The following is a 72,089-nucleotide window of genomic DNA, read 5'->3' on the forward strand; positions in this document are numbered from 1 at the left end:
GTCTAAAGGAGAACCAGAAGATTTTATAATGCTTCTAAAATAGTATTGACGCGCACACCTGTAATCCTAACGACTCTAGAGACTGAGCTCCGATGATAGTGGTTTGAAGCAAACCAAATCAGAAAAGTCTGAGTGTCTCTTCTGTCCAGTTAACTACCACAAAGCTGGGAGTGGAGATGTGGCTCTAGTGGTAGAATGTCACCCAGCCTAGTGCAAAAAAAAAAAAAAAAAAAAAGCAACTGCTCAAGGGCCCAAGTTTGAGTCCCAGTACCAGCATACACATACAAAATAGCATTAATTGAATGCTTTAGTTATAACCACTATTTTCTTGCAGCTTAACGAGGCATGATAGATGGACAGTTTACACAAATGACAGAAATGACCTGGAGCTGGTTGGTGGCTCATGCCTATAATCCTAGCTACTCAGGAGGCTGAGAGCTGAGGATCGTGGTTCGAAGCCAGGCCAGGCAGGAAGGTCTGTAAAACTCTTATCTTCAATCCCCAGAAAGCCAGAAGTGGCACTGTGCCTCAAAGTGGTAGAGTACTAGCCTTGAGCTGAAGAGATCAGGGACAGAGCCCAATCCCTGAGTTCAAGCCCCATGGCCTACCAAAACAAACAAATAGATGACACAAATTATCCTCATTCGCTGAACACACAGTAACTCTCTTTGCATTCACTGCCCTCGGCCACACCACGTCACCTAAGGTACCTACCTCTTTCATTTCTGTTTTCTTTAAGGCATGCTTTACTGACACACATATTCAATATCTGCAACTTGAGGCTCCTAATAGGCTGAGTTCTTTGGTGCCCAAATGTTATGGCCAATATTACAAAATATCATGAGAGTTCTTAGGCTCTACTTCCATTTTCTATTTCCTGGCGAGAAGAATAAGAGCTGGAAAACTGAAGGCACAGGAGACTTTTTGGGTCGGGGGCTGGGGCTAGGCCTAAGAATTCTGGATATTGAAGGGGGAATGAGAGGGTGAGGTAGGGGTTACCTTAAGATCCGGAATATATGGGAGTCAAAAACTGAAGACAGCAATGCTGACCCTAAAGGATGCTGAAGGTAGAACTATGGATGGGGATGTCACGGGAATAGAACGGCCACACTGGCCTTCTACAAGGAAAAGCTCTTTCAGAGTAAGTCATTCTACCAGTAAGAATACAGGGCTAATGTATATATAAATATGGGGTGCCAGTGTCTCACAGCTGTAAACCTAGCTACACAGAAGGCTGAGGTCTGAAGATCATGGTTCAAAGCCAGCCCAAACAGGAAAGACGTGAGAATCTTATGTCCAGATAGATAGATAGATAGATAGATAGATAGATAGATAGCTATAGATAGAGATAGAGATAGATAGAGATAGAGTAAATAAGTAAATAAGTAAGCAAATAAAGAAGTAAATAAATAAATAAAGTAAATGGAGCTGCAGCTCAAGTGTTTAGAATGCTAGCCTTGAGCAAAAGAAACTGAGGGACAGCACCCAGGCTCTGAGTTCAAGCCCCATGACAGGCACAAATAAACAAACAAACATTTGAGATAACTACAATAGTCTAAACATATTTATTATACACCATCAATAAACAAGGTCATGTAAACCCTTACTTTGAGTAAAGAAACCATTTACAAAATGGGCACAAGGGTCAGCTGGGCAGGGCACAGAATGTAAGGGGGCAGAGAGAGGAGGTGCCCACAGACCTGAAGAGAAGCTCAGGGTACAATGATTCGGTGTCTTTTTCTATTCATATGTCTTTTTCTTAGTGAGAATCTGGGGCTTGCACTCAGGGCCTGGGCACTGTCCCTGAGCTTCTGTGCTCAAGACTAGCATTCTATCACTTGAGACACAGCTCCACTTGGGCTGTTTTTGGTGATTAATCATATATAAGAATCTGAAGGATTTTCCTGCCCGAGCTGGCTTTGAACCCCCATCCTCAGACTTGATTCAGCCTCTTGAGTAGCCAGGATTATAGATGAGAGTCACCGGCATCCAGCTTCATTGTCCTGCTGTAATCACGTGACTCATGAAGTAGGGAGGTATTGCTCCCTAACCCCCTTCCAGAGGATCACAAGGAGACTCAGAGAGCAACTGCGAAGGAGCTGGCCAGTCAGCTCCAACGTGGGACACGACTTCCGGAGACCCTGTCCAGGGCCAGCCATGCACTGATCACCCTGCATTGTCCCTTGACTTCTTCATCTTTGACTTCCTGCTTAGGCAGGACTTCATGTGCAAAAGATTCTATTTCCCAACGTCAACAGTGCACCCAAACTACACTACCAATGTTCACATTAACATGCAAGGTTCAAGAAATCCGTTTAGTATTGTTTCATGCAATTCAGCAACACAGACGGTCACAGGATATGCACAAGATGGACAGAAGTGACTAGACAAGCATATCGGTTCCTGTAGCCATCAAAAATCCACTCTACTAATTTACAAAGGTGGACTAGTAACTTTTTAAATTACACTTCTATTCAAAAAAAAAAATCCAGGATGTTGAAAAGCAAAGCATTTTGGGTTTTGCGCACATGTGCGTACGTGTGTGTGTGTGTGTGTGCGCGCATGCGTGGGTGTAAGCATGCATCAGTCCTGTAGCATGAGCTCGGGGCCTGAGCTGTCTGTCTCTGAACTTGTTTTGCTCTACCACTTGAGCCACAGCTCCACTTCTGACTTTTTGGTGGTTTATTAGAGATGAGTCTCATAGGACTTTCCTGCCCAGGCTGGCTCTGAACTGTGATCCTCAGATCTCAGCCTCCTGAGGAGCTAGGATGACAGGCAGAGACCACTATCACTCAGCTCAGGAAACTTTTTTTTTTCAAATCTGTACTTCCGTCACATGAGAATCTTGTTAACACTTAGTTTTGATTTAAAGTTTGGCTTCCTGTTAATTTGAATTTTTAATTGCTACTATAGTACACATATAACTTTGGATTTTGTTTAATCAACTGCACATTATCCTAAGCAAAAGTAATGGTAGTTTCATGTGTCATGGCATTTTAAGTGAAAAAATGACTCATTTCCTTCTGTTCATTATTTGTAAACCTAAGTCTATGACCTTTGCTCAAAATAAAGTTCTCTCCATTTTGCGATATGAATTGATACTCATCATAGAGACATTGTCACAATCAATGTCCACTGCCCAAAGCAGAATTCTCACAAAGTTCAGAACTAAAGAAGGCAAGATGCCGCTTGAAATACTTTCTTTCTTCTGGCTGTGCACAGAACTTGACTTCAATGTTGCCGTGACTGAACGCCTCTCCTTTGGTCTCCTCCTCCACGTTCTCTCTGGGGAATGCCTTCACTCTCTTCGGCACCATCGTAATGTCTGAATCGCCCAGTTGGCCAGCGGGAGACAAGGGTTCTTTGACTACGCAATAACACACAGCAGACAAAAAATTCTTCTTGAAGTTTTCGTTCATAAAGGCATAGACGATGGGATTACAGATGGAGTTGGAAAATCCAATGATTTGGACAATAGCAAAAATCATCTTGATTGTGACATCATTATATTCCTTTTCAAAATTACCTGAAATAAAGCAAGAATTGAGAATTTCGCTTCTACCAGAATTATCATTTCATTATAACTGTCACAAATACGTTTTACAAAAGCAAAACCAACAACAGCCTCTCTGTCACTGCTTTTTACCCCAGGCTTAGTTTTGTACAAATAGTTAAGAGTGTGGATGGTTCTCAAGACCATTTTGACAGCTGAAAAGGTTTACCTTTGTTCTGAGACATCGTTCTCAGGAAATTTATCTTAGGTACATAGGTGGTGTCCAGTGTAAGTTTGGGAGCTTAGAACACCTCAACTTGAAGACTTCAAGCTCTGTGGAATTAGAAGCCAAAGCTGCCCTTTAACAGGTCCCCTGCATTATGGAAGCACTATCCCACAAGAACTGTATTCCATCCTGGCTTATCAGAGACACACTGTGAGAATGACTGAAATCCTACTGTTACTGATTCATCTGGTGTAAATTCCAGTTCCAGTAGCTTACATCAATAATCCTTGCTACTCAGGAGGCTGAGATCTAAAGCTTAGGGTTCAAAGCCAGCCTGGGCAGGAAAGTTAGTGAGACTCTTATGTTCAACTAACCACCCAAAGGCTGGAAGTGGAACTGTAGCTTAAGTGGTGGAGTGCTAGCCTTGAACAAAGAAAGCTCAAGGATAGTGCTTAGGCCCTGAGTTCGAGCCTCAGTACTAGTGCACACACACACACACACACACATACACACACACACACACACACTCCAAATAGAAAAACCTCAGAAAATGTCACACTTCTCCTCCTTACTATGAAATAGCTTAGGAAGAGGAGAAACATGGGAGACAAAGCTCAAAGCTTTTCTTTTATCATTGTAATTACTACGAAGACTTGGTCCTAGCTAGGCATTGGTAGCTGGCTCGTGCCTATAAACCCACTCAGGACTCAGGAGGCTGAAATCTAAAAACCGAGGTTCAAAGCCAACCCCAGGCAGGAAAGTCTGTGAGACTCTTCTCTCTAATTAACCACCAAAAAGCCAAAAATGGAGCTCAAGTGCTATAGCACGAGCCTTGAGTAACAACACTTAGGGACAGCGCCTGGCCTCTGAGTGTAAGTCCCAGGACTGGCACGTTCAGACAACAAGAGTCAGTCCTCATCTCATCAATCACTGAGTCCCAAGCATGTGCCGTTCCCTAGCACACAGCCATCTGGTGAGCAAATGTGCACAGTGATGGAGACTGTATCACGCAAGTGAATAATGACTCATTTCAAGGATGCCCTGCCCGTTCTAGCAGAAAACCCATTAGGAAGTGTCTGGAGTGAGAATGAGCATGCCCACCGTATTCCACCATCATGTGAACCGCGTGGAAGGGCGCCCAACACACCGCGAAGAGAGCCACCACCGTCACCATCATCGCCACGGCCCGCTTCTTCTTCCTGGACCCAGAGAAACGCTGCCAGTTAGCGCCCGCTTGAAGAAAGCCTGGGCCCACCTCACACAATCCCTGCTGCTCAACAGTGAATGAGGCATGGGGAGTTCACCGTGGGCTGACTGTCATCGTCTCCATGGACTTTACCCCCCTTCATCCTCTGTATTATAAGCCTCCTTCTGCTGCATGCTCACCACAGCTCTGGTTCTGGCACAGACAGTGGGCATGGATTACTCCATCAACCTTATTAATAAGCCAGCCAGTGGTGGTGGGGACGGAAACACAGAGGAGCTGACACATTTATAAAGTCAGATGGCTAGGAAGGAATGGATTGCTTGATTTGATTAAGGCATCCTAACTTGAGTGAGTAAGCTTTTGTTTGGTATATACTGAAAAAGATGAATACTTCTGGTAGCCAAATAATATTTAATTATACACCGGTGGCTCAGGCCTGTAATCTGAGCTACTCTAGAGGTTGGCATCTGAGGATCTCATTTTGAAGCCAGTTTAGGCAGTAAAGTCCCTGAGATTCTCATCTCCAAGTAACCACCAAAAAGCCAAATATGGAGCTGTGGCTCAAATGGTAGAATGCTAGCATTGAGCAAAAAAGTAAAGGAGAACACCCTGGCCCCGAGATCCAGCCCGAGTACTGGCATTTTAAAAAAGCTAATATTCATGAAATACAGTAAGCCTTGAGGATAAAACAAAGAGATAGTCTTTTTATTACATAGCTAAATAATCTGGCTAACCAAGGAGTCACATTGACTTTACTCATGCCTCGGAGAAAGCAGATTCAGATTTGCAAGAGATCTACATGTGGGTGTGGTGCTTTCCGTTCATAGAGTTCATAATCATTATCTGTCATTGCAGCCTGGTAAACTTTCCTCCTAAGAAAATGGCACAGTTGACTCAGACCCAGCCTCTGCCCAGCCCCACCCCCACCCCACCCCGACATTCCAGGGGAGATTCTCATTTCATAAACTAGGCACTAGAGGTCGCTGTCCCCTTAAAGAATTGCTTTTTAAAACATCAAACTCATTAAGCTACTTCTTACAGGGTATGGCTTCCTTTCATTTTGATAATCATTTGAAAAATAAGTCAGAATTACTTCAAGTACCATAGCAGGAAAGTGTACCATAGCCTTAAATTAGATGCTAATAAGTAAGATAGAAGGCACAACCTTTTGGTAAAATTATAACTAGCATAATCAGGCACTGGTGGCTCACACCTGTAATTCTAGCTACTCAGGAGGATCTGAGATCTGAGGATCCATGTTCGAAGCCAGTACAGGACTGAAAGTCTTATCTCCAATTAACTGTCAAAAAAGCCAGAAGTGGAGCCGTGTCTCAAGTGGTAGATAACTAGTATTGAACAAAAGAAAGCTTAGAGACAGGGTGCAAGCCCCGAGTTCCAGACCCACACCTGGCACAAAAAAAAAAGGATTAATTTATTTAAAACATGGTAGCTAGCATGTTCTGGTTTCAAACGGTTTTCAAAAGTCACATCACGCATTTCAGGCATGCAATGGTGCAAAGGAGGAAAAGTGTTGCTCTAGTTCATGTTGGTGTCAAATGACAGAGAAAGAAATGCCCGAGGGGACTTGGCATCCTGAAACCAGCTCTTCCTGTCACACCACATTTACATGTAGATGCTATCGGCAATGCTACCGATTCGAAGTACATTTCCATCTCTTGCCCCCATTTCCATGTACTTATTTATTTGTGTGCCCTTACTCGCATTTGAACTCCTAGCCTCAAGATCTCACTTTGATTTTCTGCTCAACTCAGGCTCTCTACCACTCGAGCCACACCTCCACTTCTGGCTTAAAACAAAACAACAAAACAAAACAAAACCTGGTTAACTGGAGATCAGAGTGTCACAGATTTGTCTGGCCAGGCTGGCTTCAAAGGAAGATCCTCAGAGTTCAGCCTCCTGAGCAGCTAAGACTCCAGGCATGAGCCTCCAGGGACCTTGCTTGGACTCCCTTTCCCTTTGATTTAATAGCTGGTGACCTTGCCCTTTCTTCCCGCCACCCATCAAACCTCACAACGCATTGAGACATTTGTCTAGGAATTCTGGGTTCCGAGGTGACTCTGTCCTCCAGCACAAGTCATTACCAATACTTTTTTTTTTTTTTTGGCCAGTCCTGGGCCTTGGACTCAGGGCCTGAGCACTGTCCCTGGCTTCTTCCCGCTCAAGGCTAGCACTCTGCCACTCTGCCACTCTGCCACTTGAGCCACAGCACCGCTTCTGGCCGTTTTCTGTATATGTGGTGCTGGGGAATCGAACCTAGGGCCTCGTGTATCCGAGGCAGGCACTCTTGCCACTAGGCTATATCCCCAGCCCCCATTACCGATACTTTAAACCAGGGGGCATCTTCCCTAAGACAGACCTGGCTATTTTGGACATCTCCTTTCCGTGGATGGTCCGGAGCACGGAGCCGTCTCCCACTCTCTTCTTGATCCACAGCTCGTAGCCGATTTTGCTGTAGAGAACCAGCATGACCAGGAGGGGCAGGAGGAAGAGGATGACGAGGATGAAGGTGGTGTAGGCTTTCTGGTGCTCAGGGCTGGACCACTCCTCCAAGCAGCAGATGTGCTCTTTCTCATACAGGAAGTCGTACTTAATCTTTACAAGGAGAAGGATTCAGTGAGAAGAGCTGAGAGACCACAGGAGACCTGGCCATGCATTCCTGCGCTGCCTGGCCTGCTTTCCTCCCACTGGCTGCCCGCCGCTCCTCGCCTCAAGGACAGATTCACTCCTCAAGGTCATTGGTTGTAAGGTGCCGTTTTTCTACTAAAGGACTAGAGTTTGTAGGCATGTTGCATGTTTTTCACTTGAACTGAGATTGAGGTCTATGCTTGTTTACTTTCAGATTTTGTTAAATGTTCTCAACATTTATTTCTATTCATTACACATTTTATTTAACATTCTTTTTCTTTCAATTGTTTTTTTGTCACCCTAAAGTTTGAACTCAGGACCTTGAGCTTATCTCCTTAGGCAGGTGCTCTACTAATTAATCCATGCCTGGATCCTTTAGTTTCCGTTATTTTTCAGGTAGGATATCCTGACTTTTGCTCAGGTCAGCTAGACCACAGCCCCCCATTCACAGGCTTCCAAATAGCTGGAATTATAGGTGTTTGCTACCACACTTGACCTATGAGTCACAGAATTAAATTTAGTCTTCCAGTAGTTTGAAAAATATAATTACTAAAACATACATTCAAAGTAAGAGGCACTACACTGTGTTTTAAACTTGGAACGGTCTGCTTGTTTGTTAAGGTCTCAAAAAAGTTACTGATATTCTGAGGCAAATGAGAGACTGGATCAAAATCATTGCCCATATATAAATACTCAGATTGTAATTGGTTGCTGATTTAATGCCATGTCCTCCCAAATTCCAAAACATTATTAACAGTAAAGAATAAGAAAAGGGCTTATACTTCAAAGATAAAGTAAACTTGCAAAGCATGTTCAAAGGCCATGATCTCTAGGTAACAGGAATGGAAACGGGAGAAGTTTTAGAAATTTTTAAAGAAAATTGTCAAAATTACTATTTTAGCTGGGTACTGGTGGCTACTCAGGAAGCTGAGCTCTGAGGATCATGGGTCAAAATCAGCTTGGGCAGGAAATTCCATGAGACTCTTATCTCCAGTTAACCACCAAAAAGCTAGAAGTAGAGCTGTGGCTCAAGTGGTAGAGCACTACTCTTGGGCAAAAAGAGCTCAGAGACAGCATTCAGACCCAGAGTTCAAGCCCCAGAACTGGCAACACACACACACACACACACACACACACACACACACACACACACACACACACAACTATTATTTTACTCTCTCCTGAATTAACTAAGTTTTAGACATAGTTCAGAAACTATTTCCTCAGTAGTCTTCAACATCAAAGGAAAAGCTTGGAAAATGCAAGCTCTGATCCAGCTGCTAGTGATAGATGCGACCAGGAAAGGTAACATTCGTTGAAAAACAATTTCAAGATCCAATTCTCCAGGAATAGATGTGAAGAATGAAAGTCATTCTGACTCCATGCAGCAGCTACCGAGGCAGGAGTCAACAGGAAGCGTAAAGATCAGCCTCTCTGTAGAGTTCGCTTAGCCCAATCTCTCAAGAGTGCTTGTGGCAGCCTATCTCCCATACTTGATTTCTCACTGCACACAGCTCTACGTTACCACTGTGTTAGGTGGTGTCTGGGGTTGAGAAGTCGACGGGGCTGGTATTCTCGCTTTCACCTCCATAAACATCCCTATTCTAATCTAGAAAACCATCACTCACTTACTCTAAATCTTCTCTCATGGGGCCCCGTGGGAGAGACAATTCCACTACGTATGTCAGCGGTGCCATCTTTAACCAAAGATCATAGAGTGAGGCCTTGTACTTTCCCCTTCTCTCCGTCTTAAACCTCTTTCTATTTGGGACAAAGCCTGATATTAGGAAATAAAATGGTATTTTGACAAGTGGTGGGATGTTGTGAATTCATTTTTGTATAGTGAGGAGGTAGAATTGATGACAATTTGAATTTAACAACCTCCTGAAAGAGCATGTCCTGAAAATTGTCAAGTACATCATTCCTGAGAACAAGCCCAGGGGGAACAAAGCGAAGCGGCAAGTGTGGGAAGCGTGGAGGGTGGTGCTGTGTCCACTCAGGCGGGACATCGAGGTGCCCCATGCTCACACACAGACACAAAACGCAGGGGCCACCGGTGGCCACGGGAGACACATCAGTGCGTTTGTTTCATCTCCAAAGTAAAATCAGACTTCGTCCTAACAGGAATAAGTTCTGACTTGGCTGATCTGCTCAGCAGTGAGCAAAGCTTTGCAAGTTAGATCATATAATGAAAACATCCTGTGAACTTAGTGGCATATGCATTTAAAATAGAGTAGAGAGTAAAGTAATATTACTGACTGATATGTTGACTTTATTGATGGACTGGGCCATTACTAGGGCTTGAACTGGGAGCCTGGGTGCTGTCCCTGAGCTTTGGGGCTCAAGGGGAGTGCTCTGCTGCTTGAGCCCCAGCTCTACTTCTGACTTCCTGTCGTTATTTGGAGGTACGAGTCTCACTGACTTTTTATTTTTGCCTGAGCTGGCTTCAAACCACCATCCTCAGACCTCAGCCTCCTGAGTAGCTAGCCTTACAGGCGTGAGCCACCAGCACCTGGCAAATCATTTTGCTTTTGATTTATTCTTTTCTCAGTCTTTTTTCTCTTCTTCAGTTGCTTGGGGAGGAGGGCTGTGGGTATGGAGACAGGAAATTAAGAAATCAACTGCAGCCTTCTTCACATGAGGCTCCAGATTAATTCACCTTGAGGGAAGGGCAAAGTTTCATATTGATTGAGAACATGATTTATGGGACAGGATAGGCCTGAACATTTTTTAAATGAAACTAACACTTTTCCGCTGATTGAAAGTGACCAGAGCTTTTAATTATCTAAAGGGCAGGCAAAAGGTTTCACCCGTGACATTTTACCATAACTGGAGAGCCCTGGTGGGCGACAACAGGAAGACTCCAGGAGCTTGCTGTACTTACAGGGATGGACTCATTCCATATCCACACACGAAAATGAAATCAGCCTTCTTCATGTATGAGTAATATTAATATTACTGTCTTGAAGCAGCTGTACCGGGTGGGGGGGGGGGTCCATTCAACAAGGCAGCTCATGAGCACAGTGCACCTTGATGAACACCACCCCCTCTGGTGTTCTCCCCATCTCTCTCAGCTTCAGGGTGTTCATTTTGTGGGCCAGGCTGGAAGCTTGAACCCAGGGCCTCGGCACGGTCCCTGAGCACTTTCCACAAAGCTAGTATTCTAGCGCTTGAGCCACGGCTTTGCTTCTGGCCTTTCAGATGATTAAGGGTGTCATGTACTCTCCTATCTGAGCTGGCTTTGAACTGGGATGCTCAGATCTCAGCCTCCTGGGCAGCTAGGATCACAGGTGTGAGCCACTGGGGCCTGCTCCTCGGGCTACTCTTACAATCTGTTTTCACCCCACATCTCATTCCATATGCCTCGGAGATGGGTAGCACGCCTGGCAAAACCTCAGATCTTCTAGGTCTGCCTTAAAAGACACAAAAGGTCTAGGCATCAGTGCCTCCTACCTGCTGTCTTCCTGACTACTTGGGAGGCTGAGATCTGAGGACTGCGGTTGGAGGCCAGCGTCAGTAGGAAAGCCCATGACACTCTTATCTGCAATTAACCACCAAACACCTGGAAGTAGAGCTGTGGCTCAATTGGCAGGGTGCTAGCCTTGATCGAATAAAAGCCCAGGGACAGTGCCCAGGTCCTGAGTTGTAACCTTGAGTTGAAACCAGCACAGAAAAAAAAATTAAAATGAAAGCTACAAAGGGCTGCATTGTTTTCAAGGCTGACTCCTGTATGTAATGCCTTACTGTTCTGGAAGACTCCTGTGTGTCCACTCGACTCGGCAAGATGCAGCTAGCACACCCGGTGGTCAGGCTGGGCTATGCAGAACCACCGCACTGCTTTCAGGACAGCAAATCCCACACATGGCAGGCCTACCAGAAACAGTGGCGGGGGAAGGAGAGAGGCTCGAGAAGATCATGCCCTGGCCCGTTTCAAATTCCAATCTCAGTTTTTCAAGACATAGGAGGCGGGTAAGAAAGGACTTTGTGAGGACTATCAAGTAATAAATGGGTACCCATGGAGGGGAATGCTGAAGGGGTAAGCTTGACCAAGATGTATTGTACTCATAAACTGACATGCTGAATTCACATCCCTGTGTGCACAGCTATTTAGTGATAATAAAAAATATATTTAAGAATCCTAACAAGTTCTGGGCACTGGAGGCTCCCACCTGTAATCCTAACTACTCAGGAGGCTGAGATCTGGGGATCATGGGTCAAAGCCAGCACAGGCTGGAAAGTCTGTGAGACTCTTATCTTCAATTAACTACTCAGAAAAAAATGGAAGTAGAGCTGTGGCTCAAATGGAAGAGCTCTAGTCTTGAGCACAAGCAGCTCAGGGACAGTACCCAAGCCCCGAGTTCAAGCCACAGGACCAGCTTAAAAAAAAAAGTCCCAACAAGGGGACAATCTATTAGTTTTCTATGACTAAAATGTAAAAGAAAAATCTAGAACAATCAATGACCACTTAAAATCCAACATGAAACTGGGGAGCACTGGGAAAAACATGCTTAGCTTGCAGGAATTTGCAGACGTGATCTCAGCACTTAAAATCAATGATCCTAAGCATTAAAATCTTCATACGATAGTCAAGAGGAGCTAGCCACAACAGAAGGGGAAGGGGCCTGAAAATGACTTTATTCCACTTGAAAGACTTTCGGCAAAAGAAGCTCAGACACCAATTTTCTGTCATGCTCTTGAAGAAAGAAACGTGAGGAGAAGCGAGAGCGGATGGAAGGGTTTCTGCATCTACCTCGAGTCGCTGCACGTGCAACATGGGTGCTCCCACGATGACAGCCACCAGCCAGACCACACCTGTGGACATGCCAGCAAGGTGACTCAGACGAGGAACACACCCGTGCCCGCCTCCCCCCCCACCCCTCCTCAGTCCCGGGGCTACACAACCATCTCCCCCAAGGCCTCCATCCTTTCACCATCCTCAACATTCCTGCAAGGACAGCCTCTGAAAACTTTCTGTTTTCATGGTGTGTGTGTGTGTGTGTGTGTGTGTGCGTGTGTGTATGTGTGAGTGTGTGTGTGTGTTTATGTGTGAGTGTGTGTGTTGGTTGGTTGCAGAGAGAAGGGTCCCCTGGGGCTTGAACTCAGGACCTGGGCACTGTCCCCAAGCTCCTTAGCTCAAGGCTGGCACTTGGGCACTTGAGCAGCCACAGCTGCTTTCTGGTGGTTAGCTGGAGTAAGTGGCTCATAGACTTTTCTACCCAGGGTGACTTTAACTGTGATCTTCAGATCTCAGCCTCCTAAGTAGCTTAGAATTACAGGCATGAGCCACTGGTGCTCAAGCCATTATTTTCCTATTTAAAAAGCAAACACTACCTCAGAAATAAATGCATTCTTTGCACATTTCCCCTCCTTCCTGAGCTTGTTGAGCGTAGTTGCTTTAATGATGTATGTACTTAGCCAAGAAGGAAAAATATAGTTAATTACCACAGAGTATTTCAATCTGTGAATCTTAACAGACTGGAAAGAGAACAGAATCAAGGGCCTTGACTTTGATTTGGGGGAACAGTTAAGCTCGTTCGATCTTTATTTACTGAGTGGCATCATTAAGAAAACTCTGTATTGCCTTGGGCTTCAAGAAACTGAGAATCAACACACAAAAGTGATTTATGAGGAAGAGCTACATGAGCCAGGCGCAGGTGGCTCACGCCTGTAATCCTAGCTACCCAGGAATCCCAGATCTGAGGACTGCTGTATCCAGCCAGCCCAGGCAGGGAAGTCAATTCACCACTGAAAGCCAGAGGTAAAGCTCTGGCTGAAGTAGTAGAGGGCTAGCCTTGAGCACAAATAAAGCTTAGAAACAGTTCCCAATCGCTAAGTTCAAGCCTCAGGACTGGTACCAAAAGCTAATTAATAATAATAATAAAGCAGTTTGGGATTTGAAGTAGTATATCCAAAATGGCATACCTTCAATGCTGAGGCAGACCTAAAGGAGAGAAAGAGGGTGGTGGGAAAGGGAGAAAATAGGAAGAGAAATAGAACTCGGGAATGGTGCCTTAGTACTTGTAGGTTAATTGAGAAGGCACCCTTCAGGTGTACACATGTAGTTCTCTTGGTTCTGTGAAAAAGAATGGCCCGAGGACTCTATGACAAAGCCAGTAATCTTACCATCATCACTGTATTCTGAAATGTGCCCTGAATTCTTACATGTTAAGGCAGGGCCTGGGCACTCTGCTTGAACACTTGAACTCTCCTGAGTAGCTAGGGTTACAGGCCTGAGCTATCAGCACCTAGCTTTGGAGAGGTGATTAGATGATGAAGGCTCAAACTCCGTGGGTGAACGAATGCTAGCCCAAAGGCTAGCACTGTGAGGCAGTGGAGCTTATTTAGAGGTGGTAGGCACTGGGGTGGAGGTGCGGTGGGGTGTGTCACAGAAGAGTCTATCTTGTCCCAGACTCTTTGAATCTCTGCCTCATGTCCACAATGAGGTGACCCATTTTGCCACCCCAGACTATGATGCTCTGCCTCAGCACACACAGGTACCCGAGCAGGCCAGCCCAGTGCATGAACAGAACCCTCCCCTCCCTCCACTGACATGCCGCAGCCCCGAGGCGCCCAGTGCCCGCAAGGGCACTGGGTCCACGCACCCAGCATGGTGAAGGCCCTACGGTTGGTGTACTGCCACTTCATCTTGAAGGGATGGACCAGGCCCTGGTGCCGCTCCACCGCAATGCAGGTCATGGTGAGGATCTCGGTCACCACGGCAGTAGACTGGACAAACGGGACCATCTTGCAGATGACGGCACCTGCAGTGAGGAAATGGTCGGGTCACACCAAGGAAGAACCAAAGTGGGATCGTCCTCTGGAACCATCACAGTTCCACTTGAAGACTCTAGTTCAGGAATTTCCTGACTGATATTGCATTGGTGGGGATGGGGGGGAGTCCACCACAGTTGAGAAAGATCACATCCGCCTGACTCTCAGCAGAAACTCTAAATCCTTAGGTGCTATGCGCAATGGCATGTGATTAAATAATGGAAAGACAAACCAGTGTGAGCCGCTGGTAATACACAGGGGGAAATGTTCCCCGTGATCACTGGGGAGGATCAAAGGCGATGTGAAATGATGTCCTGAGATCTAAAGTCCCTCTTGATTCCCTATGAAATCATAACAAAGGAATGCTTCTCATTAAAGAATTCCGGACTTCCTCTTTCATTTCTAGTACTTCTTTGACTCTCTAAAACTTTCAGTTATCTCCTTATAATTTTTTTCTTTTTTCCTTAACAGTAAACGCAGGGTCTGGATGCTGTCCCAAGGCATTTTTTCCTCAAGGCGAGTGATCTACCATTTGAGCCCCAGCTCCTTTTCCAGCCACTCAGGAAGCTGAGATCTGAGGAGAGTGTTAAAGCCACCAGCTGGATGGAGCAGGAAAAGTCCTGAGATCCTTATGCCTGATTGACTAGCAAAAACCCAGAAGACCTGTGGCTCAAGTGGCAGAATGCCAGCCTTGAGTACAAAAGCTCAGGAGACAGTGCCCGGGTTCAGTGCCTGAGTTCATGCCCTAGTACAAAAGCCCAAACAAAAGATTACAATAGTTTATTTTGCCTACTGTATTATTTTAGTATGTAATGCCTCTGAATTCTGTCTTTAACTACAGAAGACATCTTCATTTCCCCAAACACAATCCTCTAACTCTCACTTACAGAGGTGTTCAGTCTCCTTTCCATTCTCCTCCATCCTCCCATCCTTCCCTCCAGCCTCCCATCCTTCCCTCCATTCTCCTCCATCCTCCCATCCTTCCCTCCATTCTCCTCCATCCTCCCATCCTTCCCTCCATTCTCCTCCATCCTCCCATCCTTCCTTCCATTCTCCTCCATCCTCCCATCCTTCCCTCCATTCTCCTCCATCCTCCCATCCTTCCCTCCATTCTCCTCCATCCTTCCATCCTTCCCCCCTGTTTTCCTCCCATCCTTCCCCACATAGAGCCAGCCTCGACAATGAAAGAGGAACAAGGCCTCTTTATTCTTCAACAAAATGTCTGGAAATTAAAAACAAGTTGGACAATATTTTTATTCCTTGTAATCTAATAGTGGCTTTAAAAAGAATCTAAGTGGACACAATTTAAAAATAATGTAGCCATTCAGAGAGAAGACTTAAAGGGGCTTTTTTTCAAAAATGGAGAAAATGACATAATGAACCATAATTACAATCATTTTTTTTAAAGTTTCATCTACGGTTAGTGAAAAACACTATGAATAACTGTTTGTGGTTTTTACAAAGGAAGTACTACTTTATATAACCACTGTATCAAATAATAACATAATTTGGCCTGTAATTCCCTTAATCAAATCATATTCAAATGTCCTGCAGACTCTGACCCCAGCAGCCAGCAAGTTTCTAGTTGTTCCAGCATAATCCTCATGAAGCTATTAATGAGTGAATTTTAAACTATTGTTTCATTCCCCTGGATGACAACCTGTGGGGGGGTGGGAAGGGGCACACTGCGTACTTTCCACATGGGAAGAGTTACAACCACGTGGCAGAGATGCAGAGCGAGGCTGAGCCATGGAATTCCTCACCTGGGGAACCTTCCCAGAATTGAACCACCTGTACCTGGTGGTACCCCAGACAGCAGTGCAGGGCGATGTAACTGCAGCCCCAAAGGGAGTGGCTCAGCCCAGACACCAAGCAAGCAGGAAGGAGGCAGAGGCTGCTGGGCAGGGGACACTTAGTTACCAAGGAAGAGGAGATGGACAGAAATGAAGGGCTCCTTCAGCAGAGAAGGGGCAGGCACTGCTCGGGAAAGGGGAGGTGGACGAAGAGCAGCTCCTATCTGGCCAAGCTGCCCAGTGGAGCTGCTTTGCCCAGAAGCATCTGCACCCTGTGTCCATCCAGGGCTGGGGTTCATATCCGGTCCTTTGAGTGTGGACTGTTGTTTGGTGACAGGCTCAGCTCCCGTGCAGAGTCCTTGAGGTCAGCTACGTTTACGAAGGAGACCAAATGGACTGAAGTCAGAAAGGAGTGCTTGCTCCATCACCACTGCTGTGATAGTCAATGTACGTGTCATTTATTTTTTCCCTTTATTTTATTTATTTATTTGTGCTAGTCCTGGGGGCTTGAATTCGGGGCTTTATAGTGCTACCCCTGAACCTGTGTGCTCAAGGCTAGCTCTCTATTGTGCCAGCCACAGTTCCACTTCTGGCTGCTTTGGTGGTTCATGACAAATAAGTCGCGTGTACTTTGATGCCCAAGCTGTCTTTGAACCACAATCCTCAGATCTCAGCCCCCCAAGGAGCTGGGAATACAGGTATGAGCCACCAGCACCCAGATTTCTTTCTCTTTATTAACTGACAAAGGACTAGTGCAGATTGATACACAGTTGAAAGAATTAAATGGAACAATTCTTTGCATACTGTTTTTGTATAATAATGATAATGCTGCCTCAAAGCAGTAAAACATTACAACCAAGGCACTGACATTAGCTGGATGCACTGATTTTGTACAGACTGTCTAGTTTTATTTGGGTGCACAGTGGGGGATTTTATTTCCTGCCAAGGTTTGGGAAGCCACCATCACAGTGAAGATATTGAAGAAAAACAATAGAAAGGCCCGTGGCGTCTGTAATAACCACACCTATATTACTCCTCTATGAGCCCTTCTCTGTTCAAAATCCCTGGGAGATTCTACCTTCTCTTTTTTTTTCTGTCAGTCACAGGGCTTGAACCCTGGGCCTAGGCATTGTCCCTGAGCTTTTCAGTTCAAGAGTAGGGCGCTACCATTTGAGCCACAGCGCCACTTCTGCTTTTCTAGGGGCTAATTGGAGATAAGAGTCTCACAGACTTTCCTGCCCGGGTTAGCTTTGAACTGAGATCCTCAGATCTCAGCCTCCTGACTAGCTAGGATTACAGGTATGAGCCATTGACACCCAACATAACTTGTCTTCTATTTCTAAACTTGACTCATTTTTCAAAATGTTATATAAGTTGGGGTCAGTAGCTCACATCTATAGTCCTAGCTACTCAGGAGGCTGATATCTGAGGATCTCAGTTTGAAGTCAGCCTGGACAGACAAATCTAAGAGACTCTTATCTTCCATGAACAAGTAAAAAGCCAAAAGTGGGAGTGTGGCTCAAGTGAAAGAGCACCAGCTTTGAGTGAAAATGCTAAGAAAGAGCCAGAAGTTCCAGCTCCAGGACCAGAGCGACAACAGCTAAACAAACGTTATATAAATGGAATCATTGCATCTTCCCTCAACAAAATCTCCTGCAGACTCATCCTTGTTGCATTTATCAATAGTTTATTCTCCCATTAGCGTTGTCTCTGTTTGCTTAGCTGTTTACCTACTGAAGCCTGCTTGGCCCGAGTCCAGCTGTGGTTACAAATTGATTATGAACATTTGTGTGCAGAAAACAAGTTTCCACTTCTCTTGGATGAATGTACTAGATTAATTTCTAGGTTGTAGAGAGGTTGTGTGTTTGGTTTTAAGAAAAATTGCTCAACTATTTTCTAGAGGGTTTGTCTCATTTTGCATCTTTGCTGGCTGGCCCATGTGTAAGGGATTGGAGTTGTGTGCAGCCACCCCAACATCCTTCCTCTGATCCCACAGATGTGTAATGCCTCAGGGTGAAGTAAATTACACTTCCCTGGGGGCCAATGACACTGAACATTCCCTGTACTTAACTGCCATTTGTTATCCTGTGACCAAGTGTGTCTTCAGGCCAGGGGTCGGGTTTCATGTCTGTAATCCCAGGTACTCAATAAACTACCAAAAATTAAAAGTACAACTATGGCTCGAGTGGTTAAGAACACTCGCCTTAAGCACAAAAACCCAAGGCATAGTATCCAGGCTTCGAGTTCAAGCCCCAGGACAGGTGCAAAAATACCGTTTCTTCATATCTTTTGTCCATTTTCTCTAATGGGAATATCTGTCTTTTGCTGTTAAATTGTAAGGTTTTTAGTTTTGTTTTGCTTTTTCATGAATGAGAATTGAACTCAGACATTGAGGGACAAAGGGTGAACCAATGCAGCAGTGGTGCTCACTAGACACACTAAGTGGAAAATGAACTCTACACCTTGTGGGTGGGGACCGGAGGGAAAAACTGAGAGAGAGAGAGTGAGGGAAGCAGTGACACTGTCCAAAAAGAAATGGAATCACTACCTGACTTATGACATCGCCCCTCTGTACATAACAACAGTACACATTTTAAAAATATTGAACTCAGAGACTGGTGCTCAAATTTGCTACCACTTGGGCCTTGTGCCCAGCTATTTTTAGTTTAGTTTAGTCTACTATGGTTTATTTTTCAAAGAGTCTCTGGCTCTTTTGCCAGGGCGGTCTTGGAAAGTGATCCTCCTACTCCGCTTCCCTCACAGCTGGAATTACAGATGTATTTCACCATACCTGGCTGGTTTGGGAGATGAGCTGCTACCATTTTGTTGTTATTCCTCTTTTCTGGACTAAGTAGAACCCCTGCCCTCCTGATTTTCACCTCTCAAGTAGCTGGGATCTGAAGCATGCGCCAACATACTACTCCCAACTTTCAATAGTTCTTTATATAATCTAGGTATTGAGTCTTTGTCAGACAAGTGTTTTGTGAGTACCCCCCTTTCCTCACTTCCTAATCTTGAGCTTGCCTTTTCAAGTCTTCACATGAGCTTTCAAAACAGTGTGGATTTTTAATGAGGTCCAATTTAGCAGCGTTTCCAATTCTGGTGTATGCTTATAGTGCTAGGAATGCTAAGAACCCTTTGCGCTTGAAGAGTCTTTCCTCTTTCTTCTTTCTTTCTTTCCTTCTTTCTTTCTTTTATTTTCTTTTTCTTCTCTTTAAATTTTCATAGTGTTACATTTACACTTAAGTCTACCCAATTGGCTTTGAGTAAAATTTTATAAAAGGTTCAGATTTAGCTGAGAGCTGGGGACTCACACCTGTAATCCTAGCTACCCAGGAGGCTGAGATCTGAGGATCACAGTTCAAAACCAGCCCAGGCAGAAAAGTCTGTGAGTCTTATCTCCACTAAACTACCAAAAAAGCCGGAAGTTGAGCTGTGAATCAAGTGGTAGAAGCACTAGCCTTGAGGGAAAAGAAGCACAAGGACAGTACCCAGGCCCTGATTTCATACCCCAAGAATGGCACAAAAAAAGAAAAAGGAAACAGAATGATGGGGTGATTATCTGCTTTGGCCTGTTGAGCCCTTCCTTCACACAGCACCCTGCTCAAAAGATCTTCTGGCTGGATTTGTGTGGGATTTTTTTCTGGCTTTCTATTCTGTTCATCTCGGCCTCTACCTCTGCAAACACCACATTATCTCGAGTACTTTATGTACAGGATGAGATTTAATAGTAGGTGGAATGCTTCCTCCTACGTCATTCTTCTTTGTTGGGGTGAACAAAATGCTTGCTGCCATTTTTCTTTTATTAAGAATCACATTTAGTGAGGCACCAATAATTACAGAGGTGAGCCTGTCATCCTGGCTATTCAGGAGACTGAAATATGAGAATCGTGGTTCAAAGCCAGCTCAGGCAGGAAAGTCTGTGAGACGTATCTGCAATTAACTACCTAAGAAATATTGGAAGTGGAGGCGAGCTCTAGTGACAGGATGTTAGCCTTGAGCAAAAAGAGTCAAGTGAGAGAGAGAGGCTCTGAGTTCAAGTGCCAAGTATTGGCAAAGAGGAGGAAGAAGAGGTTTGGGAGGAGGAGGAGGGGAGGGGGAGGAGGGTGACAGGGATGAGGAAGAGCAAACTTAACCTATGTTGTTTAGAGGTGCAGCTTTTTGGGAGGATTAAGATGAAGTCGTCATAGGGTGAAGCCCAGTGATTGAATTGGGGTGGCTTTCTAACAAGGAGTAAAAATCACACACATACACAATCACACACACACACACACACACACACACAGAGCTAACACCCTGTCACTAGAGCTCACCTCCACTTCCAACTTTTTTTAGGTGGTTAATTGCTCTCGCTGTTTGATACCCTGTGCCATATTAGGAATTTGCCAATAAATAGACAATCATCAGATGTTACCCCTTTGAATCTCCAGAATAATGAGCTAAATAAACCTCTTTTCCCTGTAATATTACTCAGCCATAGTCCATTATAATGATGAAAAATGAACTCATATGCCAGGGTTAATAGCTTTCATAAAGATGGTATTTACTTTGAGGAAATTTTCACCTGTTTAATTCAGATCAGCTGCTGAAATGCCCCCAAGAAACAAGGCTGAGAACAAGGTGCTGTGCTCAGTACTCTGTACCCACCACGGTGTGAGGACGATGTGGAATATTAAGTTTGAACAGCATGAAGTCCCGATTTCTGTAATAAGGTCTCTGGGGTTATCATAGGTAAGCAGAGAGAAATGTGGCCACTTCCCTTTGCCAAGAAAAAGCACTCAGCCCCTGCTGAGCACCTGTTACCACTGGTGCAGACTACCTACCTAGTGATGTTCAGAACCACGAGGGAGGAGCAGCAGATCGAGCCCTTTACTTTGCCGCTGCAACACTTGGGAGTTTTACTGAAATCTAGATGTGAGTCAGTGGTCTGAGACTATTGGCTAATGAGATTTCAGGCGACAGCAAGGTCCAGGGACCTGACTTCAACAGCCAGAGAAAATCTACAACACACTAGAGATGTTTTTCTCCCAGAAAATAGGATATTCTGGACTCCAATGTTGCTGTCTCTGGGGTTCCTGGACCACAAGCAACAAACAAGCAATCTCCTGACAGTAGGGGCTCTCCTCCTCTGTCTCCCCCACGTTAAGCCCTTGTTTTCTTTTCAAATTACAGGAAGGCAGGTTGTGTGTTTTAAAGCATAGCATCTTCCAGTGAGCTGTGATGCAACACTTTAGATTCGCCTCTTCATATTAGGAAGTCCTTTTAAATGAATTTTTTTTAAAGATTAGAGGCTCACACCTCTAATTCTAGCTACTCAAGAGGCTGAGGGTTCAAAGCCCAAAAAGCTGGAAGTGAAGCTATGGCTCAAGTGGTAGAGCACCAGCCTAGAACAAAATAGCTCAGGAACACCACCAAGTCCCAGGACTGGCACACACACAAAAGAATTGCAATCATCTTCAATACTCTGAATTACCATTCAGTTGAGTGAATATACATTTTGAAAACTTAGTAAAAGCCATTCAGAGCCTAAGTAGATGAGTGCTAAATGTTGGTTCATAAACTTCTCAATGGTTTTCCTGTTAGTTTCCTTTTTTTTTTTTTTTCCAATGCTGGGAGTTAAACCCAAAGCCTTACACATGCCAGGCAAGGGTTTAAATACTGAGCTACGCCCTCACTTCCAAATGAATGATACTCAATTCCCATTCTCATTTAGTCAACATCTAGCTATAACATTTCTAAGTAAAGATTTTGTAATAATATTAGAAAATCTCAGTTTTAAAACATTTCTCTTTCACATAAAATATTTTCTACATATGCTTGTCCAGGAAGAGAAAGACAAAAAGAAAGCTATGTACAGAGCTACTTCAACTACAAAGAAAGAAAGCCTTTTTTGAGTATGTTTATGATGACACAAAATCTCAGCTAATTGTTCTGTGGCTATCCACAAATGTGCTCTGGAGAAAACCGGAGACAAAAGACCCAGAAGAGCCAACATAGTGCTACAGGAAAAGGCAGATTTATAAGAGAAGTATGATCCTTCCTCCAGATGTATTACAAGCCACAGTAATAATACAATGTGATACCAGGAGGAAAAAATAAAACAGATCAATGAAATAGAATACAGAGCCATAACACACATAATTATTGTCAGCTGATATTTGGCAAAAGAACAAAGGTAATAAAATAGTAAATGAAGATGATCCTTTTTTTCCCAGTGAACAGTGAGGTGACAACTGGACATTCACAAGGAAAAACTAGATCCAGGGGCTGTAAGAAGGACCCTTTAGGACAAGCAGGGAGGGGCATTCCTGTCATCCCAGCACCCAAAAGACTAGGGTAGTAGGATAGTTTGCGGATGGCCTCAACTATACAGCCACGTGCTATCTCATAACAAGAGAGAGGGCAGACAGATGAGAAAAGAGAGACAAAGACTATTCATGAACTCTAATGAGACTAAAGGCAACGTACATCTTTCTCATAAGAGGTCTCACTGATTTGCACAGTGGCTCTTTGGCCTTAACCTCCAGAGAATCAGCGCGCTCAATTTGACATAGTTAACACTTCTCTGACCAGAAATACAATTGTGACTAGCAAAATAAATTTATAGCTATATCACAGAGAAGCATGCTTCCAATACCTTGCAAATTCTCACAGATAAAGGAAACCAATTTATCAATCACCTTCTGGACTCTACACCTGCCTCCAACGTTTTAGCCTTCAAGCTTTCCTAAAGAGGTGTGGCAAGTAAGCCTCCTCCTTCTCCAGCCTCTTCTGATGGGACTATGGGGGACCCCAAACCTAGAATAAGGAGAAGGATGAGAAACTAGTGGGAAATGACTGCAAGTGAACACAGAGAAAAGCCATTAGGAACAAGGACCACAACGATCATAAGGGGAAAAGGATATTGCATCATTTGCTAATGGAAAGACCTGGGGAAAAAAATTATGTGAAATGAAGTAAATTAGGCTTAGAGAGACATGTGTGCTCTCCTATATGGAAACTAGAATTGGTTTATAAACATATAAGTCAATGTGTTGGGTGGTACACAAATGTACAGATGTATGAATGGAAGTACGTTTAATTCAGGGGAGAACTCAAGCAGTGTAATTCCATAGAAAGGCTAAATTAAGGGTCAACAAAATAAACACCAGGAAATGGGTACTTGAATGAGTAGAATAGGGTTAATGGGAGGAGTAGAATAATGAAGAGAAGAACACTGAGGAAAATGCAGGAAAAACTCCAACGCATATCCCACAAAATTAAAAACAGTGAGGGAAGAGGTGGGTAGAGTAAGGGTCGGTGAGAATGTAGAAAGGGGCGACACTGATCAAGATGCACGGTATTCATGAACTGCTTTGCTGAATGGCAACTCATTTGTACAACTATTTAAAGGTAATAAAGATATTTTTTTTAATTATTATGAGGGAGTAGAAAGGTAAAAACAAAATCCATGAGCTGAATCGTGATGGTCACCTTGGCCCCTAGGAGGTGAGTCGAGCCCTCATCTGGGTTGACCTATGAGAGTGTCTCTGGAGGGGCTCACTGAGGAGGGAGAGCCTGCCTGGCTATAGGCAGCACATCTCCTGGACGGGGAACCAGATGGAATTAAAGGGGAAGAAGGAGAAGACGGCCAGTGCGGGCCCACCTCCCTGCTTCCTGGCTGACATGAGGTTCGCTGCTCTTTGCTCCTGCTCTACTCACCCTCACAGTGATGGACTGAAAGCAAGACCCCAAAAATCTTGGAAATAGTTTCTCTCAGACACATCGGTCTGCCTCCACTTCCAGATCAGCCTGGTGCCTCCTGACACTGGAAGGCTCACAGCCCTCTCTGATGCTACCGAATGATGCCTCAACCATCACTCCGTTCATTGGAGGTAATGTGAATTGTGATTCTTGCCACCACACACAGCACAAATACAGTATGTACAAAAATAGACACAAACAAGAGGGTTGTGGTTTTGGTTTTTATCTTCTTGATGTCTTGCTTGTTCATTTATCTGTCTTGGGGAGGGCAAGGGGCGACAGAAATGGAGGGACAAAGGAAGAACAAATGCAGAAGTGGTGCTCATTGGATAGTATGTGGAAAATGAACTATACAACTTGTGGGTTGGGACAGGAGGGAAAAACTAGGGGAGAGAAAGAGAAGGGAGGGATGACATTGCGCCAAAAGAAATGTACTCTTTACCTGACTGTGTAGCTGTAACACCTCTGCACATCACCTTAGCAATAAAATCATCTTAACAATAAAAACTATTTACAAAAAATAGATATGATTTCATTTCCACACATCACAAGTCACAAAATGAATGTAACTGATTCCTAAAAAACTACAAACATTATTATAATGACAAGATGATAACTAATAGTTCAATCGAGAAATTGCTACTGAGAATTTTCAGTGTACTGAGCCGCATACTAAGGGTAAGGTAAACAAACGAGTGTCTAACCATACAGAGATTCTGTTCTAGTGGAAAAGTAGGTGAACAGCGAATAGTTTCTTTGCATTTCCTCAATACTGAACATCTAATTTGCATCTAATTTGAATTTTGAGTAATGTGTTCACTGAGTTAACCAGCTGTGTTAGCATCTTGCAAACACATTACATCTAATGATTCTATCTGAGAGTAAAATCAACTTTTAACAGAATCTACATTTGCTCAGATTTCGGTTTCATTTCATTAAGTCTCGCCTTAATTTGTTTTAAGCAGTAGGCAAGCACTAATTGCCAAAACTCTTGATATTTTTCCAATAAAGAAAGTCTCAAACTATTCTTTTTAAATGCATTACCCGTGTGTATCTTTCCTACAACCGGCTGAGAACATCTCTGCTTGCATCCGGTTCACACTGACACACACCTAAGTCAGCTTTTGTGTTTTGGCAAGGGGCCAGGGGGACAGGGGCAGGGTTTGATTTCAGGGCCTATGAGCTGTCCCTGGGCCTCTTTTTTCTCGCTTAAGGCTAGTGCTCTAACACTTAATCCACAACTCCACTTCCAGCATTTGTGGTTAATTAGAGATAAGTCTCATAGACTTTTTTGCCCAAAGTTGGCTTTGGACCTCAGTCCTCAGATCTCAGCCTTCTGAGGAGCTAGGATTACAGGCCTGAGCCACCAGTGCCTGACTTAGATCCGCATGTGATCAAATGAAAGGCTTCCTCCTAAAAAATAAATGCACTTTTGTTTCTCAACCTGGAAGTAAAGAAATGTAAAAACCAAACACTAGAATCATCTGTTGAATACTTGAGAGTTGCTTCCATATGGAGCAAACCCTGAGTTCAATGAAGAGAAGGACCAATGTTCAAGCCACAGATTTAGTCCAAGAGAGTCAGAAAACCACTTCCATGACAGCTGTTAAGGAAAAAGATGGGGGCAAACTACAACAACAGAAATTCATCCTGTAGCTCCTACAGGTGAGAGTGATTGTAAGTCACACTCCAGTGGGGCCAAAGCAGGACATAAACAGTGGATAATTCTAGAAAGATCTTTTGCCCCTCTGGAATAAGCACTCTGAACCTGAACACTGAAAGCAGATTCTTCTGTATGTTCTGATCTTGATCTCCATACTTCCTGAGTCGAGCACTTGGTCTATCTTCAGTAGAAAGACGGGGAGGAGGGGGGAGGGGGGCGCTGCTGTATGTTAACGCTGGTGTGATAACGTGTGCCAGGAAAGGTTGGAAAGACACGGTGGGGTGGTGGGGTGGTGGGGATGTCTTTCGAGGATCCACAAAATCAGCACCACCCCCCCATGTTTAACAACAGCCTCGTCCTCCTGCAGGAGTGTTGGTGCTTCCGCAGTCAATGGAAGCTCGCATCACTCATGTACATCCTCATCCCTAGAGTACAGAAGCCATTATTCTTCCCTCAGTCATTCAACATTTGCACATCAACAACCTGTCAAATGATACGGCTGTCACAACTGTTTTATACAATTTCATACATGTGCTTGAGATATTGCTAACAGTGCAATGAGAGATGTTTTTAGCTTTCTGTCATCCTTCTTTGATATAAATAAATGTACTCTCCATAGAAAGACGTTTCATTTACTACAGCAGCAATGTGTTCAGTGAACACCAAATACAGCTTCCGGTCAGTGGTAACCCACCAAACACTGAGTCATTTGTTCTCATAGAGACCTGAATAGAAAATCAAGCTGTCCCAAGTTTACAGATGAGGAAACCAGACCGAGGAGAAATCAAATCATTGTCTCAAAAATCAAACACTGTTTTCTTCTCCAACTTATACCATGGATGGGTTTTAAATGTGTCTTAATTCTGCAAGGAAAGAATACATTTTAAATAATGATGCTAGGTGCTGGGGGCTCAAGCCTATTAGCCTAGCTACTCAGAAGGCTGAGATCTAAGGATTGTGGTTCAAAGCCAGCCTGGGCAGACAAATCTAAGAGGCTCTTCTGTCCAATTAACCAGAAAAAAAAAGCCAGAAGTAGAGGTGTAGCCATAGTAGCAGCCTTTAGCTCTTCTTGGGGAGAACACACAAGGCCCTGAATTCAAACCTCAGTCGGTACTGGCCCACACACAGTAAAGACGGTTTGCTCATGCATGCATGCATCACAAGAGTTTATGTTACATACGTTAATATTATATGCTTTACGTTTCCCTCAAAGTGGAAGTCATAAAAAGTGGATACCTTTGTTGGATGCCAACTCCTTTGTACAGCCTCTTAAAGATAAGTTCTTTTAAAGTGAATATACATTTGTATTTTTACTCAAACAGCAAGATGTGAAATTCATTGGCCATCATTTCTACAACGATGTCAACCACCAGGGGGCGGCACCAAACGTGGTCTTCTACGTTTTCTATTTTCCTTGCCAGTCTGTAGGCTCTGGGATCTCTCGGAAACCCAGTCACAGGAAGAATACATTCAGTTTTCAAAAGCTGAATCAAAACAGTAAGCCTCACTTTCATGGGGCTCACGATAAAGGCCTGAGCAGAGAATCTTGTACATTGTGCTTTTTGTTGGTTTGTTTAGCTTATTTTTTAATTTAATCTTACTGTCAAGGTGATATACAGAGGGGTGCCAGTTACAAGCTTTAATGATTCATTCTGTGATTAAAAGGGTGAGGTTAAACTGGCTGGAATCCATCTAGAATTTTCTAGAGCTACTGGGAAGTATCAAAATCTGAGGTAGTAGGTTTGATTTGTGTGTATGTGTTTGTTGGTGTGTGTGGACACGTGTGCTAGTCCTGGGGCTTGAACTCAGGGCCTGAGAGCTATCCTTGAGCATTTCTGATCAAGTCCAGTGCTCTGCCATTTGAGCCTCAACTCCTACTTCTGGATTTTTAGTAGTTAAAAAGAGGAGAGTCTCGTGGACTTTCCTGCCTGGGCTGGCTTTGAACTTGATCCTCAGATGCTACCTGAGTAGTCAGGATTACAAACATGAGCCACTAGCTCCCAATGAGTTTGACTTTTTAAATTTAAAATTCTGCAACACTAATTACATTCTAAAGTTGTAGAATCACCACCAGGAACTGTTCCTAAACCTTTTCATAATCCCATAGAGAAACATGAGCATTACTTTCCTATTCTCCCCACCCCATGTTCCCAGAAACCTGGAATTGATTGCCTATTCAACACCGTCTACCTACACAGAACAGAACAGATTTTTCCATTTGTGTCTGGCTCATGTCTTCAAGCTTTATCAATATTGTAGTAAATACCAAAACCTCATTGCTTTTTATGACAGAATAATACTTCATTGTGTGATACATTTTTGTTTACCTACTTATGTATCCATGACCTCTGCGAGGGGGGGGAGGAATTAGAAAGAAAATGTAGATTTATAGCTCCTGGGGCCATTTTGTACACTATGGAGCAAAAGCCAGCCAAGCACAAAGCCACAAAATGTACGGAAGGAACATGGCAACGAGATCACAAGGCACTGTCACAAGACCTAAATCAATTGTGCTTAAAGCTAGCCCTAACTTTGCATATTTTGTCCCTCTAGGCAGCATCTTTCCCTTTTTCTGAAGATAGCTGAGGTTGGGTATGTTTACATGCAAAACAGAATCATCATAAACAACCACCAGTCAAAGGACATATGAAACTATGTGCTCAAAAAGTAAATTTAGCAAGGGGGTTCCTTTATGCCTCCTAAGTGTACAATAAAAAAAATTCAGATGTTATTGTTAAATCTTTTCCTGCCATTGCTGTTATGGTAAACTGCTATTGTCCTAAGCAGAAACCGTCTTTTACATAAATCCTGTTAGTGCTAGTGTTCCATTTCTACTTCCCAAAAAGTTGAAGTAATATTCTTTTGTCTTTTATTCTCAAAGTTTACTCACAATTTATCTTAGGAAAGAGTGTGACCCAATTCCTGACTTTATGAAGCTGTTGGTCTTCCCTTGACATTTTTTTCTTTAAAAGAAATAATTCTCTAAATAAATAGATAATTCTTCAATAAAGTGGCCATGATTCCTATTTATTGATTTATTTTTCCACACTGCCTCCTACCATCAATTATTTGTACAATTATCTGGAGGAGTAGAGTAGTTAGCCTTGGGCAAAAGAAGCTCAGGGACACTTCCTAGGCCATTTCATTCTGACATTTCCACATTTTTTCCACAATGTGCCTTGATTAGACTCTCCCCATCTATCATTCTCCCTAGAGTTGCTTTTTATTTTTAATAAAACCATGGTACTCTGAGTTTACATCAGTTTTACCAAATATAAATGTGTGAAATGTTATAAAAATGGGAAAATGGGGGCTGGGGATATAGCCTAGTGGCAAGAGTGCCTGCCTCGGATACACGAGGCCCTAGGTTCGATTCCCCAGCACCACATATACAGAAAACGGCCAGAAGCGGCGCTGTGGCTCAAGTGGCGGAGTGCTAGCCTTGAGCGGGAAGAAGCCAGGGACAGTGCTCAGGCCCTGAGTCCAAGGCCCAGGACTGGCCAAAAAAAAAAAAAAAAAAAAAAAAAAAAAAAAAAAAAATGGGAAAATGATAGTAACAAATGTATCTGATGTATTCCCCCCCAACACCGTCTCTCTTCTGATTAAGTAGTCGTACAAAAGGGTTTCAATTCAGCATGTCAGTGTACAAAGCATCTGGAGTAACAGATGTTCTTTAATCACTAATTGGATAATAGTACGAAAATTTTATAATAAAATAAAGCAAAAGTTTCTGGTTAAGCCCTCTGCTCTGAGCTGTTTGTTCCCCAGATGGATATCTTTTCACTAAATTAAAGTTCAGAAACTTTTCTTTAACTCATTTTACAACTTTAGTAGCTCTCAATTGGCGGGGGGGGGGGGGGCAATATAGTCCTGGGACTTGAATTGCGGGCTTGGGCATTGTGCTTGGCCTGGACTTTCCTGTTTGCTGAACCTCAATCATCAGATCTCCATCTCTTGAGTAGCTAGGATTACAGAGCCATTAGTGCCTCGCTTGGCTCTTTTGGCCAGTTAGGTCTTTAACACTTGAGCCACAGCTCCACTTGCAACTTTTTGCCAGTTAATTGAGTCACATAGACTCTTCTGCCTGGGTGAATTGAACTTCCATCTTCAGATCTCAGCCTTCTGAGTAGTTAGAATTATAGATGTGAGACCCCATGTCCAGCTATAGCTCTCAATGTTTAAAAACCAAACCAAACACCTTATTCTGTGTACAGTATTTGCTCTTTCTTCTCCTTTTTATTTTTCATGTAAAATCATACACAAAGCTCTTTTTAGTGAAGAGAGAGGGACCAGAGCCATTCTGAAGACTAGGAGTCCTACCTACCCCATCACCCACCCCACGGTCAGGACGGTGCTGGGTAAAGCCACTGAAAGCCTCTATTGTGAAATGCGCTAACTGATGAGTAGAGCTGAATTATCCACACAAGAGAATAATTCTTTCTCAGTATATCTTGAATTCCAGCCTTCTTTGTCATATTTGATTTATTTCCTAATTCATTTTGAAAGACTTCAAAAAGGTAAAGGGTGCTAATGAAGACATAACAGATACCTATAACGGAACTATTATGTCTAAAGTCATTTTTATAACATCTCCTGCATTTAGAAAGCATTTATTCCTATTACTACTTGTAAAAACAAAATCTAACCAGGCATACAACCGTAATCCTAGCTACTCAGGAGACTGAGATCTGAAGACCACATTTTAAAGCCAGGCAGAGCGGGAAAGTCTATGGGACTCTTATCTCCGATTAACCACCAAAAAGCTGGAAGTGGAGCTGTGGCCGAAGTGGTAGACAGCTAGCCTTGAGGAGAAGAAGCTTAGGGACAGCGCCCAGGTCCTGAGTTCAAGCCCCAGGATTAGCATGGGCACGCGCACACACGTGCATACACACACACACACACACACACACACACACAGAGATAATCCTACCAAGCTGATACATGTGGAAGACCCTGTGCTGATCATAAACCGCATATCCTTCACTTCCTAATTCGAACATTAAGAACAACCCAACATGGTGTTTTCAGTGTTTATTTGCACCAGGATTTTTAACCTTGGCTGCAAATTAAAATTCCTTTTTCTAATATGAAGAGCTTTTGAAACTTTCATGCCTTAGAAATACAACCTCATCCTCAGTTGGTATAAAGGAAAAGTCATAGCTGGGCACTTGATGGCTCACACCTATAATCTGGGCTACTCAGGTGGCTGAGATCTGAGACATGCAGACAGACCTGAGAGACACTTATTTCCAAAGCACCAGCAAAAAGCCAGAAGAGGAGCTATGGCTCAAGTGGCAGAGCGCCTCAAATAAGAAAGCCAAGGACAGCAAGAAGGCTCCATGAGCTCAGCCCCAGGACCTGTACAAAGGGCAAAAAAGGAAAGGTCATAAGCAGTTGCTCCTGACAGGACTTGGGGAACGGAAAGACAATTCTTGGATGCCCTGGTGGGGAATGGGAAGGCTGAAGGTACAGGAGGCTGTAGGGCAGCTTGACCTCCAGTGGGTGAAACTCAGATGTTTCCAATCAAGCGTGTAGCACAGCAGTGTTTGCAGGGTGCTTCTCCAGCTGTTACTGACAGTGCCAAAGGAACTCAGTGTCTGACATTCTCAGGAGTGCGCTAGGCAAGGAATATTTGATTTTGTTTGTTCGGCTGTTTGTTTTTTAGATTTGATCTGGAGCTGCAAATGTGTTGGAAACTTTCCCACCACAAGTGATTTTTAAACCACCAAGCCGCTGTGGGTCTGCAGCAAGAGCCCAGTGGAGCGGAGCGGGCCGTGCTCCGGGCCACAGCAAGCTGAGGGGCCACGTGGAGCCACCGGGTAGGGCCGGCACAGGTGATGTCCTGGAGCCCGTGGGCCTGAGGGTCGCTGCCCGCACCCCAACCTACCAACCTTTAACCTGCGCACAAGCAGAGCCCAGAAGACAAGTGGACAAGAAGAAAACAGCTCAACCCTGTCAGCCACGGGCAGCCTCTGTCGGCCACAGTCAGCCACGGACAGCCACAACAGCCACAGGTGACCATAACAGCCACAGTCACAAGCAGCTACTGTCCGCCACTACCAGCCACTGCCAGCCACAGACAGCCACGGACAGCCACAGACAGCCACAGACTGTCACACACAGCCACTGCCAGCCACGACCAGCCACAAACTGTCACAGGCAGCCACTGTTGGCAACTGCCAGCTGCTGTCAGCCACAAACAACCACAGAGAGCCACCAACAGTCACCAACAGCCACTGTTGACCAAAGCCGGCCAGTGTCAGCCACCGCCAGCCATGAACAGTCACAAACAGCCAGTGTCAGCCACCGCCAGCCACTATCGGCCACAGCCAACCAAAGCCAGACACAGCCAGCCTCTGTGACCCACTGTCAGCCTCAGCCAGGCTCTGTCACAACAAAGAAAGAGAGAGAGAGAGAGACTTCCCTTAGCGGTCACCAAGTCAAAAACAGGCGTCAGAGGTGTTCCCTGTTACCCAGCCGCACTTCCCTTTGTACCTTTAAACTAGATGCCAACATGATGAAAAGCCATGCTCCTCACTTCTCTGGGGCTGGGGACAGTCCTAAGAGCTGGGGAGGGGGGGGGGGAGCTGGGTGGTCGCCCCGTGCGGCATGCCTGCCAGGCTGCTTTCTCCCCCACTGCCTCCTGCACGGCCTTGCAGCCCTGTCTTCCTTAGTGTTTAAAGGAATTTTAAAGGTGTGTGTGTGTGTGTGTGTGTGTGTGTGTGTGTGTGTGTGTTGGGTGTGTGTGCAAGCCAGTACTGGGGCTGGAACTCAAGACCTCAAGTCTTGCTACCTTTCACTGAAGGCTGGTGCTCTACCACTCTAACCACACCTCCACTTTTGGCTTTTTGCTGGCTAAGTGGAAATAACAGTCTCCCAGACTTGTCTTTCTGGGCTGGTTTCAATCCTCAGATCTCTCAGATGGGAACCACCCACACCCAGCTATTTTTTTATTTTTACATAGTATATTTCGGGCTCACGTTGAGAGGTGTTTACATTTTAGGAGTTTACATAATATATTTTCTGCCTCATTTCCCACACACCCACTGGGTATTCTTGAAATGTATTGCATGGTGTTATGAAAATAAACCACAATCAGAGATTTATACAATTATTAAAATACATTATGATTCTCTCCTCCAAACTCTGGTTTGGCCTACATTCCTGAAATACACTCTATCCTTTTCTGATAAAAGTGGTGTCAATTCCTTTTGAAGATTCAGCTCAAACACAAGCTCCTTTGCAGGCTTTCCAGACTCTTCTGTGTCTGAGCAGATCCTCCTATTCATTGAGGACCCACAAGAGTTTGAATGAGACCTATCCTTTTTTTTTTTTTTTGTATTCCAAAGTTAAAATGCTTTGCCATTTAGAACAGTCTCATGAACTTTGGTTAGATATTAAATCATAGATGAATATTCAAGTCTTAGATTACATCCTCATCAACGCTTTGTAATTCATCGAGTGAGTTTTATCATTATTATCTTATCTTATAAAAAGCAAGGTAATTTTCTTTCCAGATCCATTTCCACCTCTTCTTTAGTCCCTAAAGGCTCTGTCTTCCATCATGAACTCGAGGCAGTGTACACGGCCTCAGACTTGCTATGCTACTTCCTCAGCCTCCACGGTGCTGGGATCGCTGCCAGGCACTGGAAGAGGTGCTTGGTGCCAGTCGCTCACACCTGTAATCCCAGCCACTCAGAAGGCTGAGATCTGGTTCAAAACAAGCCTACATGGGAACAGTCTATGAGGCTCTGATCTCCAGTTATCCAACAGAAAGCTTAAAGTGGGGCTGGGACCCAAGTGACTGAGCATTAGCCTTGAGCAAATAACACCCCTCAGGCCCAGTAGCCAGGCCCTGAGTTCAAGCCTCACAACAGCAACAAAAGGCTTTTACTAAGCGATACTGACTCCTTCCTTGAATCCACAAATCAACTAAAAGCAAGTTAAAAGTTGAGGTGTCGGCCCCCACTTTCTATCTGCGTCCTCCAGTCCTGCGGTCCCAGAAGGGACAGGATCTGCAGGAACACCCTGGGCAGGAGGCACAAGCCATGGTCTCTGCCTCGGAGAGCAGCCCCAAGCTTGAGATTGCACCTTCCCAGCAGTAACTGCTGGCGTGTTCCCATCCCCTCCAAAGACAAGGACCATGACTTTGTCAGCTGGGCCACAATGTGACCTGTGACCAGCGGGTCATCGTGTTCCCTGTGTAAAACCCTCACGCCCTTGTGTGTACCCAGCAGTGACTAAAGATGTGCTAAAGTGTCGCCTTTCACTGCTCTCCTTGCTCTGTCCTTCTCTCTTGATGTGTTCTAAAGGGGTGAATGATGGGACCTGACGTGAGAATCTTCTAGAATTGGTTCCTCTGGGTCAAAAACCTCCAGTTTAAAGTCACCATGCCTGAACCCAAAAAAGTTGATTTTGGTTTGTTTACTTGACTTATAGAATATTTATTCTGTGGAGAAAAAAAAGTAGTCCAGGGGAAATGAGGGATAAGGTAACAAACAGTACAAGAAATGTATCCAATGCCTAATGTATGAAACTGTAACCTCTCTGTAATTCAGTTTGATAATAAATATATATATACAAAATGATAAAGCAAAATAAATATGTCAATATTCCAAAAGAAAAAAAAAGTGGTCCAATTAAGCAATCCTTTCAGAGTTAGTACATTGTAGACTTGGCTTGGAAAATATTGTTTATTCTGTAAAACACGTCCAATTAAACACTCCTTTCTTAGAGATCATACTTTACAGGCATGATCAATTTTCCTCAAAGAGCTTTTTCTAACACACTGTATTCTCACACTAACTCTGTAAATATACATTCCCAGTGCATTCCCTTTCTCAGTGTTGAGCAGCAAAACTGAACTGTCTCCCCTGAAAGAAGAGGCAAGGAAAACAGAAGCCTGGAGATAAGCCTGGGCAGTGCCCCCTCCCCAGCCAGGCCCGTGTGAGGAAAGAGCAGTAAGAGGTGCTCAAAACTGTGCTGGTGAACCGGCAGCAAACATCTGGAATCCTAGCTGCTCAGCTGGCAGACTAAGACCTGAAGATCAGGATTCGAAGCCAGTCCAGGCAGGAAAGTCAATAAGACTCTTAATTCCAACTAACCACCACCAAAAAAGGGAAGAAAGAAAGCCAGAAATGGTGCTGTGGCTCAAGAGGTAAATCTCAGGGACAGCACCAAGGCCCTAAGCGGGAGAATCAGCACACGCACACTCGCAAGCACACACACACACACACACACACACACACACACACACACACACACACACTGTTCTCTTCTGAGAAACACTATTTACTTGGGCTTAGAAAACAGCAGAAGGCAAACCTGGCTTCTGTCACCTGCGTTGGCTCTGGCCCTTCTCTCTGCAGCCTCTTTACCATCAGCCTGGCACCCAGGAGCCATCAAGAACACCAAGTCAGTAGCTACTGTCTTGACTCTTTTTCTGCCCGGCACCAGGGCTCTTTATTTGGTGTTGGAGGTGAGTGGCTGGCCTGGCCACGCAGGAGTCCTAGGGTCTAACACTCTGGTCTCCTGGCTCTTGATGGCCTTCCTTGGGTACTGGGTGGGTGGTGCCAAGGCTAGCCCTGTACCAGTTCACAAATCTCAAATCTCTAATACTTTGCTGGAAAAATAAAATCATTGAAAAGTTAGACATGTGGAATTAACAGGTATTAGCATCTTTCAATGCCTATAAAAGATTCTTATAAAAGCTCCCACAGGGCTCGTGTTCCCTTTCAACAAGGGAAATTCACGGAATAAATCTGTGTAAAAACACTTCTAAAGAGTAGCTCTTTTCTCACCCACAAATATTCTGTACAGTGAGCCAAGATTGCCCCACTGTCCTCTCCTATGAGAACTGTAGAAAACAGGTCTACATGTAATATTTCCTTAGAAAAGAAAAGGAAGTTTCTCCCAACTTCACCACGCCACACTGTGGGCCCCTTGCAGGCCAGGGCTGAGTACCTAAGACTTCGAGCTTTTCCTAAGACACAGGAAGAACCAGGGAAGGGGCGACACCAGCCAGGAAGCATTGTACTCAGAACCTGACTTAGGGAGCTGCAACCCCTACTGCTATTTAATCACAACACTCATTTCTGGAAAGAAATACGTAATAGATGGGGCGAGAGTCTCCATCTACCCCAAATCCACTCCGGCAAGTTCATAGAAACGGTGTGGCTGAAGATGTCCCTGGAAGTTCTCCTGTTGGCAATGATGGGAGAAAATGAAGCACCTGGAGCGAAAGTGGTGGAGGAGCCTGAAGGCTCAACAAGTCAGCTCTCACCAAAGCTCATTTGCAGTGATTTCCTGTCAGGAATCCACTCACAGCCATTTTCTAAGAATTTTGATGTAGCTTCAATTACTCATGAAAATGGGCTAGAAGTCCTTTCTCCCCTCCAGGGTGTCCACCCCAGCTAATGGGGCCCTTAACAGTCACCTCCTTGTAAAGACTTGAAAGTTGAGTGACTCCTCCCCTCCACTACTCTCCACTTACTCATCAAACTTGAGTGACTCCAAATGGTTCAGCTGCCATCCCTGCTCTCTCTCTAATAAAGGGGTAGAGTTTTGTGTCTCTTTTATAAGAGTCAGGAGGTGGTGTTTTCTGTGTTCTTTTTCCCGGTGTGAGTCCATAATTCCGCCTCTAAAAGAGAAGAACTGGTCTGACATTTTTCCTGCAATTATGTATTTGTATTAAAGAGTGGTGTTGTTTATTAAGTCTATGTACTACCTGGAACACACAAGGACATTTCTGGAAGCTATAGAAGTGACTGAATGGCAAGCTAGGAAGTTGGAGAGCTGAAAGAAACAGACTTTAATTTCTGGGCATTTAACTTTTAAGATACATCTTTAAAAGTGAAAAGGGGGGGACACAGTCCTAAAATTCAACGTATCGCCTACGCAATTGTGAAGAGGGAGGGGAAGGGAGGGAGGGGGAAGGATGAAAGGAGGGAGGGTGGGCCAGGAGGCATCCTATTCATAACCCACTTTGTTGAATGGCAACCCCGGGGTACAACAACGACTTAGAGATTTAAAAAAAAGAACAAAGAACCACGATGTGAAAGACGTGGGACTTTTGGGAAAGCGTTGGATTTGGGGGGGGGGGGGGACGACTCCCTAAGCCTTACCAGTGGCCTGAGGCAGGAGCAGAGGAGGGGGCTCTGGGCTTGGACTTCAGGCTAGCCAGGTGTGCGGGTCCCCAGCACCCAGGGAGAGAGCGGGGGAGGGTGCGGGACAGGAGGGCAGGGCGGGGTGGGGCACGCTCTGGGGGGGGGGTGGGCGGGGGACGCAGGGGGCGCGCGGCCAGGGACTGGAGGGGGGTGCGGGACAGGAGGGCGGGGTGGGCGCGCTGGGGGAATGGGGGCGCAGGGGGTGCGCGGGCCGGGACTGGGGGAGGGGGTTGCGGAACAGGAGGGCAGGGTGGGGGGCGCGCGGGCCGGCGGACCGGCCGGCGGGGACTCACCGGCCATCCAGGTGTCCCAGAGGTTCTGGAGCGTGGTGACAGGGATGCAGAAGAAGGCAATGAGCAGGTCGCTGAGCGCCAGCGAGCAGATGAAGATGTTGGTGACGGTGCGCATGGCCTTGCTGCGGGTCACCACGTAGAGCACCAGCGCGTTGCCGAAGAGCGCTAGGGCGAAGATGAGCGCGCCGGCCAGCGCCAGGGCCAGCTTGGCGCGCGCGGGCAGCTCGGGGCTGAGCACCAGCGGCCGCAGCGCGAACCGCGCGATGAACTGCCCGCGGGTCAGGTTGTGCTCGCGCAGCAGCCGGGACAGCTGCTCGGGGGTCACGTTCAGCGCCGGCATCGCGGCCGGGCCCCGGGGGGCGCGGGGGACCCCCCCCCCGCACCGGCCTCCGAAAACCAGAACCGAAAAGTTCCTCCCCGGCCGGCTGCCCGCGAGCCGCCCGTCCGCCAAGCGCCCGCGCCCCGCGACGGTTCCCGCGACGCTCGGGCTCCCGGCTTCCCCGCTCCCTGCGAGCTGGCGTGGGGGCGCGGGGCGGGGCGGGGCGAGGGCGGGGCCCGGGCCGAACCCCAGCCACCCACTGCCCGGCTCCGCTCCCACGCGCTCCGCTGCGCGCCCTGCGCCCCTGCGCCTTCCTCCAACCCACTTGCGGGGGGGTCTTCTGCGAAACTGGGGTCCAAGGTCAGCCGGTCCTCCAACAGGACTTCTCCCGGGAAGTTCTGTGGACATGGCCAAAGAAGGTCTAGGTGAGATGGTGGTGGCGCTGATGGTGATGGTGGAGATGGTGGTGGCGCTGATGGTGGTGGTGATGGTGGCGGTGGTGATGGTGGTGATGGTGGTGATGGTGGTGACAGAGATGGTGGTGGAGATGGTGGTGGTGATGGTGATGGTGGTGATGGTTGTGGTGGTGGTGGTGGTGGCGCTGATGGTGGTGGTGGTGATGGTGGAGATGGTGGTGGTGCTGGTGGTGGTGGTGGTGATTGTGGTGGTGATGGTGGTGGTGATGGTGGTGAGATGATGGCCATCAATGGGGAGTGGACCGACCGGGCACCATGGGGCCTCCTGGCCTCAGCTTCATTTCCTATATTTCAGAAATGACCTACGAGTCTGGCAATGTGACTCAGTGGTAAGAACTACTACCAGAAATGACTGACGGCAGAGCGTTGTACCAACACAACACGGATGTTCCCTGTGCCTTCCACCCAATTTAGTCCATTGAGAAGGTTTTGTGATGCCGCAGCCAAAGATTTTAGTGTGCCCGTGTGTGTGTGTGCCTGTGTGTGTGTGCACTGTCATCAACATCACAATCAAGACACAGTCACATTCAGCCCCCCCCCCAACCACTAGCCCGAGGGGCCACCGGCCCGGCCCCCCTCGCTCCTCCTCTGACCAGAGGTCACACAGGGTGTGGAGTGTTCGTGACTTTTGTGCAATGCTCTCTCAGTCCAGGTCATTGTGATATATTTGTTGACCATAAGACGCGATTGATGTAACCGTTCACTGGGCACGGGACATTCCTGTGGCTTGTGGGTTTGGGCCTATAATAGATAAAGTTGTTATGGGGGGAAAATGTGCATTTGGTTTTGTGTGGACATAGCTTTCAAGTGTCAACACGTTTGGATTTGTTGGGTCCCGATATGTTTAATTTTTAAAAAGATTGCTGACTGCGTTCTGGAGGGCCGATACTGTGTTATACTTCCATTTATGCTGCATCAGAGATTCCATTTTTCCACATCCTTGCAAGCATTTGGTATGCCCATCCTCTGTGTGTGTGTGTGTGTGTGTGTGTGTGTGTGTGTTTCTAGCCATTCTAATTGTAGTCTAATGGATGTGGGGGTGATGTTACTGGAATCTTAATTTGCCTTTCCTTAATGTCTAGTGATACTGAATATTCCATGGGCTTATTTGCTATCCCTTTTTCTCTTCAGTAAAATGTTTTTCCATACACGTTGTCCATTTTCTAATTGAATCCTCTGGTTTACTTGCTGTTTCATTGAGGGCTCTTTTTATCACCTGCATGCAGATCCTCTCTGTGACAACTCTTCTCCAAACACTACCTCAAATTTTTTTCTTGTCCAATACTAATGGCTCATGCCTGTCGTCTTAGCTACTCAGGAGGCTGAGATCCAAGGCTTGAAGTTCAAAGTCAGACCAGGCAGACAAGCCAGGAGATTTTTATATCCACCTAACCAGCAAAAAGCCAGACATGGAAGTGTGGCCCAAGTGGCAGAGCACCAACTGTGATTGAAGAAGTCAAGCACGAATGCCAAACTTTGAACAGAAACCCCCAGAAAGGCACATAGGCCCCAAAAGTTTCTTACCTCCTTTTCTGAAAGTGTGATGGTTTTGTGTTTTACACTTGGGGGCTCTCTGTTCTGTTCTGTTCTGTTCTGTTCTATTGACTTGTGTGATTACTGGTTCTCCCCACAGTCTGAAATATCAGAGCTGGCCACAGCAGTAGCTCTTTTTTTTTTTTTTTTGCCAGTCCTGGACCTTGGACTCAGGGCCTGAGCACTGTCCCTGGCCTCTTCTTGCTCAAGGCCAGCACTTGAGCCACAGCGCCCCCTCTGGCCCTTTTCCATATATGTGGTGCTGGGGAATCGAATAGAGAGCTTCATGAGTAGGAGGCAAGCACTCTTGCCACTAGGCCATACTCCCAGCCCCCAGCAGTAGCTCTTAACATCAGGAAGTGTGAATTCAACATTTCTTGTTTGCTTGTTTGTTTTGGCAGTACTGGAGTTTGAACCCAACCTCTAGCTTACTAGATAGGCACTCTGCAGCTTGCGCCAGTTTAGCAGCTTCCTTTTATCCATGAGTGATTTTCCGACTGGATCTTGCTTTATGCCCAAGAAGCCTGGACTGTGAGCTTCCTGTTTGCGTTTCATTCCACTGCTGGGATTACAGGTCTGCCTGGCTGTTCCCAGCCTACGGCTCAGGGAGATAGGCTTCTACCACTGTGCCCAGACAGGCACTGAAATGGAGTCTCGAGGACAATTTAGTCTTTGTGGAAGGGGCAGACCAGGGCTGGCTTTGAACTTCGATCTACTGATCTCTGCTGTCCAAGTGCTGAGGATTGCATACATGAGTCATGACGCTCAGCTCCTCTACTACTTCATCTCTATTTTTCAAGGTTATAGTAACTAGTGAGAGTCTGTCCCTCCATATATAAGTTTTACAGTAAGCTTTCTACATATATGAAAGCCTTTGCTACTCAGGGTCTTCCAGTCCATAAGCAGAATAGTTCCGGAAAGTCCTCTGTCATCTTTCAACAGTAATTTGCAGTTGTCAGCGTGTAAAGCCTGTTATTGGGTTTGCATTTCAGTATTTGATTTTTGGAGCATTTGTACATGTGGTTATATATGTTCATTACTAAGGTTTAGAAATATGGTGTATTTTATATGTTGCTCTTGAGTCCTATGATGTTGATAAACTCAAATTTGAGGAGTTTTTTTTGTTTTGTTTTGTTTTTGCCAGTCCTGGGGCTTGAACTTGGGGCGTGAGCACTGTTCTTGGCTTCTTTTTGCTCAGGGCTAGCACTCTACCACTTGAGCCACACCGCCACTATTGAGGCTTGAACTCCGGGTCTGGTTCTGTCCTTTAGCTTTTATTTACTTACGGCTGGCACTCTACCACTTGAACCACAACTCCATGTCTGGATTTTTGCTGGTTAATTAAAGATAAGAGTCTCGTGGACATTTCTGCCCAGGCTGGCTTTGAACCACAGTCTTGAGATCTCGCCTCCTGAGTAGCTAGGATTACAGGTGTGAGCCACCAGGGCAGGCTGGACCATCTTCTTTCCTTTCTTTTTGTTTTGTCATGGTGGTTTGAGTCTCCGCAGTGTGGCCCTATTGTGCTGTTGCAAACCAGGGCCAGGCCGCCCTCCTTTACTGTTCAGTGTGAAGTGGGTTACAGAGATCCCCTATCTGTAACCCACTGACATTCCTCCAGCAGCAGAGTTCAATTTTGTCCAATCTTTTCTCTGTATCAGCTAATTTGCTGGTATCATTTTTTCCCTCATCTCTGGCCTGGTAATACAATGGATTATCCTAATTAACTTTTTTTTTTTTTTTTTTTTTTGGCCAGTCCTGGGCCTTGAACTCAGGCCCTGAACACTGTCCCTGGCTTCTTCCCGCTCAAGGCTAGCACTCTGCCACTTGAGCCACAGCGCCACTTCTGGCCATTTTCTGTACGGAATCGAACCCAGGGCCTCATGTATACATGGCAAGCACTCTTGCCACTAGGCCATATCCCCAGCCCCCTATTTAACTTTTGAATACTGGACCAGTCTTAAATATCTGAGATCGACTCCACTAAAGTCATGGTGTGTAATTCTATCTTTTGCTAAATTCTATTAGCTATGATTTTTAAAAGCATACTTAGATGTTATTATCTTTCGATAGTTGTACAGAGGAGTTTCAATTCAACGTGGCAGTTGATGAGCACAAAGCATTCAGATCAATGCCTGAATCTGTCTTCATAAGAGGTATGGGCTTACCAGCACAACAATGTTCATTGCAGCGCAATTTGTCATAGCGAGATTCTGGAACCAACCCCGATGCCCCTCCGTAGACAAATGGATCAGGAAAATGTGGTACATATACACAATGGAATTTTATGCCTCTATCAGAAAGAATGACATTGCCCCATTTGTGAGGAAATGGAAGGACTTGGAAAAAATCATACTAAGTGAAGTGAGCCAGACCCAAAGAAACATGGACTCTATGGTCTCCCTTATTGGGAATAATTAGCACAGGTTTAGGCAAGTCACAGCAGAGGATCACAAGAGTGCAATAGCTATACCATTATGATCACATAAGATGATGCTAAGTGAAATGAACTCCATATTATGGAAATGATTGTTATATCACAGTTGTAACTACTTTCAACATCCCATGTGTATCTGTAGTTTCCACTATTGATGATGTTCTTGTATCACCTTCTTGTGATTGTATCTACACTATCTCTGTAATATTATCTGAGTATATTGGAAACCGTGTATACTGGTATTAGAATTAGAAAATTGAAAGGGAATACCAAAATTGAGAGACAAAGGGTAAAATAAGAGAAACAACAACAAAAGCAATACTTGCAAAACTGTTTGGTGTAAGTGAACTGAACACCTCAGGGGAGGGGAAGAGGGAGGGGGGAGGTGGGTATGAGGGACAAGGTAACAAACAGTACAAGAAATGTATCCAATGTCTAACGTATGAAACTGTAACCTCTCTGTACATCACTTTTATAATAAAAACTTTTAAAAAAAAAGAGGTATGGGCTTGTGAATTGCCATTTCTTTCTTGCTTATATTTTTTCTGGTTTTTATACCAGATGATAATCTTTCAGTGAAATGAATCGTGACAAGTTTTCCCCTTCTGTGTTTTCTATATCATCTTTGTATGTCATTAATTGGTGTTGGTTCTTCTTTACAAACTTAATAGGATTCTTTAGTAAATCTAGAAATACACATTTCTTTTTCAATAAATTTTAAATTAGGGATTTCATGTAGTTAATATATGACATATAAAAATTATGTATACAATATTATTAAATTATATTGTATATTATACTTTATAATATAAATTATATTATATATATCACATATCACATTTTATATGTAATATGAATATGTATTATTTAAGTATACATTAATAGTATGTATTTATAATACAGTATATGTATATATTATATAGCATATGAGATAAAGAACATATTGTATAAGATATATAAGATATATAATGTGTGTAATATATACACCTAGACTCATAAATAACAGTGAATGTCTTCCTTAAAAGTCTAAGAGCTTTTGGCATTTTGGTGTTCATATCTACCAGTTAGTCTATTTGCTGGGAGAGGAAAATTTTAGTTGATGCCGACTGGTGATCTAATGAGTTCTCTTCTTTTCAAACTGGAAAGTGTAAGCGTGATGCTAGCAATAAAGTAGTTCTCACCTCACAGACCCCATGGGTGCCAGTGCCTTCTCCCTGGTTGTGGCAGGTCCAGCAATGGAAGAGGATGGGAAATTATTTCTTTTCTCTTCTGCTCCTCTTCCCTATGATGTAGCCCCTGTTGTCATTGTATTTGATTCTGGTACCTGGGGTATTGTATATATGTCTGTCTGAATTAGGGAAGGGAAGGAGAACATTAAAAGGGTGAGCAAAGGATAAAGGGCCAAGCAATGCAACAGCGATACTTACAAAGGGTAAAAGGCAAAGCAATGCAACAGTAATACTTACACGACAAGATGTTGTAAACTAACTGTACCACTAGTGGGGGGATAGGGGAGGAAGGAAGATGGGAGAAAACTGAGGGAGGGGGTAACAAGTTGGACAAGAATTGTACTCGCTACCTAATATATGTAACTGTAAACAAACCCTCTGTACTTCATCTTGAAAATAAAATTTGTTTTGAAAGTTTGGAAACTTTCTTTCGAAACCCCTCTGCCTCTCTTTCTTTCCCTCTTTTGAACTTAGGACAGCGTGCCACAAGGCTGGTGCTCTAGCGCTTGAGCCATGCCCTCAGCACTGTTTCCTGTTTGCTAGTTACATGACATACTACGCCTGAGAGCAGATCAACCTGCCACACACTTCCCATCCTTTCTGGGGTTCCCTGGTTTCCCCAGCTCCCCCACTGGGGGTAGCTCGGTCTTTTCTGCCCAATTTGGCCCAGAACTACAGCCAACCCCCCAACTCGGCCTCCCCTGTAGCTGAGAATGACAGGCGTGTGCCTGTGCCCACTCCGGTTGGAGGAGAGGCTGCAGAACCTTTCTTTCCAGACAGGCCTCATGCCAGGACCCCCCACCCCCTCCCCCAGATGGGCCTCAAGCCAGGACCCCCACCCCTCCCCCAGACGGGCTCACATAGCAAGCTTTACAGATGTAAGAAACGGGGGCCTGGCTCACATCTGTCTAGGGTTTCTACAGAACATTCTGCATCTCAAAGTGAGTTATTGAGACAGTGGGGGGGTGGGAATTCAACATGAAGTTTCACGTAAAAATGATTCTTATCACATCCACCCACTACCAAAGGCAGTCCAGAATTTAACATAATAAAGAGTGTAAGCATTGTAACGCAGAGTGATTGATTGCCAGGGACTTCAATTCATATACTGAGGTCCTAAATCCCATGGGACTGTATTTAAAGACAGAGGTAACTGAGATATAGTTAATGTCTTATATAATTGTAATTAAAGTGAGTACATAAAGGTAAGGACATAATACAATAAAATTAGTGGCTTTGTAGAGAGTAGCTCATGCCTATGACTCTACCTGCTCAGGAGGCTGACATCTGAGCATCATGATTTGAAGCCATCTGGGACAGAAAAGCCCATGAGACTCTTATCTCCAATTAATCACCAAATAAAAGCCAGAAGTAGAGCAGTGGCTCAAGTGGTAGATCGCTAGCCTTGAGCAACAAAGCTTAGGGACAGCATTCAGGTCTTGAGTTCAAGTCCCAGGGCTGGCACAAAAAAGAAAGACAGGAAAGAGCAAGAGAGTGAGAGAGAGAGGAAGGAAGGAAGGAAGGAAGGAAGGAAGGAAGGAAGGAAGGAAGGAAGGAAGGAAGGAAGGAAGGGAATTAGTGGCCTTGTAAGAAGACAATACCTCTCTCATTCCTCTCTTTTTCTCCCTCTCCCTCTCCCTTTCTTTCTCTCCTCTGTCCTTTCCTCCCTCCCCCTCTCCATCAAAGGAAAGCCTTTTGGAACATAGTTAAAAGGACATCACCTACAAGCCGAAAACTGAACCCTCACCAGAAACCAAATCACCTGGCACCTTGGCTCTGCTCTTCCAGCCCCTGGGACTGTGAAGAACCTCGGTGTTCAGCCACCCGGTCTGTGTAGTTTGTTATGGCAGCCAAAGCAGACTAATACACAGACATTTTTATAATTGTGCTCCAGTTCTTCCCTTAACTGATACGAGTCCCAGGGCCTTACCATATTTAATTAGCTTTTAACATGTTCTTTTAAAGCTGAGAAATAGGAAGCAAAGAACCCAAGTATTCAGTGCGGTAACAGTAAGTTTTTATTCGTTATTGCTACTATGAGGTGATGTACAGAGGGGTTACAGGTATACCAGTCAGGTAAGGAGTACATTTCATTTTGAACGACTGCCACCCCATCCCTCCCTCTCTCTCAGCTTTGCCCTCCCCCCCCCCGCGCCCGCGAGTTGTAGAGTTCACTTTTCACATAGTGTCCAGTGAGTGATAACAGCATTTTTACAGATGCACAAGGGTGCCATGTTCTCTCACATCCCGAAGCAGCGGCTGTGAGAATAGTGTAACTGACGGGGGAGGCCTCGGTGGCCTCAGCAATGGTCCTCACCCATGGAACTAGTTCCCTGACCAGTGGCTAAAGGTGTGGGCCGGAGAGGATGGAGGCAGAGCCAGGCAGAGGCCAGGCAGTGTGGGCAGAAGCCATGTTGCTTTGGATGGAAGCAGAGCCAGGCAGAGGCCAGGCAGTGTGGGCAGCAGCCATGTTGGTTTGGATGGAGGCAGAGCCAGGCAGAGGCCAGGCAGTGTGGGCAGCAGCCATGTTGCTTTGGATGGAGGCAGAGCCAGGCAGAGGCCAGGCAGTGTGGGCAGCAACCATGTTGGTTTGGATGGAAGCAGAGACAGGCAGAGGCCAGGCAGTGTGGGCAGCAGCCATGTTGCTTTGGATGGAAGCAGAGCCAGGGAAAGGCTAGGCAGTGTGGGTAGCAGCCATGTTGGTTTGGATTCCTGGATCTACTGGGCGCTTTCAACACACGTAAAGGAGAACTGAGGAACCAGCGAAGTATGAGAGGCAAAGACCAGTGCTCTGGGTGGCCCTGGGTGCTACAGGAAAGCCCTGTGGAGGAAGAACAAAAGAACTGGTCCTTACAATAACAGACATGATCAGGGCCCTGCCTGGGGCTGCTCACCTGTGGCCTCCGCTACTCAGGAGGCAGAGAGAAGAGGATTGTGCTGAGAGGAGGCCAGGTGAAAGCTATCCAGGCCAGGTCTCAAACACAAACTAATATACTCTAGGCTTGGCCCGAGTGATAGAGCACTTTCCAAGCACGTGTGAGGCTGCGAGTTCATACCACAACCCAAATGTTTAAAAAATGCATATAAGGAAAGAGAAAATTTACTTTTCAACTTCAAGCTCTCTTTGGTCTTTCTTTTACTGATATTGCACCAGCATAGGTCATGTTCATTCATCCACATGCTAGCTACACTACTTTTTCGTACAGTAATGGCCTCGATCCCACTTGTGAAAGAGACGATGTGGCCCTCAGAGCAGGACAGAGCCACCCTCTCTTCCTTTGCAGACCATGTTGGGCAAGGTCTTGCTGGTGATGTGGAATGGAATCCATTATCTCCCCAAACCAGAGCCAGTTTTAAATATCACAGCCAGGCACAGAGAGATAGCAATTCAGAGCAAGACGGAATTGCAGAGGCTTCCCTGAGAAGCAGGCCTAGAGCAAAGGCTAAATTTAGGAAGAGAAAGTCTACTCACTCCCCACTTAGGGAACGGTCTCCTCAAGAGTGCCCAGATGGAAATGGCTCTGCCGGAGGGAGGAAGGCTGGCAGGGTACAACCGCAAAGTCGGATGGCTTCAGGGGCTGGCTAGCAGAGTTCCTTAGTGGAACACAAGAGTGACAGTGTCGCTTTTCCAAAACAAACAAGCTGCCAAGGCAGAGGAGCACCACAGAAGAACTCTCCACTGTTTCACATAAGAACAGAACAGAAAGTATTTGGAGAAATGCAGAGGGAGAGGCTGGTGGTAAATTAATGGAAATGCTCTGGAATTTGTCTTGCCAAACAGGTGTCATAAAAAGAATCTGCCTTGGAAAAGGTCATGAAATTGCCTGGAGCAGCCCCTGGCACATGGGACATTGGCTGAAGGGATGAGTAATCATAATAAAGTAGCCGGGGTAGATGTCTCCCTTTCCCTGGCTGGGCCTCTAAGGGCTGGAGAAGAACCTGGGAGAGAGGGGCATTCCGTTGAATGCTAACCCTTGGGGAGGGAGCCGCGTGGAGAGGAAGGTCTGGCTTCACAAAACCAGTTTAATGATGTTTAGAAAAGACCCTGTGTTCGCTTGGTTGAACTTTTACAATTGGCAACTGGGACAAAAGGGATAAGAACCTCTGACATTTAAATTTCTGACAGCAGAGGAGTCAAATATCACAATGAGACAATGTCAGCCACAATCATGCTGAAATGTGTAAAAACCAGTATTTTGAATTCTGCTACAAGGCATGGGTTCATTTAGTTCTTGGCCACACACACACACACACACACACACACAGAGAGAGAGAGAGAGAGAGAGAGAGAGAGAGAGAGAGAGAGAGAGAGAGAGATGCCTGAAGTGACTTCAACATGGTCCAGAATAAACTGGTTTTTGTGAAACATACTTTCATAAAGCGAGAAGATTGTGGGCTGGGATGTAGCACAGTGGTAAAGCACTTGCCTAGCAAGTGCAAGATTCTGGGTTAGGTCCCCAGTACCAAAAAGAAAAGACAAAAAAAATAGTTAAATAAAAGCAAAGAGAGGGGGCTGGGGATATAGCCTAGTGGCAAGAGTGCCTGCCTCGGATACACGAGGCCCTAGGTTCGATTCCCCAGCACCACATATACAGAAAACGGCCAGAAGCGGCGCTGTGGCTCAAGTGGCAGAGTGCTAGCCTTGAGCGGGAAGAAGCCAGGGACAGTGCTCAGGCCCTGAGTCCAAGGCCCAGGACTGGCCAAAAAAAAAAATAAATTAAAAAAAAATAAAAAAATAAAAGCAAAGAGAGAAGATCATATAACTGAGCTGTTTCAGTAGTTTTATATATGTATTATTTACCATGAAAGATGATTGGAGGTCACTTAAAATACTTAAAAATAATTGCATCTGCAGAGTGCACAGAAAACCATGAAAATTAGGGGCTGGGGATATGGCCTAGTGGCAAGAGTGCTTGCCTCCCATACATGAGGCCCTAGGTTCTATTCCCCAGCACCAAGTATACGGAAAACGGCCAGAAGGGGCGCTGTGGCTCAAGTGGCAGAGTGCTAGCCTTGAGCAAAAAGAAGCCAGGGACAGTGCTCAGGCCCTGAGTCCAAGGCCCAGGACTGGCAAAAAAAAAAAAAAAAAGAAAAGAAAACCATGAAAATTAATAAATGAATATATCAGTTTCATGATATAAAAATCAATGAAAAATTACATATCTATAAAATATCAGTGATCGATCAGAACAGGAAAATAATTCAATTTGCCATACATCAAAATCTATAAAATTCATGGAAATCTATTCTACCAGAGCGGCAAAACACCTGAACACTGAAAACTACAGTACGTGGTTGTATGCATGTATTGGAAACCTTAATATTGTTAAGATGTCAGTACACTCCAACGTGATCTGTAGATTTAATGCAATCTCTACCAAAATCCCTGCAGCATCTTTGCAGAATTAGAAAAAAAAAAACATAAAATCATCCTCAAATTCATATGGAATCTCCAAGAATCTTAAAGCCAAAGCAATTTTGACAAGAAAAAGAAAAGTTAGAGGTGTTACTCTTCCTGATTTTTAAAACTTATTAGAAAACAGAATAATTATGAAAACAATGCAACACCATTGCACTATACACACACACACTGAAACCAATGGAACAGGAAGCTCAGAAACAAACCTTCATGCTGATTGTCAAATTATTATTATTATTATTGCTATTATTATCGACTGTTGTGGCGCCTGGTTGCTGATCTTTTGCTCCTTTTGCTGAAGGTTAGTACTCTATCACAGTACCACTTCCAGTTTTCCAGTGGGTAATTGGAGATAAGAGTCTCAGGGACTTTCCTGCCTAAAATAGCTTTGAACTGTAATCCACAGATCCCAGCCTTCTGAGTAGCTAGGATTTTAAGTATGAGCTACTAGTGTGTGGCTGTCAAAGGATTTTTATAGGGAAACAAAGTTGGTTCAATGGGGAAGGACAAGATTCCCACAGGATAACCATCTGTTAAAGAGTGACCATACAGCCCCTGGTACTGGTGGCTCACACCTGTAATCCTAGCTACTCAGGGGGGTGGAGATTCGAGGATCACAAAGCTAGCCTGCATAGGAAAGTCCATGAGTCCATGAGACTCTTATCTCTAATTAACCACCAAAAATACAGAAGTGGAGCTGTGGACCAAGTGGCAGACTGCAAGCTTTAGGTACAAAACTGTAGAGACAGTGCCCAGGCCCTGAGTTCAAGACCCATGACCAGCACATGTGCCAAAAGAGTAACCATACATAGCATTCTAGAAGAAGTAACTCAGCATGGTTGAATAAACCAAATGTAAGGGGAGATCGATAAAATTCTTAGAAGAATACATAGGAGAAAATGTTTATTACACTGAATATGGTCATAATTTCTTGGAGCTTACACCAAAAATACAGGCAACAAATGTTAAAAAAAAAAAAAGATCAATTGTACCACATAACGCTTTTTAGCCAGACACAGATGGCTTATGTCTATAATGCTAGCAGCTCAGGAGGCTGAGATCTGGAGATCACAGTTTAAAGCTAGGCAGGAAAGACCATGAAATACAAATAGAGAGATGAAGGACTGGAGGATGCAATCATACTATTCAATATGGGGGTGTGAAAATGCAAGCAGGGAACTGGAGGAGAGGGGTAGGGTGGGGAGAGATGGAGGAGATGGATGGGTGGGGGTCAGAGTGCATTGTACTCTTAAATTGGCGCGTGCAATTGAAATCCCTTTGTACAACTGTGTAAAGATAATAGAGAAATGAATAAGGGGGTTGAATAGTTGTGTTTTGGGTTGGGCTTTTACTTTTTTTTTTTTTGCAAAGAGGATGTGCAAATGGTGACAAAAGCAGGAAAGGATGCTTGATCTGACTGATAATTAGGGGAAAATGCAAATCGAAGCCACAATAAGCTGTCACCTCATCCTCTGTACAATGGCTTTCATCAGAAAAGATAAAAGATAACAATCTTTGGCCCGAATGTGGAGAACAGGAAATATTTTTGCACAATGATAAAGTGCAAATTGTTGCAGTTATTTCAGAAAACAGTATGAAAGTTCCTCCAAAAAAAGAACTACTGTGACATCCAGCAAGCCCAAAAGAATTACGAAGAGGGGCCAGCAAGGATATTTGTGTACCTATGTTGGTTGCCCAAAGACGGCAGTAACCCAAGAGTTCATTAATACACAAAGAAGCAAAATGTCCTAAAGATATCAGGAAACCTATTTAGCCTTGAAATTAAAGATGTTAGACACAAGCTACAAAGAATATTCCTGAAGACATTATGCTAAGTGAAGAAAAACCATCACAAAAGCACAAACACTGTAGGCGTTCTCTCCTGTGATGTACCTTGAATATTCAAAATTAGAGAGATGGAACAGCTGGGTAGGTGCAGGGTGAAAGGGAGGGGAAATGGTATCCATTTAGAGGCCTGTGCTTTCAGCTTTTCAGAGTAAAAAGGCTGATTTCATACGAAAGTAAATGCACTTAAAAATGGTTAGGATGATCTATTCTAAAATGTGTATGTGTTTTACAACAAGTTTTACAAACGAAAAAAGTTCCAAGAATAGTAACTTGAGAGCGCACATGAGTGTATGTGTGCGTGTGTGTGTGTGTGTGTGTGTGTGTGTGTGTGTGTCCATACTGGGATTTGAAATCAGGGCCTCATGCTCTCACTTTGTTTGTGTTTTTGAACTCAAGACTCATGCTCTACCACTTGAGCCACAGCTCCACTTCTAGCTTTTTGATAGTAAATTTGAGATGAGAGTCTCTGGGATTTTTCTGCCCTAGCTGGCTTTCAACCAAGGTCCTCAGATCTCAGCCTCCTGAGGTAGCCAAGATTACAGGTGTGAGCCACTGGTGCCCGGCATCTTGAAGTATTCTTTTCAGAATTGTTTTTATTTCATTTTCACAACAATATGGAAATGTTTATCATCCCCATTTCATAGATTAAAAAATGAAGCACAGAGATGATTGTGAAACTTGCTCAAAGCCACACAGATTTTTTAAGTAGTTTATTTTTCCAGAATTCAATAGCCAAGACCCTTAAGTCCATGTTATCTTTGCTACCATCAAAGAACATACACACAAAACAGAAAGAGAAAGAAGGGAGGGAGGGAGAAAGAAAGGGAGGGAAGAAGGCCTGAGCTTGGTCCAAAAGCCCAACAGATAATAGTATCTAGCAATCCATACTACATAAACTACAAAAGCTGAGTAGACAAACTACCAGCAGCTGCCCACAGTGGAATCGGAGCTAAAAAGAAAATATAAAGAAGCACCATAATCTTCATTACTTCAAAAGAAAGGAAACATACTGGCAGTCCAGAAAAACAAAAAACAAAAACAGAAAAACTTTATTTTGTCAGTCAGCTATGGGGCTTGAACTCAGGGCCTGGGCACTAGCCCTGAGCTCTTTTGCTCAAGGCTAGTGCTTTGCCACTTGAGCCACAGCACCATTCTGGTTTTCTAGTGGACGATTGGAGATAAGAGTCTCATGAGCTTCCCTTTCCTGGTTGGCTTTGAACCATGATCCTCAGATTTCAAATTCCTAAGTAGACAGGATTACAAGTATGAGCCACCAGCACCCAACTCCAACTTTTTTTTATAGCTCTGACCTCAGGGACAATTTTATCTAAATATCACTCTTACTGTAGTAGACAGCAAACATGCAGGATGGACAGTGTGTTCTGCGGCGGCTCCCTCTGTGGGTAGCTGTTCCTAATAGCAAACTTGATGGAGGTTGAAGTCTTAGCTCAAGTCCTACTTCTTAAAAGTTAAATTCTACAAATATACAAAATTACCTAAAGAAAACATGTTCTTTCTTGGTGATTTGACCCAGTCAGAGAAGGTGTAGGGATGTATAACATTCACAGCTCCTGAACTACCAGCCCTGAATATAAATTGTTTTATGGGTTTGAACAGGAGCTGTGAGACAAATGACTCTAAATGGAGATAAATCATCTGCGAATGATGAGAGAGCAGTCTGGGGGCGCTGGACACACAGAGTCCAGCAAAGAGGAAACTGTTAGGAAGATTAAGAGGATTGGCTGCTTCAGGTGAAACCCTCAGTTCTTCATGCAGGGAGCGACAGAGTGCGTCACTGTGAAGCATGACAAAAATTTAATCAGAATGAGTCAAGAACACAGGACCCACACAAACAATGGGAACCCCATGTGGGTAAATTCCCCCAGCAAGAAAAATGGAGAGATTTCAGCGTATGTGTGTGCCTTTGTTTCTCTTCTTGCTGTTCTATTTCATGATGTTCTTTCTATTTTTCTTTGTGCCTTCCTGGAGCTTGAACTCAGGGTCTGGGCACTGTCCCTGAGCTTCTTTTGATCAAGGCTACTGCTCTACGACTAGAGCTACAGCTCTGGGTTCTTTGATTTTTTTTTTTTGCTGGAGATAAGAGTCTCTCAGAGGGCTGGGAATATGGCCTAGTGGCAAGAGTGCTTGCCTCCTACACATGAAGCTCTAGGTTTGATTCCCCAGTACCACATATATAGAAAACGACCAGAAGGGGTGCTGTGGCTCAGGTGGCAGAGTGCTAGCCTTGAATGGGAAGAAGCTAGGGATGGTGCTCAGGCCCTGAGTCCAAGGCCCAGGACTGGCCAAAAACAAAAACAAAAACAAAAACAAAAACAAACAAACAAACAAAAAAAGAGTCTCTCAGACTTTCCTGCCTGGGCTGGCTTGAAACCAGATCCTCAGATCTCAGCCTCCTGAGTAGCTAGGATTATAGGGGTGAGCCATCAGCATCTGGCTAAAATGGAGGATTTTTTAAACCATAAATTTGAGACCACTACCAGTGGAATTCTACTGGATGGAGGTCAGTAGTGTGTGTTTATAGTAAGAACCATGTTTGCTTAATTATCCTTAAGGAGTTGTCCACATGCCAGTTTTGGAATACAATGCATCTTGAATAATGTGACCCCTTTCATCATTCTCCCCTATCTCCTCTCCCCCCGCCCACCCCCTACATTTAAAAAATGATCAATTGAATGATCAATATAGCCAGAATAAAAGCCAAGGCTGTATTGGGGGTAGGGGGCTGCATCACGGATTAATCCCAGACCTACCACCTTAAGACTTGGACCCAAAGGACTTCCTCAACTACAACCGCTAGATTGTAGGAACTACTTAACACTCCCATTTCAAATACTAAGCAAAATGCTTTTCATAGTACCTAACAAAAAGTGATTGATGTGGTAGTTATTGTGCTTGGTTCTTATAAAAGCAAAAACGCAGCTATAGGTTTTAAAAAAACAACAGTGCAACTAATATTCTAAAGCCTCCAAAAACTTTTCTTTTTTATTATCACCCTTCCGCACACATGTAATCACTGGGAAGTAACTTCATTTCATTATCACTGAAGGTCATTCTTTCAGATGCAAATAATACTGAAGACTTGAATTATCAAAGAAGCTCAGGATACTATGGTAGTTGATGGTTTGAAAAGAAAGGTCTTAGAGTCTTGGGAACTTTTAAATTTAAATTTTATCCTGCCTAATGTTTAGCTGACTTGTCCACAAATCATGTAATAATAAGCATAAGATTTCACACAATATATTACTGAGTGAATAAGATAGGACCCAATTTAAAATATGCAGCTATATAGATATGTAAGCATATATATGTATATCTAATATATAGTTAATAAGGGGTTAGCAGCAGATTATGATATCAATATTTATCAGTACTAGAGGCACTAATATTCTTTGAGTTTCATTACTTTGATTGTATTTTCTATTTTTCCCACTTGAATATGTATACAAATGGAACTAAGATTTTAAATGTAAAACATAGGGAAGTGGGTTAAAAAAGGTTAAAATACAAAATCAGATACTTGGCAATTTAATACACTTGGAATCATTTATTTCAATTTTCTAGCCAATTTAGATTCTAGTATGTGAGAATCCTAGCCTCCAGCCTCAGGGGAATATGAACACATTTCAGAACATCCATTTATTTATTCATCAAGCACACATTGTTTTCAGAATAGGCCACATGCTAGTTCTGTATCTGGAATAAAATGACACATTGATTCACTGTATTTCTGGGAGGCAGAGCTTTTATGTCTTCGTGGCAAAGGACAGAGGCCTGACTTTTCCTACACCTGAGCTTCTCAAGCTTAAAGACCCATAAGAATTACAGTCTTAGCAAGCTTTAAATGCCACCAATGACCAGGTTGAACTTTAGAGATTCTGATTTAATGAAAGACCCAAGCCTGAAGAATGGACGCTAATGGGGTGCTGTGCTAGAGCTAGGATCCTGGGAAGGGGATGTCAGAGGAAGAAGGAAGGCTCCATGTGGGGGCTGCTACCAGCGGTCTCGGGAAGAGTGAGGATGAGAGGATGAAGGATGCTCAGGAAGAGATGTCCTAAGAGGTAATAATAGGTAATCATGTGCACCTGCTTCCAGATTTGCCTTTTTGTTGGTTTTTGTGCCAATCCAGGGACATGAACTCACGGTCTGCATGCTGGCCTTGAGCTTTTTTGTTCAAGGTAACATTCTACCACTTGATCCACACCTCCACTTCCAGCTCTCTCTCTCTCTCTCTCTCTCTCTCTCTCTCTCTCTGTAATTAATTGGAAATCAGAGTTGCCCAGACTTTCCTAGTTTTGAACTGGGGTTACCAGCTCTCAGCCTCCTGTGTAGCTAGGACAACAGATGTGAGCCACCAGCACCTAGCACATTTGCCCTTTTTAAATGTGGCTTTTAAATGTTTTAAGTATGGCCTGTCCCCTTTGGTAAAGGCATAGTTTATGTGCCTGTTGTCTTCGGGTAGGTGAAGGAAACAGCCGGAAGCCTGTGACTCAGCTTAGTGGGAAACAAAGTTCCATATGGATGTAAGTCACTTATCACCCACTCCCATGCTAGCAGGGATGACTGCCAATCCTCAGACTCAAACGGCCCTGGGAACCAGGTCTGCACTCTGAGCCACGCAGGAGGCTGAGAGCTGAGGATTGTGGTTTAAAGCCAGCCCAAGCAGGAAAGTCCCTGAGACCCTTAGATCATACACACACACAAAAAGCCAGAAGTGGAGCTGTGGCTCAAGTAGTAGAGCACTAGCCTAGCATGACAAAGCTCAAGGATAGTACTCAGGTCCTGAGTTCAAGGACAATACAAAAAAAAAAGAAAGAAAGAAAACCCAGAGACATGGACAAGTCTCAGTAGTAAGTGGTAATTGAAAAGCACCCAGAGCTGCTGCAAACGAGCCAGCATGGCTTGGCACAGGTGCAACCACGAGACCAGGCGGTGAGCAGAGGGGCAGCGGGGGCCAGGCCTTGTGGGCCTGGAATTAGGGGCTTTGACCACCAATTCCAGTGGGGCTTAAGAGAATGGAAAAGAACTTCTGCTCAACATCATGGTAGAGGCTGAATTTGGAGCTAAGAATGGAGAAGAAAAACAACAGAAACTTGGGAGTAAAAGATAAAGTCAAAGTAAAAAGTCAACACTCATTGAGACTGAGTGAAAGGCAGGCAGTGACAGCCACAGACCGCACAGGCCACGCTTCACACAGAGTGACTTCTGTGTGTGTACAGGTCCTGGGGCTTGAATTCAGGGTTTCTTCTGCACACGGCTGGCACTGTACAGCTCGAATCACAGCTCCACTTCCAGCTCCTCAGTGCTTAATTGGAGTTAAGAGTCTCATGGACTTTCTTGCTTGGGCTGTCTTTGATCTTGATCCACAGTCCTCAGCTCTCAGCCTCCTGAGTAGCTAGGATGGCAGGCGTAGGCCACCAGCACCCAGCTTACTGCATGGCTTTTTGATGCACCGCATGGAAGATCAATTTCAGGAACCACAACCAGGATTCGCTGGCAATGTGGGATTCAGTGAATCCTGCTGTAGCCTTCAGAGAGAGCCTGGTGTCAGAGCACTCGAGCCCGCCATGATAAGGTAGACCAGAAAGACACGGTCAGCTGCCATGACTCCCCTGACAGGCGTAGACTTTTCAATGGGCAGAAACCCAACTTTGAGTGATCGGCATTGCTCTTCTGTTAGGACAGCAGCAGGGGTCTGCTCTCTCTCACTGGACAAGACAGTGCAGCCAGCCACACAACCATGAGAATTACCATCAGGGCTGAGTTGCCAACCATGCCATGCAGTGAGTGAGCGAAGTGCCAGCGTGGGATGTAACCCCTCGTAGATTGCAGACCATCTGGAGGTTCTGCCTAGAAGCCATGATAGTCATCTCACTTCTCAGGATCGACTCGCTCCTCTCAGCCTCCTTCCCACCCAAGGAGAAAGACGCACATGTTCTGGCCCCAGTAGCTTTCTTAAAGTATTGCTATGAGCATAGTTTATTTGCATAGAGGGTTTTGCTGTGAGTTACATGCATGTAATGAGCTTCAATAAAATTCAACCCTTCAAGTACTTTTTGAAGACAGTCGTCCCCCCCCCCCCCCAATTCTTGATCTTTCCTTTCAAAAACTATTTTAAAGCCAGACTCACAACTATAGTCCTAGCTACTCAGGATGCTAAGAAATGAGGATTATAATCCAGAGCCAGCCTGGCAGGATAGTCTGTAAGACTCTCATCTCCAATTAACCAGAAAAAAAAAAAAAAGCTGGAAGTAGAGTTGTGGCTCAAGTGGTAGAGCACTAGCCTTGAGACCAAAGGCTCAGGGACAGCCCCCAGACCCTGAGTTCAAGACCCAGAAGGGGCAGCAGAAACCCACCATACTTAACGAACTTTATTATTCTATTTTCATATATGCATGTATGCATCTGTAAATGTGTATATGTATATATGTGCATATATAAATACATATCTATATAATGTGCTTTGATCATATTCATCCCTACCTTCCTCTCTTTACCTTCTCCCCAGTAATTGCTCCCCAAATAGTCCCCCTTTTATAATCCTACCATAGTATTACGACATCTACATTTGGCATATGAACTAACATGAGCAACGTTTGTCCTTTACAAATATTTTTATTATCATTTAGCAGTTGTGTAAAGGGTTTTCAATGCAACATATCAGTTTTTAAGTACAATGAATCTTGAATGTTTGTCTTTTTTGAGCTTGGCCTATTTCATTTAACATGATGATCTCCAGTTCCATCTGTTTTCTTGCAAATAACATAATTTTCTTCTTTTTGGTGACTAAATAATACTTGACTGAACACATGTACCACATTTTTTAATCTATTGTGAATGGTGCTTCAGAGAAAATGGGTATTTAGGTGTGTGTTTCAATTCCATGCTGACTTACATTCTTTGGACATATGCCCAAAAGTGGTATAGAAAGGTTATATGGTAGTTTCTTTCTTTAGTATTTTGGAGAGCCTAGTGGCTGCACTAATTTATATTCCTATAAATAATATATTAGGGTTCTCCACCTTCTATCCTTGCCATCATCTGTTATTGTTTACCTGATGATAGCCATTCTGACTGGGGTGAGATGGAATCTTGGTACAGTTTTAATTTTCATTTCCTTTATGACTAAAGATATTGAACATTTTTTCATGCATTCACAGCTATTTATGCTTTTTTTATTTTTGGTACTAGTCATAGGGCTTAAACTCAGGACCTGAATCCCTGAGCTTTTGTCCTCAAATACAGTGCTCTATGAATTGAGCCACAGCTCCACTTCTGGGATTTTTTGGTGCTTAATTGGAGATAAGAGTCTCATGAACTTTCCTTCCCAGGCTGGCTTTGAACTGTGATCCTCAGATCTGTTTCTTGAGTAGCTAGGATTATAAGTGTGAGCCACTGACGCTAGGCAATATATACTTCTTTGGCCTATTTATTTATCTAAATGATTTACATTTTTATTAATTCATTTTAAGGGACATATTTACTAACCTTTTATTATTAATTCTGATCCATATACAAGATGTGTGGCATTTATGGTCCTCCCAAGGTTTTGTTTTTGTTTGTTTTACTTTGCCTTTGAAAGTAAAGGGTAAACTCATATGTTCTCGATATACAATCCAAATGGCATGCTTCTGGCTGAGTGACTGCAGATTTGTTCACATCAGCTATCTCAGTAAGAATGAGGACCCTGATCAAACCATCTGTAGGAGAGACAGGAGTGGGCACAGACAGAGACCAGAGAAGAAAGAGCATGAGGAAGGGAGGCTCTGGCTTCTGCATCTGCTCTGACTCTGGGCATGTGTGCCAAGGCCAGACATAGCAGACACACTGGGCACTGAGGCGGAGCCCAGTCACAGAGCTGCTGTGGAGGCACAGAAAACCACTGGAACATCTGGTAGGGTTAGACATCTCAAAGGTACAGCCCACCTCTTGTGAAACTGATGAATTCTGCCACCGCACAAGGCAAGAAAGCAGAAAATGCAGAAGAAAAGGAACACTGAGAACGAGAGTAGCGCTATCTACATACAGTCTCGCAGGACAATATTTAGAATCTGAGTTCTCTGAGCACAAAGATCCACAACACTTATGGGTTTGAGTGTTTGATTAACAATATGTGCTATTTAAAAGCACCTCTGATCAATCGGGGCTCCTCCTGGGTTCTGCCTGCAAAGAATGAATTCACACACAGACGCTGCCTGAGCCAAGCCATTAGCCAGCCTCAACTCAACGATGTCCTGTTGAGGTTAAGAAGATGAGCCAAACACTGTCAGGGAGAACAATCAGCACTCTCTCTGCAAGGAAGTGGCACCATCTGGAGCCTCTGCAGGCTTCCTAGCCTGAATAGCTGATGTTACCTAAACTCCTCAAAATATGAACTACAGAACCATGTGACAGGCCTCCATGGAGAAAAGCAGGCAAAACAAACAGACTCAAGTATATCCCACACATTAGAAGGAACCCACAGGACCTGAAAACAGATAGGAGTAACATAGGAAGGAAAATGAAGAAAATGATATCTTATAAAAGAGAAATTCACCAGAGAATAGGAAATTAGTGAAAAAGATGGAAGAGAATTATAGATTGAACAATGTGTTATTCAAACTTAAGAATCCATGCTGGGCACCAGTGGCTCATACCTATAATCCTAGCTACTCAGGAGGCTGAGCTTTGAAGATTGTCATTCAAAGCCAGCCTGAGCATAAAAGTCTGTGAGACTCTTATCTCCATTAACTACCAAAAGGTGAAAGAAAGTGAAGCACTGGCTCAAGTGGTAGATGGCTAATTTAAGCAAAAAAGCTCAAAGGCAGTGCTCAAAGCTTGAGTTCAAGCTCTAGGACAAGCACAAAAATAAATTAATAAAAATAATAATAAAGTTCCACAAGATGAGTTCTAGAGGAGAAAACTGGAAATAAGTGTGGCATTATCGTTCATCGCAGCACAATTTGTCATAGCGAGAAGCTGGAACCAACCCAGATGCCCCTCCATAGATGAATGGATCAGGAAAATGTGGTACATTTACACAATGGAATTTTATGCCTCTATCAGAAAGAATGACATTGTTCCATTTGTAAGGAAATGGAAGGACTTGGAAAAAGTTATACTAAGTGAAGTGAGCCAGACCCAAAGAAACATGGACTCTATGGCCTCCCTTATTGGGAATAATTAGTACAGGTTTAGGCAAGCCATAGCAGAGCATCACAAGAGCCCAATAGCTATACCCTTAGAAACACATAAGATGATGCTAATTGAAATGAACTCCATGTTATGGAAACAAGTGATATATCACAGTTGTAACCACTTTCAACATCCTATGTGTATGTGTAGTTTCTATTATAGATAATGTTTTGTATCACCTTCCTATGTTTGTACCTACACTATCTCTGTAATCTTATCTGAGTATATTGGAAACCGTGTTTACTGGAATTGGAAGTAGGAAATTCAAAGGGAATACCAAATTCGAGAGACACAGGGTAAAAAAAGAAATAACTACAAAAGCAATACTTGCAAAACTGTTTGGTGTAAGTGAACTGAACACCAGGGGGGAGGAGGGAAAGGGGGGGAGGGAGGGGGGCATGAGGGACAAGGCAACAAACAGTACAAGAAATGTATCCAATGCCCAACGTATGATACTGTAACCTCTCTGTACGTCAGTTTGATAATAAAAATTTGAGAAAAAAAAAGTGTGGCATTATCTGGTTGTGCCATATATTTACTTATTTCCTCTCATCTCAATTCACTCTTCTTTACCCTGTCTTGGAAACTGGGTACCTGTAAACACTTTAACTTTGTCAGCTGATATGGCGTCAACTGACTGGTGTAGGAACAGTGCAATCATTGTTTTTGTGGTGTCTACTTTATTGAGCTATTTATATATCTTGAGTAGTAATCCTTTGCTTGATGAATAGCTTGCAAAGATTTTCTACCATTCTGCGGGTTGTCTCTTCATTTGGATTATAGTTTCCTTTGATGTGCAGAGGCATTTTAATGTTGATGCAATCCCATTGGTCAATTCTTGCTCTTATTTTGTGAGAGCTCAGAGTCCTATTCAGAGTTATTGCCTGTGCCTAGATCTTTAAATGATGTTCCTGTTTTCCTTCCTTATCTTGTGGGATTCAATAATTGTTTTTTGCAGAAATGAGGTGTCAAAGAAGCAGAATGGGGTCAATCAGGAGTGCTAGGAAGTCAATCAGGAGTGCTAGGAAGTCAATCAGCTAAGAAGTCAATCAGAAGTGCCAGGAAGTCAATCAGCACCACAGTAAGAATGGCACTAGTGAGAAGTTTATGGTGATTCCTGTTACCATAAAGTGAGGGGAAGTTGGTGCCAGTGATACAAGCCTGTAATGCTAGCTACTCAGGAGGCTGAAAGCTGAAGAGTGTGGTTCAAAGCCAACTTGGGCAGCAAAGTTTGTGAGACTCTTATTTCCAATTAACTATCAAAAAACTGAAAGTGGAGCAGTGATTCAAGTGGTAAAGCATTATTAGCCTTGAGTGAAAAAAAGCTCACAGACAGTGCCCAGGCCCTGAGTTCAAGCTCTAGGACTGCCCTTCCACCCAGAAAAAAAGATAAGGGGGAAAAAGTTATTCAGAGTAAAAGAAGAAAAATGGAGTCAAATCTTACCCAGTTCCAGGGAGGGGATTCCATGTCCCTCCAAGAGTCCACCACTCAGAGACAGTCTCAAGCAAGAAGATGGATTTATTGGGAAAGCAAAAAAAAAAAACAAGAAAAATGGAGTCATTGCTCATAAGAGTTGGCATTTACTCACAAATTTCTCAGTGTCCTCTGTGTGACTCTTTAGGTAAAGTACTCTGAACTGAACGTTTACTTACTTTATTTTATTTTGTCAGCCATAAGGCTGGAACTCAGGGCCTGCGTGCTGTCCCTGAGCTCTTTTGCTCAAGGTTAGTGCTCTACCACTTTGAGCTGCAGCGCCACTTCCAGTTTTCTGGTTGTTCATTGGAGATAAGAGTCTCACAGACTTTCCTGCTTGGGCTGGCTTTGAACCGTGGTCCTCAGATCTCAGCCTCCTGAGTAGCTAGGATTACAGGTGTGAACCAGCAGCATCCCACCAAAACTGAACTTTATTCACAGTAACTTCTCTATGAACACCTGCTGCTGCAGTGCTACAACTGAAAAATAGAAAAAAAATCAGAGGCAGAATCACACAGTGATTAGAAGCCAGGTTAGAGAACAAATGGTGATTGTCACATATAATGTGGGTAATTTTGAACAATTCATTTAATTTCCTGTTTTTGTTGTGTGTGCTAGTGCTAGAGGTTGAACTCATGGCTGGCACTCCCACTTGGCTTTTCTGCTCAAGGCTGACACTCTACTACTTTGCTGTTTGATTGGAGATGAGAGTCTTTTACATTTGTGAGCCTAGGCTGGCTTTGAACCTATGTAGTTCTCAGATTATAGACTCATACCTGTAATCCTAATTAATTTTATTTCTGTTTCTTACTTTCATTGATTGGAACATGGAGATAACAATGGGAACAGAGGAAATGTTAATTAATTTTTTCATAACTGCTTATACAATGTAGGTGATACAAAGGTTTATAATAACAAGGAACATTTCCACTGTTCTACCTGGCTCGATACACACACAACAGAATGACAAATGTTCAATACTATCCTAAGTACTCTGAAATTATTTCATCTTTTCAAAAATCTCCCTGGCGCCAGAAGCTGTCAAATTAATCTACATGTTAGAATAACCTAGGGAAAGTTAGAAATCTGATGTCTGGCTTGCACTTTTATGATCACTGAGACACTGATACACATAATTTGGATGTGTGGGCATCCAATACCGTAAAAGCTCCGTGATGACTCATGGTTAATCAACTTTGAAAACCATTAATTTAAATAATTGCTACCTTGCTTTATGTAACACAAGAGTCTGTCAAATTAAAGAGATCATTTTGTAATGAAATTGTGTATGAGTCTAATCTGCTCACTAATAACAGTTAATCCCACTATGGACAGATCAGCTGGCCAGTCAGCAGTATGGCCCAAAGTCAGGAAGGAGGCCGGGCAGTTGAACCCATACTGTTGCTTTTATGGATTCCTATGGGAATGACCCCCAAAACAATGTAAATCAATAAATGCATGCCAAATCAATAAATGCATGCCAAATCAAAAGGGAACCATTAAGCTGATGCCTTGTCAAGAAAAATCACAGGAGGGTATAAATTGTCTCTACTCAGAAGGGTGCCTGTAATTATGCAAAAATTATAATGATACGCCTATGGCATTCACATTGTGCTGATATTCCTCTGATAGTGGAGCCTACACATTGCTGATTTAATCAGAAATTTTCACTCAGAGGCACTTCTGCTAGTTATTAATACCACATTTATCAGAAAATTCCCAGTGTCATGGAATGGTAAATTAGTGTGCTGTTGAGACCAGAAGAGTAAAGTAGTTCTCTTGGCAAAAGAAAGACGGTGGGGGGGGGGCACTCTGCCCATCAGCAGTGAAAGAATCTGGTAGTTCCAGAGAGATGACAACCATGAAAAGCATGGGCATCAGACCAGATGTGCCCAGCATTCCAATCAGCGTCTAAGAGATGTGGAATTCCCCGGTCCACAAGGCAGATTGCCAGATGTTTCTGTGGTGCTTTGAGTGGAAGCATCCTTTGCTGAAGAAATAGATTGCATGCTACTTAAAAGACCCAATCTGGAATAATCAACAAAGCTAGGAAAGTTTTCTATTGTTTGCTGGAGGACCTCTCAAGTGCAAAGTAACTATTGCATTCACTGGACACTGATGGGGGGAAATACCCCTTTAGTCAAACTCATTACAGGATTCCACTCGTTCTTCCCCAGCCTCGTGAAACTATCAGTAGGTGATGCATATGATTAAGTGTGTAACATCCTCCCAGATTCCATTCTCAGTCAGTCTTAGCAAGTCTGTGTGCAAGGCAGGCGCACATACTACAACCCAGAGTCACAGATCCAGATGTTCCTGATTTGAATCCTGACACACTCCTGCTGGCACCTGGGCACAGTTTCTTTTTTGTTGTTGTTGTTTTTGTTTGTTTGTTTGTTTTCCACTCCTGGGGTTCAAACCCAGGGCCAGTGCACTGTCCCTGGCTTCTTTTTGCTCAAGGCTAGCACTCTGCCACTTGAGCTACAGCACTACTTCTGGCCATTTTCTATATATGTGGTGCTGAGGAATCGAACCCAGGGCTTCACATATACAAGGCAAGCACTCTACCACTAGACCATACTCCCAGCCCCACACAGTTTCTTCATTCACCTTTTCTTTAAGAAAGAAAGTACCAGTATAAAGATTTAAAAATTTTCCATTTGTAAATTACTTAGAACAACACTCTTTGCTATAGAAATATGTCCTTGGCAAATCCTTAACATTGAAAATCAGATATCCCTGAGTTTGTCATATGTTGACCTGAACCATAGACACGGTGGTTGATAACTGGAATCCCAAGGCTGGCATTCAGTAGGGAAGGAAAAAAGGTAAGCTATGATTCTTTCAGAAAACCATTTTTCCAGGAATGTTTGTGCCCTAGTGAGGATGACAAAGACCATGCAGGAAATTTCCAGGGTAGCAGATATGTACTTAGAGGGGCCAAGGGTTCCATTTGCCTATACTCTGGTCCAGTAGGAAATAAACTGTAAACAAACAAAAAACCTCCCTGCGATGTTCAAAATAGCAAACAACACACAAGATTCACCCATCCATCCTGAAAACTACATCTGTGCTTATATTTACTGAGTGGGATTGTTGGCTTGCTATACTGCTTTATTTAGCTTTGTGTATAAGATTCCAGGGTTTGTTGTTGTATGTTGTGTTTTTACAGACTGGGAATAAAAACAAAGGTTAGCCCATATTTTTTCAGAATATTCTAGAGCTATCGAAGTAGCTCTTTTAATTAGGAGTCATGGCCAAGGCCCAGCATCAGAACAATAAACCAATAAACTGTAGCTAGGGCTACACAATCAGAAGGGTCAGTATTTCTACATCATGCAGAAGCTGAAGCCTTCATTCCTCAGGATCTACAGCTACCTGACATGGCTGGCAGCTCCCAAACAATGCAGATGATGGTTACAATCGAAATCAAGAAGCAAATAATTCCAGGAAATGTCAGGACCAGGAAATATCAATATACAATGGTGACTGGCTACAAAATGGAGACATTGTAGTTTGAAAAGATTGCTGCTTCTTGCACAGGCAGTGGGAGTCTTTGTCAATAGCAATGTCTGGGTTTCTAGTATCCTGTCAGCACCGGTCCTTGGAAGCCAGGCACCAGTGGCCCAGGCCTGGAGTCCCAGCTTCTCTAGAGGCAGAGACCCATGAATCCTCATTCAGAGACAGGGCAGGGATATCTGTGAGACTCTTATTTCCAACTAACCAGCATGTTGCTGGGAGCAGAGCTATGGCTCAAGTGGTAGAGTGCTAGCTCTGAGCAAAACGTCTCAGGGACAGTGTCCAGGCCCTGAGTTGAAAGTCCTGTGCTGGCACAAGAAAGAAGAGGAGAGCAGAGTGGAGGGAGGGGGAGGGAAGGAGGAAGGGGAACAGAGAAAAGACCAATCCAGTCCACCAACTAGGTTCATCCCAAGTGGAGCTTTTGTTACGTTTGCTTCCTAGAGTGCCTCAACAATCTTATTTAAATTCATTTTCAAGATGCAAAATTTTCCATTTTTGGCTACTGTCCTATTTGTTTTCTTGCCTGTAGCAATAATCACTGGGCTTTGTTGCAATAAAGAAGACAACAGGGAAATTATTGTTTGAATTGCACTCATTGCCCTGTTTCCAATGCTAAGCAAACCATCATCATTTTAAATTAGCTACTTCTCATTCTTCCTCAAAGAAGCATATTTTATTAGAATGGAGACTAAAATAAAACAGCAGAAAATATTTGCCTTGGAGCATGTTTTCACTTTTAGTTCTGCATCTCACTTAATTATACAAAATAGCTCACATTAAAATGTAAGTATTTAAAATGGCACTATAAACTCTATGGGGTTAGCTTCTTGGCCTTATACACAGCAACACATTTAATTACAATCTGTATTTGTCAACTTAAGTTATGAAATATGTCTTGATTCTGAAAAGTGTTTAACAACACTGTGATCAAACAAATTCAACATTTGTTAATATTTCTAGACCCCCAGATGCCATTTAGACATCTATAAATGTCTACTATAATATCTCACATAGTACTTTATACTATTTGAATTGCTTGCATATGCACCTTTTTTTTTGGAGTTTGCAGAGACTTTTTTTCTAAATTTTTATTATCAAACTGATGTACAGAGAGGTTACAGTTTCATACGTTAGGCATTGGATACATTTCTTGTACTGTTTGTTACCTTGTCCCTCATACCCCCCTCACTCCCCCTTTCCCTTTCCCTCCCATGAGGTGTTCAGTTCATTTACACCAAACAGTTTTGCAAGTATTGCTTTTGTAGGTGTTTCTCTTTTTTTACCCTGTGGCTCTCAATTTTGGTATTCCCTTTCAGTTTCCTAGTTCTAATACCAGTATACATGGTTTCCAATATACTCAGATAAGATACAGAGATAGTGTAGGTACACCACAGGAAAGGGATACAAGAAGATCATCAATAATAGAAGCGACAGTTACATATAGCACGTTGAAAGTAGTTACAACAGTGGTATAACAGTTGTTTCAATAACATGGAGTTCATTTCACTTAGAATCATCTTATGTGTTCATAAGGGTACAGCTATTGGGTTCTTGTGATCCTCTGCTGTGACTTGGCCTAAACCTGCATATGCACCATTTTTAAAATTTACTTGTTGGAATTGATTTTGGTGCAGGGTGATACATAAGGATCTAGTTTTAGTTTGTTGCATGTGTTGAGCCAGTTTTGCCAGCACCATTTGTTAAAGAGGCTATCTTTCTTCCAAACTATTGTTTATCGAAGATTAAGTAGGCGTAGTTCTGTGGGTTCATTCCTGGGTCTTCAATTCTGTTCCATTGGTCTTCAGGCCTGTTCCGGTGCCAATACCAAGCTGTCTTTATTACTATAGCTTTATAATACAGCTTGAAGTTGGGTATTGTAATTCCTCCAGCACTGTTCTTTCTGCTTAGGATTGTTTTTGCTATTGTGGGTCTTTTATTGTTCCATATGAATTTCTGGATTGCTTCCTCTATTTCATTAAAAAATGGTGTTGGGATATTGATGGGTATTGCATTGAATTTGTAGATAGCCTTTGGCAATATTGCCATTTTGATTATATTAATCCTTCCAATCCAGGAGCATGGGAGGTTTTTCCATTTCCTTAGTTCTGAGTTAATTTTGTTTTTCAAGCTTTTAAAGTTCTCATCAAAGAGTTCTTTCACTTCTTTGGTTAAGGTTATTCCTAGGTATTTTATGTTTTGGGGGGCTATTGCAAAAGGAGTTGTTTTCCTGATTTCCGCCTCGGTCTTCGGGTTGTTAGTATAGAGAAAGGCCGTTGATTTTTGAAGGTTTATTTTATATCCTGCAACTTTGCCAAAGTTTTGGATCAGCTCTAGTAGCTTGGGGGTAGAGTCTATGGGATTCTTTAGGTATCGGATCATGTCATCTGCGAAGAGAGAAAGTTTAACTTCATCTTTTGCTATTTGGATCCCCTTTATATTTTCTTCTTGCCTAATTGCTCGGGCTAGGAATTCAGTACTATGTTGAAGAGCAGGGGAGAGAGTGGGCCTCCCTGCCTTGTTCCTGATTTTAGAGGGAATGGCTTTAGTTTTTCACCATTTAGAGTTATACTTGCTGTTGGCTTGTCATAAACTGCCTTGATTCCAAATGGATTAAAGACCTCGAAATCAAAACAGACACCCTGAAAACATTAAAGGAAGGAGTAGGAGAAACACTTGGGCTCTTTGGCACAGGATGGAACTTCCTTAACAAAGACCCAGAAAGGCTACAAATCAAAGAAAGGTTGGCCAAATGGGACTGCATCAAACTGCAGAGCTTCTGCATGGCAAAGGACATAACTCTCAAGATAAACAGAAAGCCCACAGACTGGGAGAAGATCTTTACCGGCCATTCAACGGACAAAGGCCTCGTATCTAAAATATATGCAGAACTAAAAAAATTACCTTCCTCCAAAACAAAACCGCAATGAACTAATAGCCCCCTTATCAAGTGGGCTAAAGACTTACAAAGAGACTTCTCTGATGAGGAAATGAGAATGGCCAAGAGACATATGAGAAAGTGCTCTACATCACTGGCCATAAACGAAATGCAAATCAAAACAACATTGAGATTCCATCTCACCCCAGTAAGAATGTCATATATCAAGAAAACTGACAATAACAATTGTTGGAGGGGATGTGGCCAAAAGGGAACCCTACTTCATTGTTGGTGGGAATGTAAACTGGTTCAGCCACTCAGGCAAGCAGCATGGAGATTCCTCAGAAGGCTAAATATAGAAGTCCCCTATGACCCAGCAAACCCACTTTTGGGTATCTATCCAAAGACCACAAACAAAATCACAGGAAAGCCACCAGTACAACAATGTTCATTGCAGCGCAATTTGTCATAACTAGAATCTGGAACCAACCCAGATGCCCCTCAGTAGACAAATGGATCAGGAAAATGTGGTACATATACACAATGGAATTTTATGCCTCTATCAGAAAGAATGACATTGCCCCATTTGTGAGGAAATGGAAGGACTTGGTAAAAATTATACTAAGTGAAGTGAGCCAGACCCAGAGAAACATGGACTCTATGGTCTCCCTTATTGTTAGTACAGGTTTAGGCAAGTCATAGCAGAGGGTCACAAGAGCCCAATAGCTATTTATGAACTCATAAGATGATGCTAAGTGAAATGAACTCCATGTTATGGAAATGACTGTGATATCACAGTTGTAACTACTTTCAACATCCCATGTGTATCTGTAGCTTCTATTATTGATGATGTTCTTGTATCACCTTCCTGTGGTTGTACCTACACTATCTCTGTAATCTTATTGAGTATATTGGAAACCATGTATACTGGTATTAGAAATATGAAATTGGGAGGGAATACCAAAATTGAGAGACACAGGGTAGAAAAAGACAAACACCTACAAAAGCAATACTTGCAAAACTGTTTGGTGTAAGTGAACTGAACATGTCATGGGGGAAAGGGAAAGGGGGAGTAGGGAGGGGGGTATGAGGGACAAGGTAACAAACAGTACAAGAAATGTATCCAATGCCTGACGTATGAAACTGTAACCTCTCTGTACATCAGTTTGATAAAAAAAAAAAACAGCCAAAAATAAATGTAATCTATTTGCTTGAAAAAAAATTTACTTGTTGGTTGGCACATAAAATTTGTATATACTACAAGGTATAATGTGATCTCTTTGATTCGTGTATACATGGGGGAATGATCAACTTAAGGTATTAGCAGATCACACTTAACTTTTTTTTCATGGGGACTACATCCAAAATCCATGTGTCTGTGTGCGTGCGTGTGTATGTGTTTGAGAGAGAGAGAGAGAGAGAGAGAGAGAGAGAGAGAGAGAGAGAGAGAACATACATGCACAAGCCAAGCACTCATTTGACTTTTCTGCTCAAGGCTGAGGCTTTGTCACTCGAGCCATGGCTGTACTTCCATTTAGCTAATGGGGGATAAGAGTCTCACAGACTTTCTAGCCCAGGCTGATTTGGAACTTCAGTCCTCAGATCTCAGCTTCCTGAGTAGCTAGGACTGTAAGCATGAGCCACCAGCATGGAGCTCAAATTCCCATTTCTGTCTTTATAACTATTCTGTACAGGAGCGGAGGGAGGGTCAGGCATGTTTGTATGTTTCTGGGATAATTAACGGTGTGAAGTTAAAGGGCTTGCATTCAACTCTTGGCTGTCATTGATTCACCGTGGAATTTAGGCAGCATCTTTCAGCTTCCTGTTCCCCTCTTCCCTCAGCACAAATTGAGATGGTAGCAGAATCTCTATCTCAGTGGCCATTAAGCTATTTCACATGAAGTCCTTTCACGATAGCTGACTCATAACAGATACCGAACAAATACTAGATAGTATTACTTTAAAAACTCAAATGCTGGCAAGGGAGGTATTGACCAGTGAAAATGGGACTTTGCTCAGAGCAGAGTCTACAGTGTGTCTTCCCATTTAATCAGTCACTTGAAGCACAAATACTGGATTGTTTATATCTATATCCATGGGTATGTTTGTGTTTTAAGATTGGTTTTGCCCTGAAATTTTTCAAAATTAATTTGGGAAATTTTAAACAGTATTGTTTTCTACTCAGAGTTATGACTCCATCTTTTCTCAAAGTTATGGCTGCATTATTTTTGCTTAAATCTTGAGTTATTATTATTATTTTGCCAGTCCTGGGGCTTGGACTCAGGACCTGAGCACTGTCCCTGGCTTCTTTTTGCTCAAGGCTAGCACTCTACCACTTGAGCCACAGCGCCACTTCTGGATTTTTCTGTGTATGTGGTGCTACAGAATTGAACTCAGGGATTCATGCAGGCTAGACCAGCACTCTACCACTGAGCCACATTCTAAATCTAATTGTCTTGCACAGAAAGGCAACTAAAAGCTTTCATTTTAAATTATATATTTCATATAACATTTGATTTTTAATAAGTTAAATTTATAATTACAAATATTTCAGAATAGAATTAAGTGTTTAGAATTAACTTCTCTTTAAGCTTTCTAAAGGTAAAACTCAAGCTATACTACTAAGGGGGCTGAGATCTGAGAATCCCAGTTTGAATCCAGTCCAGGTTGCTCAGGAGGCTGAGATCCAATTATCTCAGTTCAAGCTAACCCAGGCATAAAGTTCATGAGACTCTTCTTTCCAATTAACCATCAAAAAGCTGGAAGTGGAGCTGTAGCTCAAGTGTAGAAGGCTAACCTTGAACCAAAGAGCTTGGGGACACTGCCAACACCCTAGATTCAAGCCCCAGGACTAACACACACACACACACACACACACACACACACACACACACAGTTGAATGCAGTGTATTTTTTTTAACCATCCAGTGTGTTTACTTGTATGTTTATAGGCATACCCTAGCTACCACAAATGAGGAAAACCATGCAACCTATGTTTCTCTAGGACTGGTTTACTTTACGTAATGTAAGTTTTTCCAAGTCTGTCCTTACAAATTATTCTTTTTGATGGATGAACAGAATTCCATTGTGTATATACACCACATTTTCTTGATCCATTCATCCACAAAGGCACGTGAGCTGATTCTGTATCTTGACTATGGTTAATGCTGCAATGAACACAGTTGTGCTGGGACATGATAAATTACACAGGTCTCAAGGCATTCACACAGTGAGACCAAAGGAATTCTTAGAAAAGAACGACAAAGGCACAATACCTTTGTGTATCTGATCGTATAAAACAGTATTTATTGAAATGAACTCCAAGAAATGGAAAAAAAGAGGCTTATCTTCTTTGTTGCTGTTTTTCTCTTATCTTGTTTGTTCATTGACATGCCTTTGTGAGGAGAGGGGGCATAGAAATGGAGGGACAAAGGTGGACAAATGCAGCAGTGGTACTCACTGGGCATGATGTGGAAAACAAACTCATCAACTTGTGGATAGGGATGGGAAGGAAAATCTTGGGGAGAGCAAGGGAAGAGTGACATTGTCCATGAAGAAATGTATTCATTACTTAAGTAATTGTAACACCTCTGTGCATCACATTTATAACAATTAAAATTGCATGAGGAAAAAAAATTCTCAGTTATTAAAGATGTGTAGACAGATGCAAAAGAGGTTGAACGCAGATCATTAAGAGGATAATTCAGGGTTTTAGATGGCTGATTTGTACAGCAAACGCGTGGGCTTTGGAATCATCAGGGCTGATTGCTCTGATTAGCACTGCATTCTTACACAGGGGCCCTGTGACTCAAGTGTAGGGTGTGCCCTACTCGGCCTGCTCATGAAAGAGCTGACTCCAGATGTGTTGGGCTGAATTTTTATACTCAAATGCTATTTGTTTTATGCATAAAGTTGATTCTGAACATAGTGGGAAGTTTCAAATTTGGGAAGATTATTTGGACTGATTACATGACCCTGAGGCTAATAAAGACCACACAGAAACTAGAGCGCTTTCCAGTATTTTCAGTGTTCCCTAAGCCACCTCTGAGTGCCCATGTTCTGTTGGCCTTGAAAGGTGATTGAAAGACTCAGGAAGACTTACACACTTCACTTGTAAATAAGTTGAGTAAAACTTTGGAACTCTGTAACTATTACCCCCCATAGAGTGTAATAAATAGGATGCTGAAGTTCTGACCTAGCAATTTAAGAAGTTTCAGTTCCTGCTGTTCTCATGTTCTGACCCCATACATTCCTTTGTAAGCAGGTGCATCCTCCTTAACTAGATTTTAGAGAGGCACAAACATGTTCCACTTCCTTCTGTGATCTATTTGGAGAGTTTGTTTTTGTCAGTCATGAAGCTTAAACTCGGGGCCTGGGTACTGTCCCTGAGCTCTTTCACTCAAGGATAGCTCTCTACCACTTTTGAGCCATGGCACCACTTCGGTTTTTCTGGTAGTTAACTGGAGATAAGTCTCATAGACTTTCCTACCCAGGCTGGCTTTGAGTCACAATCTTCAGATCTCAGCCTCTTGAGTAGCTAGGATTACAGGTGTGAGCCACCAGCACCTAGCTGGACTTATTTTTTTCTTACAGAAAATTTCCATAATCTTTCTAGTTCAAGATTCAGTGCATTGTTAGAATCAGCCAATCTTACTGGCAATGAACACTACTCATACCCAATTTATACATGATCTAGAGAGTAACATAAGTCTTTCATCTATCACAACAAGCAAATTGCCCTATAAGAAACAAGAGTTAAGGCAATAAAACC

The 72,089-nt window shown here is 43.7% G+C and overlaps 1 protein-coding gene across 1 annotated transcript; it reads right to left on the reverse strand.

Moving 5' to 3' along the window:
• Positions 1 to 2,814: 2,814 nt before the first annotated feature.
• Qrfpr (pyroglutamylated RFamide peptide receptor) lies at positions 2,815 to 37,340 on the reverse strand. Its single transcript, XM_048333599.1, has 6 exons — positions 37,001 to 37,340; positions 14,175 to 14,333; positions 12,323 to 12,384; positions 7,304 to 7,539; positions 4,821 to 4,918; positions 2,815 to 3,526 (listed from the first exon to the last, which is right to left on the reverse strand). Exons 1-6 carry the CDS (start codon positions 37,338 to 37,340, stop codon positions 3,126 to 3,128), a joined length of 1,296 nt encoding a protein of 431 aa, XP_048189556.1. The 3' UTR covers positions 2,815 to 3,125.
• Between the last annotated feature and the right edge of the window lie 34,749 nt (positions 37,341 to 72,089).

The sequence above is a fragment of the Perognathus longimembris genome, chromosome 24 (assembly GCF_023159225.1).
Source record: "Perognathus longimembris pacificus isolate PPM17 chromosome 24, ASM2315922v1, whole genome shotgun sequence".
Lineage (NCBI taxonomy): Eukaryota > Metazoa > Chordata > Mammalia > Rodentia > Heteromyidae > Perognathus > Perognathus longimembris.

Coding starts and splice junctions, on each gene's coding strand:
- Qrfpr (XM_048333599.1), bottom strand. CDS start 37,340: ATGCCGGCGCTGAACGTGACCCCCGAGCAGCTGTCCCGGCTGCTGCGC. Junction 12,385..14,174: donor TAGGGCCTTCACCATGCTGG/GTGCGTGGACCC, acceptor GCATGTCCACAG/GTGTGGTCTGGCTGGTGGCT. Junction 7,540..12,322: donor TGCACGTGCAGCGACTCGAG/GTAGATGCAGAA, acceptor CTCCTTGTAAAG/ATTAAGTACGACTTCCTGTA.